This window comes from Camellia sinensis, chromosome 9, assembly GCF_055761805.1.
Source record: "Camellia sinensis isolate YWXY chromosome 9, ASM5576180v1, whole genome shotgun sequence".
Classification (NCBI taxonomy): Eukaryota; Viridiplantae; Streptophyta; class Magnoliopsida; order Ericales; family Theaceae; genus Camellia; species Camellia sinensis.
The window spans coordinates 198,701,561-198,773,649 of record NC_138969.1 but is presented as its reverse complement, the minus strand read 5'-3'; the positions used below and the strand labels follow the sequence as shown (position 1 = coordinate 198,773,649).

The window sequence follows — 72,089 nt, the reverse complement described above, 5'->3', positions numbered from 1 at the left end:
ATTACCATGGATAACTATTTGGCAAAAAAAAAAAAAAAAAAAAAAATAGAGATTAGTTTGGTAACTAAAACACATAAGTAGAATGCGGAAATCATATAAGCAAATAATCATGACCACGGTACAGAACAGAATAGAACAGAAGTCACTAGAGTGACAATCAGAAGCCAATGGTTTATTTAAGTCCCCCAAGGCATGGGACTCCCGTGGTGGTACTTATAGAAAATAATTATTTACAAAATCATTGTTAAATAATTTCTAAAACTTAAACATTCATATCTATGGATTTCAATTTAAGCAAATAGATTTAAGAAAATAATCAACGTAATTGAAATAAATAAATAAATAAATAAAACACTACGATTTATTCCCAATCTCGATCCCGCTAAACCTCATCACCTGAAAGGGGATCACAGCTATAAGCACATGACAGAGTGAAAAATATTATACAATGAGCATAAGGGTACGAAATTTACCATGGATAATTATTTGGCAAAAAAAAAAAAAATATTAGTTCGGTAACTGAAACAAATAAGCTGAGTGCGGAAATCATATAAGCAAATAATCATAACCACAGAACAGAACAGAGGTCACTGGAGTAACAATCAGAACAGAGGTCAATGGATCCATGACAAACAGAGGGCCACAAGGTAATCAATCTGAAGCCAATGGTTTATTTAAGTCCCCCAAGGCATGGGACTGCTGTGGTAGTACTTATAGAAAATAATTATTTACAAAATCATTATCAAATAATTGTTAAAATTTTAACAAACATATCCATGGGTTTCATTTTAAGAAAATAGAGTTCAAAAAAATAATAAACGTGCTTGAAATCTAAATATAAGTTAAATACATAACTTGTATAAAATAAATTATAGTAACTCAAAACATACGTAAAATTTGTTATGGTAACTCAAGATGTAATATAACTCACATGAATATTAATTTCAACTTTTTACTTTCCGTTAACTACGACCAACTAAATACTCCTAACTAAACTCAAAGTTTTATATAAAAATAACTAGAGGGCAAAGAGAGACTAAGAGAGTTTGAGGAAAAGGTGAGGTTGCATTAGATGATGGATATCTATATATATAGGAGGATGTGTGGGCAGCAAGAGGTGTAGGCAGGAAGCCAACTTGAGGGACACGCCTCTTAGTCGCACATAAAATGTTATGTTTCAGTATATTTTGATTTAGGAAAAATATAGAGAAAAATATAATAAAAATACCATGATACTTAGAAAATAATATTCTAGGCACTAAGGCAAAAGCTCTTCCTTGGCATTTTTGGTCCTTCTTCACTCCTCCAGGTATCGCGGGTTTTGGGGCTGGTCTAAAGGGGCCTGCTATAGGATTAGTAAGCTTTGGGCAATCTTTCAGCAAGTGGCCAACTTGACCACATTTAAAACATGCTCTTGTGTCTCGATGGCATCGTCCCCAATGAGTTCTCCCACAAGTAGGGCAATTTGGAATGGTGCCACCTCCGCGGTTAGTAAGACATTGATTGCTTTAACTAGTTGAGCTCGTATTTACCTTCTTTGGAGGTGCATCACTAAATCTTCTATTGTTTTTTTCCCAGAATCGCTTCTTTTGGCTCGTTTCCCCGGAACACGAGGCCTTAATCCCTTTTTCTGCAATATAAGCTCAATCCACCACTTCTGTATAGGTTGGCATTTTCAAAACCTCAATCTTATTTCTAATGTCTTCATCTAAGCCGACTTTGAACATTCTAGCTTTCTGGGCTTCGGTGGGAATGACATATGTCGCAAATCGAGCCAATTACGTGAACTTGCTCTCGTATTCAGCCACCGTCATTGTTTCTTGCTTTAGGTGTATGAATTCTGATGCCTTTTGTTTTCACAGCGAATCTGGAAAGTATTTTTCCAAGAATCTTGCCCAGGTCACGATTTCTTCTTTTTCTATGGTAAGAAGCCACCATTCCTGTGCCTCGTCTTTGAAGGTGAATGCGGCAAAGGCTACCTTCCATCAATCTGTACAAGGTAGTGTGCAAAAAATCTTCTCCATGTCCCTAACCCAAGCTTTTGCAACTAGTGGGTTTGGACTGCCAGTGAGTGTGGTGGGTTTCAAATCCTAGAACTTTTTATCATAACTGGTTCTTCTCACCGTTCGAGCATTCCATTATTCATCTTGGTTTGTAGGGCCCGCAGAAAACTCCTAACTACTCTTTCCATGATTTGCTCCATTGGGTCGGCACCGCTAACTGACGATTCGGTTCCAGTTCCATCATTAGCCATCACTGCAAGGTGAAAATGGTTAGTGGACTAGTCCAAATTATTAGGTACTTAGTCATTGCAATATTACATCTATGATGCACAAAGATACCATAACAACACATATATATTTTCCATAACACATGTCTTAAAGATACCATAACAACATATATATAATTTCTATAACACGTGTCTTACTTATACATAAGGTGTTAGTACAACATACTTAGATAACAATCAAGAGACGTCGATCACCTCTGTGTTGGGTGGAAGTTAGGAACAGGAAGTTATTAGGCCATGAAATCGAGCAAATAACGAGTGATAGAATTCAACTCATCCAACGGCGAATTCGCACTGCCCAGAGCCACCAGAAAAGCTATGCAGATACACGGAGACAAGACTTAGAATTTCAAATAGGAGATCATGTGTTCCTAAAGATCTCACCAACAAGAGGGATTATCCGATTTGGGAAGCAAAGAAAGCAAAACCCACGTTACATCGGGCCATTCGAGATATAAGAAAGGATTGGTCTTGTGGCATATCGCCTTGCACTGCCACCTGAACTGTCCAATGTCCACAATGTATTGCATATGTCGATGCTCTGGCTATATCTTCGAGATCCAGAACATGTTATTGATAATGAAGACCTCGAGGTTCAAAACGATCTCTCTTATGAAGAGCAATCGATACAGATCCTCAACCGTCGTGATCAAATTCTCCGAAACAAAGACTACACCCCAAATGTTAGATGCTATTAAAATTTGTAGTATAAAAAAATAAAAATTTAAATAAAAATTGGATATTTTTCTGAATTTTTCTGAATAGTTAATTGTCTATATATTTTTATACTGAAAATTATTTCAAAAAAAATAATTTAAGTTTCTATTATATTTTGATATTATTTTTTGAGTATCATGGTATTTTTTTATAAAAAAAAAAAACCAAAAACCATTGCTCTGATACCACTTTTGTTACGACCCAAAATCAGTACCCAAAGGTTCGGCGTTGCAACAACATAATACAAATAAAATAATTCTAAATTTTTTGATTTAGTAGTTGTTGCTCGCTTTTCGTGCTCCTTTTGGAAGACGACTAGCCCTACAGTTCGGACTCCAGTGGTTTTGAATATGATCTCACAAAGTGCAATGTGAAACAGTGAAAACACAAAATAGTCCAAATCCAGCAATTTTTTTGGAAAATTGATGTTTGAATCAAATGCCAAAAATGGATTGCTTTGCCAGATTTCAGAGTTGTCACTTAAATATTTTTGAAAAATTTAGGAAACCCGAGACTCGTGCCAAAAGCCACTTATCCGTTATCACCAAAGTGTCTCGAATCGGGAACTTAGGCACGAGAGGGAAAGGTTATGGATTGAGCACCCCACTCGCCTGATCAAAGATCGACCTCTACTAATCATGATGTAATTTTTATTTACGTTATATGCTCTTGTTCCGATTTTCTTAGCTATTTTTACTATGTGACGCACACAAGTATAGATTAATTTGTAAGAATTAGAACATTTGATTTCATGTTTGTTTTTTGAAAAGAGTTTGTGAATATGCCACTTGACAAAGTGGGCTTAAAATTTAATCAAACTATCACAATTCAAGCAATTAGCCTTCATCCACAGGCATTCAAACTGTTATATCATTTAAGCAATTAGCCTCATGAAAGTATGCTTGGCATGGCAACACGAACATTCGATGCAAGATGTTAAACTCAAAATTGCTCACCTAGTACTCCCAGCCAAAACAAAGCAAAATAATTAGAAAAATATGCATGCTCCTAATTAATGCAATATTACTAAATGCAACACACAGATTATGTAATTTATAGGCTCGGCTATGAGTATGGCATATGATTCCATTCAAGACATGCAATAAAGCACATAATCAAGCAATGGATTTGGACATTGACATTGGGTTAGTATGATGAGCCGAACCTTGGATGCATGCAAGACAATTGATGCAATGCATAAGATTGCTAATTTGAAAAATGATGTTCTATACTAACCATCGTAAGCAAGTAAGTAAAAAAGAGAAAAATGTAGGGTTGAAAGACATACAACTTATTACACATTTGCCCTCGTGCAAGATGGTGCGAATCAAAGTCCGAGAGTCTGAATTAAACTAATTATTACAAAACCAAATAAATAAATTAAAGAATGAACTAACTAACTACTCTATTACAACAAGGATAATAATGAGAAATAAACTAGCTATCTAAGTTAATTAGTTATAACAATTACAAATAAACAATAATAATAATAATAATCATAACAATAATTACAACAAGACTAATTGTAACAATAATAACAATGCTGGTGCATTAATTTACAACAATGATGCAAGCAAAGATGTACAAGGGTTGCACGCACAGTGTCCAAGAACAGCTCTGTCTGCCTAGGCCTGCTCTGCAAAACATACTGCTGACTAAACATTGATGCCCGGTTGTGCCACAATGAGGCCCGGCTGGGCCTAAATAAGGCCGGTCATGCCTTAATTTTATGCAAAATCCTATTTTGTGCTTTGAAGTGAAAACAGTGCAGACAGAGTCATTTTGAACTCTGTTTGTCCCTCTCACGCTTCTCTGTCATGGGAGAGCCTCAAGAGAAGATTGGAATCGTTTCCAAAACCATCAATGAGCAAGTTGATTGCTTGATGATTACGAATACAATTTGGACAAAAAAAAAATAAAATCAATAAATGCAATGAACAACAACTACCCCTTTCTCCTATCATAGAGTGAACTCAAAGAGGGAGGTAGAGATACTTCAAGGTTCATCAAAACATCATGGATTGACGAATGACAACCCTTGACACGATGGACTCAGCATAACGTCCAGCCGAGCCCAAGCAATATACTTCATTTTCTTTATGTGGGTTGATTCATTTTAAGCCAAATTCATTAGTCTTTGCCATTCTTTAACCCATTGTAACAGCGCCCGCGTGGGCCTCAGGCTACAGTTCGGATTCGATTTGTGTCACGGTTCTTAATCTGAACCAAAGAGTCCAAATCTGGCAAATCGTTTTGAGAAACAGATTTTTGAAAAAGTAGTGCCAAACATGGACTGCTTTGCCAGATATAGAGTCGCCACCTAAATATTTTTTTATGGGAGAATTTAGGAAACCCTGACTCGGTGCCGAAGGCCACATGTCCGTCATCACCGGAGTTGTCTCGGCTCGGGAGCTTGGGTACGATCGGGGAAGGTCAGCTATGAGCACCCCCTTTCGCCCGGTCCGAAGACCGGCCTCTACTAACCGTGATATCCGTTTTTGAAAACTTTACGTGTTCTTATACCAATTGTTAGCCTAGAATTACTATGTTATGCGCGCAGCAAACAAGTATAGACTAGATTGCCTAATTTGGAAATAAACATTGCATATCCGTTTGGTTTGAAAATGCTTTGGAATTTGCTACTCGCAAGTAGGCTAAAATACGGATTTCAACGAGTTTTTCCAACTCAAACAACCCAACCTTCACCCACAGGCATTCAAAGCAGTTTAACACATAAGCATCTAGCCACATGTTTAAGCATGCTGTTATGGCAACATTCACACTCATGCGATATGCTAAAGCATAAATACTTACATCGTACTCCGTGCCAAAACAGTAAACTAGTTAGCAAAACATGCATGTCCTAGTTCATGTTAAATTGCCTAATGCAACACATACAGGATGCAATTAGATAGGCTCGGCTAATCCTAGACATGTCATGTGAAAATGCACAATTATCACGTATTCAGTTTGAAAATTGAAGTATTGATGCAATTAGCGTGATGTACCGAGCCTAATGCATGTAATACAAATGCATGGATGCACACATGCATAGCATAAGGTATGCTAAATTAGACGTGACCTAATACTAACCATCAAAGCAGGTAAGTAAAAGGGAAGAAAGAAGTGGGGATTGGAAGACATTCACACACCCACACACACTTATTACAGATTTGCCCTCGCTCGGAGGGACCGAATAAATGTTACAAATTAATTAACTACGCAAGCTAATTTAAATATTACAAATTAACTAATTTAATTAACAAATTAAATTAAATTAATTAAAGCAGGAAAGCGTCTCGGGAAACGCGCCACCATGCACAAGCTACCTCTGTTTTCCTTCCTTTCCTCCTCTGGAGGCTGTCAAAGCCTCAGGACTGCATCCTTGGACAGAGGGGATCACCACCGGCTAGATGAAACTTCCACCGGCAGTGTAGTATGGCCATCGGCACAAAATAGGGTCTGTCGGCAGAGAAAATTGTGCCGGTCGGCACATTAAACTGCCGGTCGGCAGAGTATTCCTGCAGAACCTGCAACTCACAGCAACAAAGGGCAAAACAAGGCATGGCAGCATATTTCAAGGTATGTATGCATCAACCATGTCTCTTATCATTGTGATGACTCAAAGGGACATGTGCCTCGGTTCTCGGACCACCAATCACGCATTTCCATGCATGATGGCCCAAAGAACCAAGTATGCAACTTTGGTTTCAAATGCAATGCACACCAATCAAACAAATTAGGCCCAATTCCTATCACCAATTCAAGGAACAAGGCATGCATGCAAGATGCAATGCAACCTAGGCATACAAGCTAAGGATGCAACATGGCATGGCAAAACACTTATGCAAGCACACAAGCATGCATATGGCAATACAAATGAGTGCAAGGATGGACTTAAACATGAATTAGGCGACTCTAAAATAGGCCTAAAACAGTAGCCATTGTGCTAAAAGGTGAGGGCTAAATGGCATGCACACACACATGCACATAAGGACCAACACTTAAGCATGAATCAAACAACATTCAAGCACACTTGAAAGGAGGGATCATGGACTAATTAGCATGCAACATGAGCCCTAAAATTATGTTATAAAATGATGCCAAATCAAGTTATAAATTAAGCCAAAACATGCAAAGAGTAGTCCAAGTGTTCAAGGCAAATCAATAATGCATTGAACTACACTTATCATGACCAAACATGGCATGCATTAAACAACTAAAAACAGATTTTTTAGCATGCTAAAACAAGGCCAAAGGACTCCTTAGATGGCATCTAAGTGGCCCAAATACAAAGGCATACACCATGGCCAAAACATGGAGCATTGCAACACATGCTTTCAAAACATTAAAGAGGCATGCAAGGCAATCAAACAAGCATGGAAATGGGACTGAAATAGCATATAGAATGATCCCAAATCACCAAAACAATGCAAAGATGGCATGCTACACATGCACATACTCAAGGCCAACAAGCCCAAATACAAAGGAGCTATATATTGCATGCAAAGATCAATCCAAACGACTATGGACAGAGCTAAAACATGGCAAAATAAGCACATAAACTTCACAAATACAAGCCTAAAACATGCTCCAACTAAGGCTAACAACCTAAGGCACATTAAGGCATAAACATGGCATTACAAGGCAACTATGCTAAACATGCATGGAGTTCCAAAACCAACTTGAAATCATGTTATATCATGGATATATAAGCATGAAAAATGAACCAAACATGCTCAACACACACTCAAGCATAGGCTTCTTTAAGAGGCCAAAATGTGCCCTTTTCAAGGACAACAAGGAGAGGGGGTGGCCCTCTCCTTCTTGGGACTTCAAAGCATCATCTTCACCACTGAAATCCCTCAAGATTTCAGTGGTGAAGAGACCTCAACACCAAAATCCCGGAGCTAGCACAAAATGGCTCAAAATGAGGCCTTTTGAGGCCTAAGGGTGGTCAACAACCCTCAAACAACAAAACACTCTTAATAAACAATAAAGAGGGCTTAAAAATAGAACTTTTTTATGTTATACAATAATCACAAAAACAGCTCTAAGACTAGTAGAAAATCAATGCAAAAAAGGGGAAAAAAAGGACTAGTTTCTCACCCTTGATGCCTTCTTCAACAAAGATGCTCCAATGGCCTCCTTGAGCTTGAATCCAAGACAAAAACTCCAAAACACACTCTTTAGAACCTCAGCTCCTAGAGGAAGGTGAAACACTAGGTGTTTGTGTGCAATAATGAGACACAAAACACCTAGTGTGCAAAATGAGAAGGAAAGAGAGATAGGTGAGTGTATCTAACCCTAACCCTAGAAAACCAGAGCTCTCCTCTGTCTTTTCTCTCTCAAAAATGTCTAAGCCTCTCTTCTCTTTGCCTTAGAGAGAGCTCTCTCTATAAGCCTCTTGTAAAGCTTACAAGACAAGCTTTGCAAGAGGGAGATCCCTCCATACACGTGTATGGAGGGGAGCAAAAGTTATACAGCTGTCCAAAAATATCTGCAAAAGCAGATGAACAGCAATCGGCCGGCAAAAAATGCCATCTGGGCCAAACAAAGTGCCGACCGGCACAAAAAAGTGCTGACCGGCAACAAATAGTGCCGACCGGCAAACTAAATTGCCGGTGGCAGCAAAAACCAGCCGGTGGCATCTAGCCACTGCTGGTGATGGGTGGGGATGGTCTACAAGCCCCACTCTGCCTCTCAAAGGCAAGATACAAGTGTTTGGTGTAAAACCAGACACTAAACGGTCGAGTTCGGGGATCCCGAGGCAAGGCGCGCGAGCCGAGACCTCCGGGAACTCCAAACGAACACAAACATGGATAATCACCGAGTGTTCAAACGGTGACGTCCAAGTCTTGAGGACGGTCAAAAATGGGGTGTCTACACCCATTTGTCCAAGGTGATTGTTACCTCCACTAAAGTTTACGTCCACTAAAGATTACGTCCACTAAGTGAGAAATATGTCAAACGGGAAGTGATTCATAACATGAAAAAGAGATTATGTCGTTGATAATGAACCTCCGTAGTTCATGTTTTGAATAATCGTCAGCCGATTGGAAATTTGAAATTAGATGGACGTTTATATAACTGGTGGAGCTAGATATGTATTACCTCTCACCCATGAAAATTTGGATAATCCATCTGTTGTGAAGATTGTATATCTGTTTAGAAATATCTATTTTGGGCTATCAATGGAGGATAGCCATGATTGTTATAGAAATTGCATGAGAATTAGGCGAATTGAAACTAATTTCTGAGCCGTTATCATTGAATATGATTATGATTTGTATGCATTGTACATGTATGATGTTTAGGAGGAGAAAGGGATGTACTCCATGTTTGGGAGAACAAAGGGAATGGACTCCATTAAACTAAGTTGGCATGTGTGTCCAGGATGAAAGTCTCAAATACCGCGCATATACATGGGTGCCGATTCTCGCAGACGAAATTTTTGTAAAATGACAAGTAAATGTAATTATATGATAATTATATTGGTTGGAGACCTATAAGGTGTATTCTCTATTTGGTTGATTAAATGAAGTGGGTATAACTAATGAACTGAAATAAAATGGATTGAGATGTAAATTTGGCAGTTGTAAAAGATTTGTCATTAGGCATTGAACATGTGCATTATACTTATATCTTTGTGAAGATTCATATATTGTGCTAGATTGTCTTTACTGGGCTTTGGCTCACCCTACTTGGGAAAATCATTTTCAGGTGGTAGTGACATGGCTCTTCCAAAGACCTAGCTTGGGAGAACCGGGGAGCTGAAGGCTCTGTTTTGTGATTTTGTATTTAATATTTGTACAAGTCTAGGACTTTATATGTATGGAGCTGAAGGCTCTCTCTTTTGTTGTAACCAAGTATAGTCTTGGAAAGTTGTAAGCCTATAAGGCGTTTATTGGTTGATCATGAAGTTAGTATCACATGCTGCAGATTCAGGGTGGAGCTTATAAATGTATATTGCATGTATTACTTTTTGTAATTTAACTCTGATAAATGAAAGTCTATTATTTGGTTAATGTCATCTTGTATGAGTCACATGCAGATGAATATTTGTAATTATTTTAGGACGTTACAACTTGATATCAGAGTGTACCGGGTTTGAATACTTTGGGTACGTGGTAAGTGGTTAGTATCATAATGGGTTTGTCTCATTTGATAGACTTTAATATGAACGGTGTGTGTTTATATGATAACATGCTTATGTGATTATTTGGGTATGAGATTTAATTTCTAGAATGTTAATTAAGTCTATGGGTTTCTAGATGTCCTATTAGAAGAGAACTTGATCACTGTTGTTACTAATTGGAACTCTGGCAACGCCACGGGATGGTCATTATTCGGAAATGAAATTCATATGTGTTTACGTGACTATGTGTTTATGTGGAATGAATTACTGTTGTCCACTACTTTAGGACGTGAGTGAGTGAGGTTCGGCACATTTGTAAATGTGCTAATCTATTCTATTGCCTTCAGGTCGTGGACGTGGTGGCGGTAGGCGTGGTAGGCCTAGAAGGTATGAGATGCTTTTATCGGATGAAATTCTGCCACAGGAAAAAGGGGTTGATCAGGCCAATGTGGCCGAACTAGTTGGTCAACCGGCCATAGGCGCCTTAGCCCGCGAAATGGCGGAAGCATTGAGGGAATCCATGGACATTCTCAGGACTGAGAATCAAGTCTAGGCCCAAGTAGTTGAAGTAGGGTCATCTTTTCTAAAGCCAGAGTTTTTCCAGTCAAACTGGATGAGGTTGTGGTTGATCCCAAGGAGCCACTGAGGGCAGATAAATGGCTAGAACAAATAGTGAAGACGTTCGAGATGCTTGGCATCAAGGACGATGGACTGAGAGTGACCTTCGCATCCTTCCAGTTGAAGGGAGATGCGGGTCAGTGGTGGAAATATGTACGTGGACGCATTGGAATGACTTAAGAGGCCTTTGTCAACGCTTTCCAAGACAAGTTTTTGCTTTCCACTGTCAGGGAGAAGTTGAGGGATCAGTTTTCTTAGATCAAGCAGTTGTACACACCGATGGTCAAGTTTGAGGCAGCCTTTACTAGCCCCTCTAGGTTTGCACCAAAATTAGTGGTGACAGAGGAGTGCCACTACTTGGAGTTTTAGAAGAGGTTAAAGGCGGGGTTTCTTTTCAAGGTGGCCAGTTCGATTATTAGAGATTTCGGGTGACTTCTAGAGTCCGTGGCTCATCTTGAGACCGTGATGCAGATGGAGGAAGAAAGGATGAAGGGCTCTAGGAGGATTTAGGATATTTAGGGAGACAGTAAGAGGCAGAGGGGTTCTAATCCACAACCGTCCTAGGGAGCTCAATCGAGGTCCAATTTACTAGTACTAAGTTTAGGTTTTGGGAGAGGTGGTCAGGGAGATTTCACTTGTTACAAGTGTGGCCAATTAGGTCACAAGTCCCTAGCTTGCCTGCAAAGGGGATGAGGGCAATGGTGGCTCGTTTTCAGAGCCAGAGTTACGGGAGAGGGCATTCGCTCACTTGTTGTCAGTGTAGGCAAGCGAGGCACATTGCGTCTGGTTTAAGACAGACATAGAGCCACCAGCCGGTACAATCAGCACAGGCCTCGGGGGCCAATCAGGGAGCCTCTTCGGCTCAGTTGGTGTATTAGGCTTATGCTCCGAGGGGTGAGCAGGTTGAGCAAAGACCTACAGGGCGTGTGTATGTTGTTACTACCCTAGATCTAGTACCAGCGCCTTCGGTAGTGAGAGTTACCTTCTTGTTTTACAATTTAGTTGCTAATGTGTTGATTGATACGGGTGTATCCTATTCATTTATCCCGTCTACATTTACATCAATTTTGGGGTTAGAGTTGGCTTAGTTAGCATCTCCTATCTGTGTAGAATCACCTATTGGTGGTGATATTATTTTGAAGCAGGGGTGTCGGAGTTGTGACATAGAGGTTGTCGGTCGTCGACTTCTTTTTGCATTTGTGTTGATTGATATGTCTAGTTTTGATGTTATATTGGGTATAGATTGGTTGTCATCATATCGGGTTGTTATAGACTACTATCGTCAGAAGGTTGTTGTATGTACCCCGAGCGGTGATTGCTTTTATTTTTTGGGAGACCGGATTGATATAGTCTTATCATCAGTGTATGATCTGCGTGAGCGGAGTGAGCTTAGTTGCCTTCTTGCGAACTTCTTAGGTACAGAGTGTGATGAAGTCCAAGTTGAGTTGCCAAGCGTAGTTTGTGAATACTTGGATGTTTTTCGGGATGATCTTACCAGTCTACCACCACATCGAGAGATCGAGTTTTCTATCAACTTAGTGCTTAGAATAACACTGATTTCTATGGCACTGTATAGATTTGCACATGTTGAGTTGAATAAGTTGAAGATTCAACTCCATAAATTGTTAGATAAGGGTTTTATTCACCCTAGTACTTCACCTTGGGAAGCACTGACTCTTTTTGCTAAAAAGAAAAATGGTGCATTGTGACTTTATATAGATTATTGAAAATTGAACCGAGTAACTATTAAGAACAAGTACCCAATGCCTTATATAGATGATTGTTTGATCAGTTGAAGGAGTCTTGTTGCTTTTTCTAAGATTGACCTGAGATCGGGTTATCACCAGTTGAGAGTGAGGGAGGAGGACATCTCGAAGATAGCATTCTGTACGCGGTATGGCCATTATGAGTTTCTGGTGATACCCTTTGGGCTAACCACTGCACCAGCTGTGTTTATAGATTTGATGAACCAAATCTTCCATGAGTTCCTAGACCGTTTTGTGGTCATCTTTGTGGATGACATTTTGATTTACTCATCTTCTTAGGAGGAGCATGAGGAACACTTGTGGATAGTACTTGAGTTACTTAGAGCCCACAAATTATATGCTAAGTTTGGAAAATGCGAATTCAGGCTGAGAGAGGTTAAGTTCTTAAGCCATGTGGTATCTGGGCAAGGGGTGACTGTAGATTCATCCAAGATAGAGACAGTGCAAGATTGGGAACCACCTAAGAACGCTTTCGAGATCTGTGATTTCTTGGGGTTGGCTGGGTACTATCGTAGATTTGTGAAGGATTTCTCTAATTTAGCCTCACCATTGACTAGACTGAAGAGGAAAGGGATCAAGTTTGTGTGGAGTAAGACTTGTGAGAAGTATTTTCAAGAGCTTAAGGTTAGACTTACCATTGTTCTAGTTTTGATTATTCCAGAGAGCGTTTTGGGCTATTCAGCGTATTGTGATGCCTCACAGGAAGGTTTGGGTTGTATTTTGATACAAGAGGGAAAAGTAGTAGCCTATGGCTCTAGGTAGTTGAAAACACATGAGAGGAACTACCCTACTCATGACCTAGAGTTAGTGGCGGTGATCTTTGCCTTGAAGATTTGGAGGCATTACCTGTATGATGAGAAGTTTGAGGTATTTTCTAATCATAAGAGTTTGAAATATCTGTTTACACAGAAAGACTTGAATTTGAGGCAGAGAAGGTGGATGGAGTTTATAGAGGATTATGATTTTGAGCTACATTAACATCTGGGAAAGGCCAACGTTATGGCCGATGTCTTAAGTAGGAAATTCATTAGCAGTGTAACTTGTATTGCCATCCAGGAATGGGAGATATTGGGTGCTATTGGGGAGTTTGACTTGCTTCTTGGCGAGTCTGTTGAATGTACAGCTTTGTTTTCGGTAGTTGCGCAACCTACACTTGTGAACCGAGTGATGGAAGAACAGAAGGGTGACCTTGAGATAGAGTCCCTCTGGGAGAAGATCTCCAGTGGAAAGGCAGAAAGAGGCTTGAACATGTACTCCGACTCGAGTTCTAGATACCTTGATCATCTCTTTGTGGCAGAGTCTTGCCGAGAGGAAGTACTCCGAGAGTTTTACTATTCATGCCTTGCGGTGTATCCGAGAGGTACAAAGATGTATCACGACCTTTGTCGCCAGTTTTGATGGAGGGGAATGAAGAAGGATGTGGTCGTGTTTGTGTCAAAATGCCTTACTTATCAACAAGTGAAGGTCGAACATTAGAGGTCAGCGGGTTTGTTACAACCCTTGCCTATAGCTGAGTAGAAGTGAGAGCATATCGTGATGGATTTTGTTGTGGGCCTTCCGAGGACTCAATGGGGTAGTGATGCCATTTGGGTGGTAGTTGACTGGCTGACTAAGTCAACGCACTTTATACCTATGCGTGTGAGTGACTTGGTAGATTATCTTGCCGACCTGTAAATTAAGGACATAGTGAGGTGGCATGGAGTCCTTGTGACAATTATTTCGAATAGAGATCCGCGTTTCATGGCTCGGTTATGGCAGAGCCTATAGAGTGCCTTGGGTACAAAATTGACCTTTAGCATTGCGTATCATCCCTAGACTAATGGGCAGTTCGAGTGTACTATTTAGATCTTTGAGGATATGCTTCGAGGTTGTGTCCTTGACTTTAGGGGTCGTGGGTGAGGCACTTGCCCTTAGTGGAGTGTGCCTATAATAACAGTTTCTGGTTAAGTATCGGTATGGCACCATTTGAGGCCTTGTATGGCCGACCGTGTAGATCTCATGTGTGTTGGGCTGAGCTAGGTGATGCACCTATGTTGGGTCCAGAATTGGTCTAGGAAACGACAGAGAAAGTCGCACTTATCCGCAAGTGGTTGGCTACGACTCAGAATCGTCAGAAAAGTATGTCGACTGTAGGAGGAGACCCTTGTCTTTCGAGGTGGGAGACCACGTCTTCTTGAAGATATCACCTAGGAGGGGTTTGATGAGGTTTGGAAAGAGTGGGAAGTTATCCTCTCAATTCATTGGGCCTTTTAATATTCTTGAACGGATTGGAGAGGTAGCTTATCATTTGGCCTTGCCGCCATAGCTTTCCGGGATTCATGATGTGTTTCATATTAGCATGCTTCGGAAGTATGAGTTGGATCCATTGCACGTGTTAGATTGGGCCAACTTAGAGGTAAATGAGGATGCCTCATATGAGGAGAGACCGGTGAGGGTCTTGGATACTCGGGACCATGTCTTGCGAGGCAAGACAATTCCATTGGTTAAGGTATTGTGGAAACATCACGTAGTTGAGGAACCAACTTGGGAACGCGAGTTGGAAGTCCGTGAGAAATTTCTGGACTTATTTGTTGATGTTTGAGCATGTCATGAAATTTTGTTATAATAATGAAATATGAAAACATCGTATATGTTTGGGAATATAAAAACATTGTATATGTTGTATATGTTTTCGAAACCTAGATTTACTATGAACATTGTACATGATTTGGAAATATGTGAGCTGTACTTTCAATATTTGAACCTGTATACCGAGTTGATGAGAATGGATGACCGGAGAATGGGTCAAGGTGACAAAATTGAATGATTACCATTATTGTAATTGGTTTTCACTTAGTTTTCAAACTTGATTTGAAATTTCATGGACGAAATTTCTTGAGGGAGGGAGGTTATAACGTTTCTAGTTTAGACCCGACCTATTGTGTATTTTGAACTCAGGTTTTATAGCTCCGTATGGTTGTTCATGTCTTTTCTCCCTTGTTCTTTCTTAAATTGGGTGATTGGATTGTAGTGCTTGTGTTGGGAACATGTTGATTGCTTAGTTTTCAAACCTTTGTTGCCTAGAATTTTGGTTCTCCACTTGAATAACACTTCTTGCACTCGAGCAGGCTTTGTAAATTCTCAATACTTTTGCTGGTCTGCAAAACAACTAGGAGGGTGTGTTCTATGCTCGAGTGGCGTTTCCTACACTCGAGCGAGGGGGCACTCAAGCGGCCTTTCTTGTGCTCGAGCATTAGTCTATTGTCTGCAAAACTGCTGGATGTGTGTATTCTACGGTCGAGCATCACTTTTTGAGCTCGAGCGGTAATACCCTTTTGGTTTGTGTCTTGGCGCTCAAGCATCACTTCTTGTGCTCGAGCGAAACAACTTATTGTGTCTGGCGCTCAAGCGTCACTTCTTGCGCTTGAGTGGACTATGCATATATCAGTTCGCAACAACACTCTTTTTTATCTCTTTTCTTTCCAAAACCCTAGATCTAAGAGCCTCTCTCTCTAAAACTCTCACTTTCTCTACATTTTCACTAAATCTAGTGATTTCTCTACTCTACTTTCTTTGTTAAAAAGGTAGATCATCCCAAAGGCTACATTTGTATCTGAATAGAGTTATGTTTGAGCATCTTTGAAGTTTCCACCTTGCTTGCTCGACTTCTAACTTCAAGGTAAGGACTTTCTATATTTTTCTGTGAGTTTTAACTTAATTAATTGTTGATGTGTAAGAAATATTAGGATTTGAGGTGATTTTGAACAAACCTAGGGTTTTAGTTTAAAATCAAAAAAGGGGTTTTTGAATGGATGTATTGGAAATGGTTATGGGAGTAAATATGAGCTTGTGCCATGTTATAATGATTGATTTTGGTACTTTGAGTGGATGTTGGAAAAAAATGGGAAGTTTGCACTAAAATATCTCAAACAATTATTTTGTATAAATAAATGAAATTGGCATTGGAAATATGAAATTAGATGGACGTTTGTATAAATGGTGGAGTTAGATATGCATTATCTCTCACCTATGAAAATTTGGATAATCTATCTGTGGTGAAATTTGTATTTCTGTTTAGAAATATCTGTTTTGGACTATCGGTGGAGGACAACCATGATTGTTGTAGAAATTGCATGAGGATTATCCGAATTGAAACTAATCTCTGAGTCATTATCATTGAATGTGATTATGATTTGTATGCATTGTATATGTATGATGTTTGGGAAGAGAAAGGGGGTGTACTCCATATTTGGGAGAAGAAAGGGGATGGACTCCATTAAACTAAGTTGGCCTGTATGTCCAGGATGAAAGTCTTGAAAATCGCACGTATACATGGTTGTCGATTCTCGTAGATGAAATTTTCATAAAATGGAAAGTAAATGTAATTGTATGATAATTACATTAGTTGGAGACCTATGGGTGTATCCTCTGTTTGGTTGATTAAATGAAGTGAGTATAGCTAATAAACTGAGATAAAATGGATTGAGATGTAAATTTGACATAACATGGTTTTGGAAAAGACTTGTAAAAGATTTGTCATTAGGCATTGAACATGTGCATCATACTTATATCTTTGTTAAGATTCATATATTGTGCTAGATTGTCTTTACTAGATTTTGGCTCACCCTACTTGGGAAAATCGTTTTTAGGTGCTGGTGACATGCCTCCTCCAAGGACCTAGCTTGGGAGAACTGAGGAGCTGAAGGCTCTGTTTTGTGATTTTGTATTTAATAGTTGTACAAGCCTAAGGCTTTATATATATGGAGCTTAAGACTCTCTCTTTTGTTGTAACCAAGCATAGTCTTGGAAAGCTATAGGCTTGTAGGGCATTTATTGGTTGATCGTGAAGTTGGTATCACATGCTGTAGATTCAGGGTGGAGCTTATGAATGTATATCGCATGTATTATTTTTTGTAATTTAACTCTAATAAATGAAAGTCTATTATTTGGTTCATGTCATCTTGTATGAGTCATGCACAAATGAATATTTGTAATTACTTTGGGACGTTACAATTACCATATAGATATGACATATACATAGAATTAACAAATCCAAAATAAAAATCTTCAGTGCATAGCTAGATATTTTTAAGTCATGAAACTAAAATAAAAGCCAACTATTGTTTAAATATAATAAGTGGGAAAAAAAAACACTTCTCAAGGCTTCTGTCCTTAACTAGTAATAAGGTAAGCTTACTTGAGCCCATGGTTCCTTGCAATTTTTCATTTCAAAGAGTTGGTCCAGCTAGTATAATTTAGTGATGCATTAACAATGGACGGTAGAAAAATGCCAAAACAACAAAAACATCAGTCAAATTGCCGGTTTTATTTTCATGCAAACTGCAAAAAAAGAGTAGAAAACACCATATGACTATGCTAAGAATTTAATCATCAGAACTTGTCAAGCATAAAAACAGATTATCTTGAGCATACTTAACCTTAAAAGTCGCCACAGCATCTGAAGCTATATCAAAATTTGAACTTTGTATACAGTCAAAAAACTTCTTCATATGCTCTGACTGTAAGGTGTACCTGTGAAAACAACCATTTGAAATCAAATCTAAATTACACAATTTGCATGTGTCAACAAAGAATATTTTTGATGAAAAAGGATAAACCAAAGATAGGTTTTTTGGACTAGCTAAATTGTTATTTTGCTTTGACTAGGCACTAGCCTGTGAAATGAATACAAACATGCATAAGCAAATGAATGAATTTTATTAACAAGGAACTTTTTCTTAACTACCATGTTGGTCACTATAAAAAAATGCAGCAGTCTATTTAACATTCCACAGTTCAAATTAAGACTTCAAGATGTCAAAGATTGAGAACTAAAATCCCATGCTCTATGTACTTAGTTTTCTAAGTAAAGACTCGAGATTCAAGGTCACAATTATAAGCCAAATTATGTAACAATTGATGTAGCATAAATAGCATAGCAGTTAGCACAAGAATAACAATATGATGACCATATCACATGATGGACATCTTTGAAGCATCTGCAAAAATAGACCGAGGTTGGTAGTTGTTATTTTCACATCAAGAGTTAAAACATATACGACGTTAATCTTGTTTATTTTACGGAAGTCATGATGATGGTGTTAAGAATCACCACTGACTTCTCTTTACCTTTTCTAGAATCTTCTTCAAATATTTCCCTCTCTCCCCCCCCTTCAAATAATTTTACAAGATTGTAGGTTACACTTGAATGTTCTACAACTAAAATTTTCACCACACTTTTTACCTACCCAACAGCCATCATTTACCAACCACTAATTTTACCTAACCAAATTTCACCATTTACCAACCACTCATTTCACCATTTATGAACCACTAAGTTTACCTAACTCAATTTGTGGCCAAGGATTACTCTTGGAATCTTCTTCACATTATTGAAGTAGTATAAATATGGGATGAGTTGTTGTACTAAGCATTGAATACTCAAGGAAACAAGCTATAAGTGAGTTTGAGTGTTGTGTGTTTGAGTACACCAAAGTGTTTAGTGTACGTAAGGTGTCCTAAAATCTTGGGTGTTCTCCTAGTATGTACTTGAATGTACTATCTTCCTTGTAAAGTGTTTTGTACTTAATAAAAATTCACATTAGTGAAATTCGTTGTGTTCTCACTCAACATATGGTCCTTTTATTTCTTCTAAGAATAAGTTAATTTGTACATGAATTGCAAATGAAGCTGACATAACAAGCACAAGAACTTTGAAAAATATTAATTTCTAAAACAGACAAACAATAATCTCAGAAAGTGCTACGTGATAAAGTAGTATTGTGATGTCACAAGTGTGAGGCATGTATAAGCCTTAGCACTATTTGACAGGGCAAAAGGCCACAAAAACTGTTCCCCATACATGGAGCGGAAGAAACAAACAAGTATGTTGAAATTGTTCATTGTAATGCTAGGTTTCTGCTACTCTGAAAATAATAAACTGTAACCAATTATCAAACAAGATTTATTTCAAATAGAGTTCTCTCTCTTTGACAATGAATTTTGACAAGTCAACAAGGCTAATATTGTTCACCGTGCTACAACTTGATGGCGCATGCAGTCTCTCAAAAGTGCACCATAAGATAGTGCAATGTTAGAGTCTTCATAACTAGCCATTTAAAATTGTCGGTTAACATTAGAAACTTAAACATAAAAACCAAATAAAGAACATATAAAATACCCTATTGACCCACAACAAAACCAACAAAAATGTAAACTTTCATAAGAAAGATCACCAGAAATGGTAGCAGCCCTCACTGAAACAGCATAGGAAAGACAGAAGTGATGTCAGATGGTTAGTAATCAACCACAAACCTATAAATTAGGATCTACATCTCCAACATAGAAGTAGACGTACACCTTCCAAGCAAAAAAAAAAAAAAACAAAATAAAGTTAAAATTACAGAAAACCTTCCAAGTACTAATTGTAAGTTAATACATTGTAGCCAATTAGATAATCTTATAATTTCTCTAATTTGTGAATTGGTTGGTAGCAGTCTCTTGAAAAATAAAGCAAGTCCATTAGTAATGATGCCTCTTTCTAATAATCACTACCTTCTATACATGTACACTGTTTGGGTCAACATGACATAAGAGGAATTGATCCCCAAGCACGAAGTTTAGGAGACCAACTAAATACCACTTGGCGCATAAGGCTGTGATGAACACTAAATCTTCTTTGTCATTGATGCATCAATAGCCAGTAGACAGCCCAGTATCACTGTGTTAAGGTACTACCCTCTAACTACTTTGATCCTTAAAGTTAATTAAAGAATTTCTTACCAGTTACTACCTACTAGTTCTATAATGTTGTTTCTTATTGAGATTAAAAGGAGGATTCTATTATAAAGCTTTTTTTATGTTTAAAACCTTGGTGAAGGAAGCTACATTGTTTTTCTATCTTTACAAATCCTAAAGCAACAATCATTCCTAAACTTAAAAGTGATTGTACATTGCAGCTAAATGGTGATTGTTGTATTCTAATTTTTCAAGGGTTGTCCTGATCATATATGCTCCATTGCATATTTATTTGCATTAGTAGGTCTAATCTGATCATTAGACCCGCCCCCATAGGTTTAGCACCGTAACCGGCTAGCAATCTTAGGATTACCAAAGGCCTTTACACATATTAACATATATTAAGGGGTTGCGGAAGCAAATATATAATATACAACGTCCATTGAGCTGTGCAGACAAACATGGGACAAATAATTTAAACTTTTATATACATATACGTGACATCATAATGCAACAATCTTATGTCACTCGCCGATACAGATATACAGAAAGTCAGAAATTGTATGAGACTCACAAAAAGAAAACAAAACAAGAGTTAAAAACATCGTTCCCAAAACATGACCACTTGACTAGACTTAATCTGGAACCTCATTGAGAGGCACAAAAAGGATGGTCAACTAAACAAAGCTCTCCACGTAGCAGCTTAGACCTGGTCATGCGCCTGCTCACCTACATACATAATATAAATAGTGAGCGAAAACCCAGTGAATAACAACATAGTAAAGGTTTTAATGAATGATGTCTGTACAGAAACAGAGTCTTGTGCATAATAAGACGTCAAAGCAGAAACATATTCATATACATAATCATATTTATATTCAAAGTTCATACATTGCACATGATAATACGTGGTGCATCCATTAGCGTTAACAAATTCAATGACCCGTGAAGGAACGGCCGTGAAGGCATTCCGCTGACCTATAAAAGGATAGCCATAAGGCATTCCGATGACTCATGTGCACAGAGATGTTTCCGATGAACCATAAAGGGATGACCATAAAGGCATTCTGATGACTTATAAAGGGACGCATATCATATGATGCTAAGGATGCCACGAATACATTTCAGAAACTTGGACAATCATTCATTCATACATAACATAGCATTTTAGAAAACTGATCATTTCATATCATCAGAAAATAATTAAAGTTAAACATAACTTTATAGAGTTATTACTCACAGATGGCTCCGGTAGCAAAATAGAGAAAACAGGCAATTCAGATAGTCTATGGTGCGTGACTTACACAAACACATAGTAGATATACATTGAAACACATGCTCATAATGACTTAACTCATTACGTCTTGTTCTTAGTGTGTTTCTAAGTCTTATCCTCATCATTATGTCTTAATTAAAGCTTAAGAATGCCTAGGATGCAATGAGGATGCCAAAATGTGTCTCAAAACACTTAGTCAAAATTGCTGAAAACAGGGTCCTCGCTTGAGTGCAACTTTTTTCGCTCGAGTGGAGGTTCAAAAATGTGAGTGGCCGCTCGAGCGCAACTTTGGTCACTCAAGTGATCTGTAAACTCTATAAAACTACTAATTGTGCAAATTCTCCGCTCAACGACCGCCCGACGGTCGCTCAAGCGTGAGACTGAGGTCTTCACTCAAGCGCAACTCTTGTCACTCGAGCGGTCTACAAAACATGAAAACTTCTAAGAGCATGCATTTTATGCTTGAGCCAACTCTTGGTCGCTCGAGTGGAAGTTCAAGATACTGAGTGCTCGCTCGAGCGCAGGATCTGTCACTCGAGCGGTGAGGTCAAAATCTGGAATTTCCAGATAGATGTTCTAAGTCCAAAACTCAAATTCAAAGCTGTTAAACACCTCTTTTGAGCCTAAGACTTGAGAAAACATATTTAAAATTATAGAACTTCATGAATTAAAAGTCGTTTCGCAAAAATCAAGGCCCAAAGAGTAAGTCAATTATTGAAATCAAACTTGAAACTCAATGTGTAACACGTGCATGATAAAACATGATTTCTTTCCTTCCAAAACACGATCAATTCAGATAAAATGATGTAGAACTTGATGAATTTCCAAAACCATGCTAGAGTAACTACATGCATGTGAGAGTTCTTGAAACTTAAGCTCAAAATGTAAAGAGATGTGCATGCATGCATGTATGAGTTCTTGAGTCACTTCTCTAAGCTTAATTCTTGTATATAATCACCTATTTCACTTGATTCCTCATGATTCATGACTTAATCACAAGGTTTAGAAGTTGCTTACTCACCTAAAGTCTTGAATTGGCAAGAATTCCAAGTTGTCTCTCCCAATTCTCAAGTCTTTAGCTAGATTCCAAACCAATTCCTTTGTTGAGTCTAATTTTCCTCCTTCTATCTCTCTCTACGTTGGAACTCAAAAGATAAGGAGTGGAGTGTTCTAATAGAAGCTTATATTAGCCTTATATAGGCTTAGTTAATGGTTTTAATTAATCCCAACTTAACTTAATCAAATATCATTAATTTATTCTACTGAGTCGGCTTCGAATTGAATTTCAATTAATCCAATCATAAAATCTTAAAAATTCCAAATACACATATTAATTCAAATTCGTGATCGGATGCTGATATGACCTTCAATTTGCAGAACAAAATAGAAACACAAACAAATCTTTCTACGATAGACAGATAGAAACACAAATAATGCAACACACATGCAATTAATTTAAAATATCATCTTAATTACTCATTAGGAAAAATTAATCATGGTTTAACGGCTAATCATAGGTTAGGGTTGTTATAGTCTTCCCTCCTTAAAGAGTTTGGCCCTTCAAACTCGAATTACCTTCATTTTAGAAGAACATCGGATCCAAAGGAAACAAATCAGGGTATCTTCTCATCATATTTTCCTCTGTCTACCAAGTTGCATAGGTTCCTCCGTGATTTTGCCAATCAACTTTTACCAATGGTATTTCTTTGTTTCTTAATCTTCTGATTTGGGGCTTTACAATCTGAATTAGCCTATCTTCGTATGTATAGTCATCTTTCAAAAGCACATGAGTTGGTTCAATCATGTGGAACGGATCTCTCAAATATTCTCGTAGTATTGAGACATGAAAAACATTATGCATATGTTTCATAACTGGCGGTAAGGCTACCCGATACGTCACCATGTCGATTTTCTCTAAAATCTCGTATGGCCCAACATATCTTGGTGCTAACTTGCCCTTTACACCAAACTGAGTTTGCCCTTTTATAGGAGTTACTTTAACAAGCACACGATCCCCAACGTCTTATTCCCTATCTCTTCTTCGGACATCCGCATTACTCTTTTGGCGACTTTGTGCAGTTTTCAATTGTTGCTGAATCAATTTCACGTTTTCAGTGGTTTCTTGCACAAATTCTAGTCCAATCAAAGGTCTATAGCCTACTTTAGCACAGCAAATCGGAGATCGGCATTTCCTACCATACAACGGTTCATAAGGAGCCATACCGATACTTGAATGATAACTATTGTTGTATATTGTAACGCCCTCAAAATAATAACATTAAAACCCATAAACTTAGACATGCATTGGTATAAAAGATAAATATTCTTCTATTCATCAGAGTAGTTCCTTACAAGAGTATTACATGTTAACAACAAAAGCAAATGCCCTACGGGCTTACAACTTTCCAAGTTAACACTTGGTTATAAAAAGAAGAATGCTAACTCAATACATATTAAGCCCTTGGCTTGAATTTACATATAATACATCAAAAGAAAGCAAATAACAAAGCAGTCTGTCTGCCTTTAGCCTCCCAAGCTATGTCCTTGGAGGTGGCATGCTACCTGTACCTGAAAATGATGTCCCATATAGGGTGAGCCAACGCCCAGTAGAAATATCTAAACACAATATGAGCAATAACTAAGACATTAGCAATTGATAAATGTTCAAGTTCCATAAATCAATTCATAATCCATTTCCATTTCATGACTGCTATGTTCATGTTTCATTTCAGTTTCCATTTCTTATCAATTTCACAATTTACATCAACGGCTCAGAACCTGGCCAACCACTTATATGAGACAGTGACTCATATTAGACATTTCCCAATTTGCAATAGATAAACTTACTAGTTGTATCAACATTTCAACAGATAAGCATACAAGCTGTATCCACATTTCAACAGATATGCATATTAGCTATATCAACACTTCTAGAGATAAGCATATGAGCTGTATCAACACTTCCATAGATAAGCATATAAGCTGTATCAACACTTCCATAGATAAGCATATAAGCTGTATCAGTGGAGTCCATCCCCTATCTCCTCCCAAACAACATCCGGTTTAGAGGTCCATCCCCTATCTTCCCCTAAACCGTGGAGTACATCTCCTATCTCCTCCCATACACACAACTTATATATGCATGGGTCATATACACAATCAATCAATACATAACGTTAATGTATTCTATCAACCGTCATACTCTATGACATATCCAATTGATTAGTTTTAATTTGCCTAATCATCATGCATGGTCTACAACAATTAAAACTACCCTCCACCGGTAGTCCAAGCAATTACTTCTAAACAGATAATAAAAACTCCAACAGATAAAATATCAATGTTTTCAAAAGTGAGCGATTAACAAATCCAACTCCACTATTCTACTATATAATGAGTCAATTTCATTATTTCCAACTCAATTCCATAGAACCACAATTTTCCCAAATTAATCATACAAATTAATTTATACAACCAATTAGGATCTTCTACCCCATTTCCCAATATTGACCCAATGGTCTATATTTCAATAACCAACAACAATATCATTATTTTGAAACTCATAATACACATTCTTGGAATCAAAATAACAAAACCCTCTTTTAACATTTCGAAACCCTAAGTCTCAAAATTACCCAACTTCAACACTTTATCAAAACAACAAAAAATCTATGTCAAAGACCATAAGAGTGAGTAGGAATCCCTACCTCAAAATCGGAGCTCAAGGGAAGAAGATAAAGAAACTCAACGTGCTCCAAAACTCAATATTCTCGGATCAAAGTGTAGCCCTCGACGATCAACCCAACTTTTACAAAGGCCGAAGGAAAAAGAAACACTCTAAGTAGATCAAACCCTAGAGAGAAAGGAGTTTCTAGAGAGAGGAACTCTCAAAATGTCTTTTTAGAAAGTAAGAGAGAGAGAGAGAGAATGTAAAAGTGATTTTAAAATACCCAGCCGCCAACTGATATACGACATTCCCGCTCGAGCGGAGAACACGACGCTCGAGCGTCAAGAACAAAAAACTAGGTCCGCTTGAGTGCAACAAGGCCCGCTCGAGCGCCAAGACACAAGAATAAAGTACATTCGCTTGAGCACGAAAACCAGTCCGCTCGAGCGTAGATTTCCCCTTCCCAGAACTTACACCAAAAAGTACTACCCGCTTGAGTGCCAGAGTACCCGCTCGAGCGCCAGAGTACCCTCTCGAGCGTCGAGCGTAAAAAACATGCTTGCAGAAGTTCTATAGAGCACCAAAATACTGGGAACGTGCAATATCCGCTCGAGCGCAAGAAGACCTGCTCGGGCGGACCTCCTAAAAACTGGGCAACAAAGAATTGAAACCAAAGCCCAACCAACCTGTAACAACTCTGCCCAATACATCCTAAAACTCAATCAAGCGGAATTAAAGGATGACAACAAGGTATACCACCACCAACATCACGGAACCGAGTCCGGAATACAACAGAACAGTAAAGGGACAACCGGGATCGCTATAACCTCCCCCCCTTAAAGAATTTCGTCCCCGAAATTAAACACAAGTTTTTCAAAAACAGGTTTTCTCCATTCTCAACAATGCTATAACATAATGTTAAACAATCCGACCCATTACCGGTCAATCCCGTCTCTTTCAAGAGGCATTTCACATTACACATAACAACCTGCATTATCAACATGCATTCCTTTGAAATTTACCAATTTCAACTCATTTTCCACAATTCAATAATACATGCAACATTAACATCATGCCTGCATTTCCACAATACATTGAACATATGCAATGTTATAACAAATTTTCATTAACCAAAACATTCACAATGTTTTACAACTTAAGACACATATAATGTTCTTAAAGTTCAACGATATTACAAAATCACCAATGCATGGTTACACATCAACAAACAAGTCCGGATATTTCTCGCGGACTTCCAACTCACGTTCCCAAGTGGCTTCCTCCACTCCATGATGTTTCCAAAAAACCTTTACCAAAGGAATGGTCTTGCCACGCAGGACTTGATCCCGCCTATCCAAGACCCGAACTGGCCTCTCCTCATATGAGGCATCCTCATCAACCTCTAAGTCGGTCCAATCCAATACATGGGACGCATCCGGCTCATACTTCCGAAGCATACTCACATGAAATACGTCATGCACTCCGGACAACTGCGGCGGCAAAGCAAAACGATAAGCAACCTCGCCAATCCTCTCAAGGACCTCCAAGGGACCAATAAACCGAGGGGATAACTTCCCACTCTTCCCGAACCTCATCAAACCTCGCCTAGGTGATATTTTCAAGAAGACATGATCACCTACCTCAAACGCCAAAGGCCTCCTCCTACGGTCGGCATAACTCTTTTGGCGACTCTGGGCTGTAACAAGCCTCCTATGGATAAGCTCAACTTTCTCCGTCGTCTCCCTAACCAACTCCGGATCCAACAAAGGTGCATCACCCACCTCGGTCCAACACAATGGAGACCTACACGGTCGGCCATACAAGGCCTCAAACGGTGCCATACCGATGCTAGACTGAAAACTGTTGTTGTAGGAAAACTCCACCAAGGGCAAGTGCCTCTCCCACGTCCCATTAAAGTCAAGGACACAACCTCGAAGCATATCCTCAAGGATCTGAATGGCACGCTCGGACTGCCGTCAGTTTGAGGATGATAACCCGTATTAAAAGTCAACTTAGTGCCCAAGGCACTCTGCAAACTCCGCCACAACCTAGCAGTAAAACAAGGATCTCTATCTGAGACGATCGTCACTGGGACCCCGTGCAATCTCACTATGTCCCGAATATACAAGTCGGCGAGATGATCTACCGAATCTTTCACGCGCATAGGAATGAAGTGCGCCGACTTAGTCAACCGGTCTACAACCACCCAAATGGCATCACTACCCCGCTGAGTTCTCGGAAGACCTACAACGAAGTCCATAGTGACATGCTCCCACTTCCACTCGGCAATAGGCAAGAGTTGCAACAAACCCGCTGGCCTCTGATGCTCGGCCTTCACTTGTTGGGAAGTAAGGCACTTCGATACGAAAATGGCCACATCTCTCTTCATACCCCACCACCAAAACTGGCGACCCAAATCCCGATACATCTTAGTGCCTCCCGGATGCACCGCAAGGCGTGAATGATGGAACTCTCAGAGTACTTCCTCTAGGCAAGACTCCGACACAAACAAACGGCCTCGGTATCTCACACTCTGGTCGGGATACGCCGTGAAACCGTTCTCAACCTTCCCACTGGAGATCTTCTCTCGGAGGGACTCCACCTCAAGGCCACCTCTCTGTGCCTCTAACACTCGTGTGACAAGCGTAGGCTGCGCAACAATAGAAAACAAGGCCGCAGCCTCAACAGATTCGTCCAGAAGCAAATCAAACTCGCCAAGCGTACCTAACATCTCCCATTCCCGTATGGCTATACAAGCTACATCACTAATGGATTTCCTACTAAGGGCATCGGCCACAACATTGGCCTTTCCCGGGTGATAGTGCAACTCAAAATCATAGTCCTCAATGAACTCCATCCACCTTCTCTGCCTCAAATTCAAGTCTCTCTGTGTAAACAGATACTTCAAACTTTTGTGGTCAGAGAACACCTCGAACCTCTCACCATAAAGGTAATGCCTCCAAATCTTCAAGGCAAAGATCACTGCTGCTAACTCTAAGTCGTGTGTAGGGTAATTCTTCTCGTGTATTTTCAACTGACGTGAGCCATAAGCTACCACTTTCCCCTCTTGCATCAACACACAACCCAAACCCTCCCGCGAGGCATCACAATAAACCGCATAACCCAACCCTCTCTCCGGAATAATCAAAACCGGCGCGGTGGTCAATCTAACCTTCAACTCTTGGAATGACTTTTCGCAAGTCTCACTCCACACAAACTTGACCCCTTTTCGCGTCAATCTAGTCAACGGCGAAGCTAGCCTGTTGAAATCTTTCACAAACTGACGGTAATACCCAGCTAATCTCAGAAAACTACGGATCTCAAAAACGCTCTTAGGCTGTGCCCAATCTTGCACTGCCTCAATCTTGGATGTATCAACAGACACCCCTTCTCTGAATACCACATGGCCTAAGAATTTGACCTCTCCTAGCCAAAACTCACACTTCCCAAACTTGGCATACAGCCTATGGGCTCTAAGCAATTCAAGCTCCACTCTCAAGTGTTCCTCGTGCTCCTCCTCAGAAGGCGAATAGATAAGAATGTCGTCCACGAAAACGACCACAAATCGATCTAAGAATTCCCAGAAGATCCGGTTCATCAAGTCCATAAAGACTGCCGGTGCATTGGTAAGCCCGAATGGCATGACCAGAAACTCATAATGGCCATATCGCGTACGGAACGCCATCTTAGGAATATCCTCCTCCCTGACCCTCAACTGGTGGTAACCTGATCTCAAGTCTATCTTAGAGAAACAACGGGAACCCTTCAACTGGTCAAACAAATCATCTATACGGGGCATAGGGTATTTATTCTTAACCGTAGCCCAATTCAACTTCCGGTAGTCGATACACAACCTCAAGGCACCATCTTTCTTTTTAGCAAAGAGGGCCAGTGCTCCCCACGGCGAAACACTAGGGCGAACAAAACCCTTATCTAGCAATTTCTGGAGCTGAATCTTCAACTCACTCAACTCGGCTGGGGCAAAACGATAAGGTGCCATTGAAATCGGCGCTGTACCGGGCACTAAATCAATAGAGAACTCTATCTCTCGGTGAGGTGGTAAACTAACGAGATCCTTGGGAAAAACATCCGAATACTCACAAACCACCCTCGGCAATACGATCTGGGTCTCATCACACTCACCACTCATAAAGCTGGCAAGTAGACCACTAAGCTTATTCCGCCCTCGCGGATCATACATCGGTGGCAACACACTACCAACCCGATCCCCCAAGAAATGGAAACACTCCCCGCTCAAGGTACAAACTGTGACCCTCTAGCGGTAGCAATCAATAACAGCCCAGTATGACGATAGCCAGTCCATACCCAAAATAACATCAAAACCCTTCATGGGCATGACAACAAAAGGAAAAGGAAGCCTATGGTCGGCGACCTCTATATCACAACCTCTAACACCTTGTTTCAAGATCAACTCACCACCAACAGGCAATACTACACATATAGGAGATGCTAACTGTGCCAACTCCAATTCCAAAACAGATGCAAATGCAGCAGATACAAAAGAATGAGATGCACCCGTATCAATCAATACACTAGCAACCGAGTTACAAAACAAGAAGGTACCTCTCACAACTGACGGAGCAGGTACAAGATCCTGCACGGTAACAACATACACGCGGCCTGTAGGCCCCTGATCCACCTGCTCACCTTTAGGAGCAAAAGACTGCTGCACTGACTGGGATGACGAAGCTCCCGGATTGGCCCTCGAGGCCTACATAGACTGAGCTGGCTGAAAACCTTGCGTCTGGCTAGAACCAGACGCGCCCGAAGTGGCACTCAACTGTGGGCAAAACCTCTTCAGGTGCCTAGGCTGACCACACTGATAGCAAGACAAAGGTTGGCCCCTGCCCTGACTCTGGCCTTGAGGTCTAGCTGAAGAAGAAGCAGCTCACTGACCCCTTCCCTTCTGCGGGCAAACCGAAGACTTGTGATCCAGCTGGCCACACGCAAAACAAGTCAAGCCTCCCTCACTACTTCTCTCAGAGCCCGCACTCGGCACTGGAAAGGTCGATCTAGACAAACCACCCTGAGACTGCTGAGGGTTAGAACACCTCTGTCCCCTGCCATCACCCTGACCATCTTGGCTCCTCTTGGAGCCTCTCTGCCCTTCATCCTCCTCCTGCATCATTATCTCCATATGAGCTGCAACATCCACCAGACGTCTATACTCTCGAATAAAGGACCCTCTAACCCTCAACTTGAGTCCACGCCTCAACTTCCGCTCAAACTCTAAGCAACGACGTTCTTCAGACGCCATAAGTTCAGGTACAAACCTGGACAGACTAGTAAAGGTAGCCTCAAACTTGGCCACTGACAAGCCCTGCTGCTTAAGCTGGCAAAACTGCTCCCTCAGTTTCTCCCTAGCAGCTGAAGATAAAAACTTCTCCTGGAAAGCATTCACAAACGCCTCCCATGCACCACCAACACTGCCCTTTTCGTATTTCCACCACTGACCCGCATCTCCCTTCAGCTGGAAGGATGCTAAGGTCACCTTTAAAGCCCCGTCCTCGATGCCAAGCATCTCGAACGTCTTCTCCATCTGTTCCAACCACTCGTCAGCCTTAAGTGGCTCCTTTGGATCCCCAACAAACTCGTCCGGATTGGACCGGAAGAATTCCTTTTTCAAGAAGGAAGGCCCTGCCTCAGCTACGTGGGCCTGATCCTGATTCCCCGCTCTGAGAATACCCAAAGCTCCTGCTATCTCTCAGGCCAAGGCACTCATAGCCTGTTGACCCGCTGGCTCGGCCACATTGGCCTGACCAGCTCCCTCCTGCTGTGCCGAAATATTGTCCGGTAGAGGCATCTCCTGCCTACCACGCCTGCCTTGCCTTCCACGTCCTCGTCCTGACATCCTAATAAAGGTAACCAAGACCATTAGCACATTCACAAATGTGACGAAGCTATAACACTCACGTCCTAATGCATGGACAACTGTAATTCACTCCACGTAAGCACTTAATCACATAAACAATTACGAATTTCATTTCTGGATAATGATAGTCCCGAGGCGTTACTAGAGTTCCGGTTAGAAACAGCATTGATCAAGTGCTTTTCCAACAAGACTCCTAGAAACCCAAGGATCCAATCAACATCCTAGAAACTACATTCCATACCTACATAGTCACATAAACATGTTATCATATAAGCACATAACACTACATCTCAGTCTCTATCAAGCGAGACAAACCCATTGTGATCCTAATAACTTCCCACGTACCCAAAGTATTCGAACCCGGTACGCTCTGATACGAAGTTGTAACGCCCTCAAAATAATAACATTAAAACCCATCAACTTAGACATGCATTGGTATAAAAGATAAATATTCTTTTATTTATCAGAGTAGTTCCTTACAAGAGTATTACATGTTAACAACAAAAGTAAATGCCCTACGGGCTTACAGCTTTCCAAGTTAACACTTGGTTATAAAAAGAAGAATGCTAACTCAATACATATTAAGCCCTTGTCTTGAATTTACATATAATACATCAAAAGAAAGCAAATAACAAAGTAGTCTGTCTGCCTCTAGCCTCCCAAGCTATGTCCTTGGAGGTGGCATACTACCTGTACCTGAAAATGATGTCCCATATAGGGTGAGCCAACGCCCAGTAGAAATATCTAAACACAATATGAGCAATAACTAAGACATTAGCAATTGATAAATGTTCAAGTTCCATAAATCAATTCATAATCCATTTCCATTTCATGACTGCTATGTTCATGTTTCATTTCAGTTTCCATTTCTTATCAATTTCACAATTTACATCAACGGCTCAGAACCTGGCCAACCACTTATATGAGACAGTGACTCATATTAGACATTTCCCAATTTGCAATAGATAAACTTACTAGTTGTATCAACATTTCAACAGATAAGCATACAAGCTGTATCCACATTTCAACAGATATGCATATTAGCTATATCAACACTTCTAGAGATAAGCATATGAGCTGTATCAACACTTCCATAGATAAGCATATAAGCTGTATCCGTGGAGTCCATCCCCTATCTCCTCCCAAACAACATCCGGTTTAGAGGTCCATCCCCTATCTCCTCCCATACACACAACGTATATACACATGGGTCATATACACAATCAATCAATACTTAACGTTAATGTATTCTATCAACCGTCATACTCTATGACATATCCAATTGATTAGTTTTAGCTTGCCTAAACATCATGCATTGTCTACAACAATCAAAAGTACCCTCCACCGGTAGTCCAAGCAATTATTTCTAAACAGATAATAAAAGCTTCAACAGATAAAATATCAATGTTTTCAAAAGTGAGCGATTAGCAAATCCAACTCCACTATTCTACTACATAATGAGTCAATTTCATTATTTCCAACTCAATTCCATATAACCACAATTTTCCCAAATTAATCATACCAATTAATTTATACAACCAATTAGGGTCTTCTACCCAATTTTCCAATATTAACCCAATGGTCTATATTTCAACAACCAACAACAATATCATTATTTTGAAACTCATAATACACATTCTTGGAATCAAAATAACAAAACCCTCTTTTAACATTTCGAAACCCTAAGTCCCAAAATTACCCAACTTCAACACTTTATCAAAACAACCAAAAATCTATGCCAAAGACCATAAGAGTGAGTAAGAATCCCTACCTCAAAATCGGAGCTCAAGGGAAGAAGATGAAGAAACTCAACATGCTCCAAAACTCAATATTCTCGGATCAAAGTGTAGCCCTCGACGATCAACCCAACTTTTACAAAGGCCGAAGGAAAAGGAAACACTCTAACTAGATCAAACCCTAGAGAGAAGGGAGTTTCTAGAGAGAGGAACTCTCAAAATGTCTTTTTAGAAAGTAAGAGAGAGAGAGGGAGAATGTAAAAGTGACTTTAAAATGTCCAGCTGCCAACTGATATACGACATTCCCGCTCGAGTGGAGAACACGACGCTCGAGCGTCAAGAACAAAAAACAAGGTCCGCTCGAGCGCCAAGACACAAGAATAAAGTACATCCGCTCGAGCACGAAAACCAGTCCGCTCAAGCGTAGAATTCCCCCTCCCAGAACTTACACCAAAAAGTACTACCCGCTCGAGCGCCAGAGTACCCGCTTGAGCGCCACCGCTCGAGCGTCGAGCGTGAAAAACATGCTTGCAGAAGTTCTGCAGAGCACCAAAATACTGGGAGCGTGCAATATCCGCTCGAGCGCAAGAAGACCCGCTCGGGCGGACCTCCTAAAAACTGGGCAACAAAGAATTGAAACCAAAGCCCAACCAACCTGTAACAACTCTGCCCAATACATCCTAAAACTCAATCAAGGGGAATTAAAGGATGACAACAAGGTATACCACCACCAACATCACGGAACCGAGTCCGGAATACAACAGAACAGTAAAGGGACAACCGGGATCGCTATAACCTCCCTCCCTTAAAGAATTTCGTCCCCGAAATTAAACACAAGTTTTTCAAAAACAGGTTTTCTCCATTCTCAACAATGCTATAACATAATGTTAAACAATCCGACCCATTACCGGTTAATCCCGTCTCTTTCAAGAGGCATTTCACATTACACATAACAACCTGCATTATCAACATGCATTCCTTTGAAATTTACCAATTTCAACCCATTTTCCACAATTCCATAATACATGCAACATTAACATCATGCCTGCATTTCCACAATACATTGAACATATGCAATGTTATAACAAATTTTCATTAACCAAAACATTCACAATGTTTTACAACTTAAGACACATATAATGTTCTTAAAGTTCAACGATATTACAAAATCACCAATGCATGGTTACACATCAACAAACAAGTCCGGATATTTCTCGCGGACTTCCAACTCACGTTCCCAAGTGGCTTCCTCCACTCCATGATGTTTCCAAAAAACCTTTACCAAAGGAATGGTCTTGCCACGCAGGACTTGATCCTGTCTATCCAAGACCCGAACTGGCCTCTCCTCATATGAGGCATCCTCATCAACCTCTAAGTCGGTCCAATCCAATACATGGGACGCATCTGGCTCATACTTCCGAAGCATACTCACATGAAATACGTCATGCACTCCGGACAACTGCGGCGGCAAAGCAAAACGATAAGCAACCTCGCCAATCCTCTCAAGGATCTCCAAGGGACCAATAAACCGAGGGGATAACTTCCCACTCTTCCCGCACCTCATCAAACCTCGCCTAGGTGATATTTTCAAGAAGACATGATCACCTACCTCAAACGCCAAAGGCCTCCTCCTACGGTCGGCATAACTCTTTTGGCGACTCTGGGCTGTAACAAGCCTCCTATGGATAAGCTCAACTTTCTCCGTCGTCTCCCTAACCAACTCCGGACCCAACAAAGGTGCATCACCCACCTCGGCCCAACACACTGGAGACCTACACGGTCGGCCATACAAGGCCTCAAACGGTGCCATACCGATGCTAGACTGAAAACTGTTGTTGTAGGAAAACTCCACCAAGGGCAAATGCCTCTCCCACGTCCCACTAAAGTCAAGGACACAACCTCGAAGCATATCCTCAAGGATCTGAATGGCACGTTCGGACTGCCCGTCAGTCTGAGGATGATAAGCCGTACTAAAAGTCAACTTAGTGCCCAAGGCACTCTGCAAACTCTGCCACAACCTAGCAGTAAAACGAGGATCTCTATCTGAGACGATCGTCACTGGGACCCCGTGCAATCTCACTATGTCCCGAATATACAAGTAGGCGAGATGATCTACCGAATCTCACACGCGCATAGGAATGAAGTGCGCCGACTTAGTCAACCGGTCTACAACCACCCAAATGGCATCACTACCCCGCTAAGTCCTCGGAAGACCTATAACGAAGTCCATAGTGACATGCTCCCACTTCCACTCGGCAATAGGCAAGGGTTGCAACAAACCCGCTGTCCTCTGATGCTTGGCCTTCACTTGCTGGCAAGTAAGGCACTTCGATACGAAAACGGCCACATCTCTCTTCATACCCCGCCACCAAAATTGGCGACCCAAATCCCGATACGTCGTAGTGCCTCCCGGATGCACCGTAAGGCATGAATGATGGAACTCTCGGAGTACTTCCTCTCGGCAAGACTCCGGCACAAACAAACAGCCTCGGTATCTCACACTCTGGTCGGGATACGCCGTCAAACCCTTCTCAACCTTCCCACTGGAGATCTTCTCTCGGAGGGACTCTACCTCAAGGTCACCTCTCTGTGCCTCTAACACTCGTGTGACAAGCGTAGGCTGCGCAACAACAGAAAACAAGGCCGCAGCCTCAACAGATTCGTCCAGAAGCAAATCAAACTCGCCAAGCGTACCCAACATCTCCCATTCCCGGATGGCTATACAAGCTACATCACTAATGGATTTCCTACTAAGGGCATCGGCCACAACATTGGCCTTTCCCGGGTGAGAGTGCAACTCAAAATCATAGTCCTCAATGAACTCCATCTACCTTCTCTGCCTCAAATTCAAGTCTCTCTTTGTAAACAGATACTTTAAACTTTTCTGGTCCGAGAACACCTCAAACCTCTCACTATAAAGGTAGTGCCTCCAAATCTTCAAGGCAAAGTTCACTGCTGCTAACTCTAAGTCGTGTGTAGGGTAATTCGTCTCGTGTATTTTCAACTGACGTGAGCCATAAGCTACAACTTTCCCCTCTTGCATCAACACACAACCCAAACCCTCCCGTGAGGTATCACAATAAACCGCATAACCCAACCCTCTCTCCGGAATAATCAAAACTGACACGGTGGTCAATCTAACCTTCAACTCTTGGAAAGACTTTTCGCAAGTCTCACTCCACACAAACTTGACCCCTTTTTCGCATTAATCTAGTCAACGGCGAAGCTAGCCTGGAGAAATCTTTCACAAACCGACGGTAATACCCAGCTAATCCCAGAAAACTGCGGATCTCAAAAATGCTCTTAGGCTGTGCCCAATCCTGCACTGCCTCAATCTTGGATGTATCAACAGACACCCCTTCCCCGGATACCACATGGCCTAAGAATTTGACCTCTCCTAGCCAGAACTCACACTTCCCAAACTTAGCATACAGCCTATGGGCTCTAAGCAATTCAAGCACCACTCTCAAGTGTTCCTCGTGCTCCTCTTTAGAAGATGAATAGATAAGAATGTCTTCCACAAAAACGACCACAAATCGGTCTAAGAATTCCCAGAAGATCCGGTTCATCAAGTCCATAAAGACTGCCGGTGCATTGGTAAGCCCGAATGGCATCACCAGAAACTCATAATGGCCATACCGCGTACGAAATGCCGTCTTAGGAATATCCTCCTCCCTGACCCTCAACTGGTGGTAACCCGATCTCAAGTCTATCTTAGAGAAACAACGGGAACCCTTCAACTGGTCAAACAAATCATCTATACGGGGCATAGGGTATTTATTCTTAACCGTAGCCCGATTCAACTTCCGGTAGTCGATACACAACCTCAAGGCACCATATTTCTTTTTAGCAAAGAGGGCCGGTGCTCCCCACGGCGAAACACTAGGGCGAACAAAACCCTTATCTAGCAATTTCTGGAGCTGAATCTTCAATTCACTCAACTCGGCTAGGGCAAAATGATAAGGTGCCATAGAAATCGGCGCTGTGCCGGGCACTAAATCAATAGAGAACTCTATCTCTCGGTGAGGTGGTAAACTAACGAGATCCTCGGGAAAAACATTCGAGTACTCACAAACCACCCTCGGCAATACGATCTGGGTCTCATCACACTCACCACTCATAAAGCTGGCAAGTAGACCATTAAGCTTATTCCGCCCTCGCGGATCATACATCGGTGGCAACACACTACCAACCCAATCCCCCAAGAAATGGAAACACTCCCCGCTCAAGGTACAAACCGTGACCCTCTGGCGGTAGCAATCAATAACAGCCCGGTATGACGATAGCCAGCCCATACCCAAAATAACATCAAAACCCTTCATGGGCATGACAAGAAAAGGAAAAAGAAGCCTATGGTCGGCGACCTCTATATCACAACCTCTAACACCTTGTTTCAAGATCAACTCACCACCAACAGGCGATACTACACATATAGGAGATGCTAACTATGCCAACTCCAATTCCAAAACAGATGCAAATGCAGCAGATACAAAAGAATGAGATGCACCCGTATCAATCAATACACTAGCAACCGAGTTACAAAACAAGAAGGTACCTCTCACAACTGACGGATCAGGTACAAGATCCTGTGCGGTAACAGCATAGACGCGGCCTGTAGGCCCCTGATCCACCGGCTCACCTCTAGGAGCAAAAGACTGTTGCACTGACTGGGATGACGAAGCTCCCGGATTGGCCCTCGAGGCCTGCACAGACTGAGCTGGCTAAAAACCCTGCATCTACGTAGAACCAGACGCGCCCGAAGTGGCACTCAACTGTGGGCAAAACCTCTTCAGGTACCCAGGCTGACCACACTGATAGCAAGACAAAGGCTGGCCCTTGCCCTGACTCTGGCCCTGAGGTCTAGCTGAAGAAGAAGTAGCTCGCTGACCCCCTCCCTTCTGCGGGCAAACTGAAGACTTGTGACCCAGCTGGCCACACGCAAAACAAGTCAAGCCTCCCTGAATACCTCTCCCAGAGCCCGCACTCGGCACTGGAAAGGTCGATCTAGACAAACCACCCTAAGACTGCTGAGGGTTAGAACCCCTCTGTCTCCTGCCGTCACCCTGACCATCTTGGCTCCTCTTGGAGCCTCTCTGCCCTTCATCCTCCTCCTGCATCATTATCTCCATATGAGCTGCAGCATCCACCAGACGTCTATACTCTCGAATAAAGGACCCTCCAACCCTCAACTTGAGTCCACGCCTCAACTTCCGCTCAAACTCTAAGCAACGGCGTTCCTCAGACGCCACAAGTTCAGGTGCAAACCTGGACAGACTAGTAAAAGTAGCCTCAAACTCGGCCACTGACAAGCCCTGCTGCTTAAGATGGCAAAACTGCTCCATCAGTTTCTCCCTAACAGCTGAAGATAAAAACTTCTCCTGGAAAGCATTCACAAACGCCTCCCATGCACCACCAACACTGCCCTTTTTGTGTTTCCACCATTGACCCGCATCTCCCTTCAGCTGGAAGGATGCCAAACAATTATTTTTAAACAGATAATAAAAGTTCCAACAGATAAAATATCAATGTTTTCAAAAGTGAGCGATTAACAAATCCAACTCCACTATTCTACTATATAATGAGTCAATTTCATTATTTCCAACTCAATTCCATATAACCACAGTTTTCCCAAATTAATCATACCAATTAATTTATACAACCAATTAGGTTCTTCTACCCTATTTCCCAATATTTACCCAATGGTTTATATTTCAACAACCAACAATAATATCATTATTTTGAAACTCATAATACACATTCTTGGAATCAAAATAACAAAACCCTCTTTTAACATTTCAAAACCCTAAGTCCCAAAATTATCCAACTTCAACACTTTATCAAAACAACCAAAAATCTATGTCAAAGACCATAAAAGTGAGTAGGAATCCCTACGTCAAAATCGGAGCTCAAGGGAAGAAGATGAAGAAACTCAACGTGCTCCAAAACTTAATATTCTCGGATCAAAGTGTAGCCCTCGATGATCAACCCAACTTTTACAAAGGCCGAAGGAAAAGGAAACACTCTAATTAGATCAAACCCTAGAGAGAAGGGAGTTTCTAGAGAGAGGAACTCTCAAAATGTCTTTTTAGAAAGTAAGAGAGAGAGAGAGAATATAAAAAGTGATTTTAAAATGCCCAGCTGCCAATTGATATACGACATTCCCGCTCGAGCGGAGAACACAACGCTCGAGCGTCAAGAACAAAAAACTAGGTCCGCTTGAGCGCCAAGACACAAGAATAAAGTACATCCGCTCGAGCGTAGATTTCCCCCTCCTAGAACTTACACCAAAAAGTACTACCTGCTCGAGCGCCAGAGTACCCGCTCAAACGCCACCGCTCGAGCATAAAGAAATTCGCTCGAGCGTGAAAAACATGCTTGCAGAAGTTCTGCAGAGCACCAAAATACTGGGAGCGTGCAATATCCGCTCGAGCGCAAGAAGACCCGCTCGAGCGGACCTCCTAAAAACTGGGCAACAAAGAATTGAAACCAAAGCCCAACCAACCTGTAACAACTCTGCCCAATACATCCTAAAACTCAATCAAGCGGAATTAAAGGATGACAACAAGGTATACCACCACTAACATCACGGAACCAAGTCCGGAATACAACAGAATAGTAAAAGGACAACCGGGATCGCTATATACATAAACTCAGCCAGAGGTAGATAAGTCTCCTAAGTCCCTTGGAAATCTAATACACACATTATGAGCATATCTTCCAAGGTTTGAATGGTTCGTTCTAATTGGCCATCTTTCTGTGGGTGATAAGCATTACTTAGTCTTAACTCAGTTCCCAAAGCTTAATGTAGACTCTGCCAGAATCTTGAAGTGAACTTAGGATCTCTGTCAGACACAATAGATACTGGAATACCGTGTAATCTTGCTATCTCATTCACCTAGATGTTAGCCAATTTATCCGCATTATACAAAGATTTGACAGGTAAAAAGTAGGCAGATTTAGTTAAACGATCAACAATGACCCAAATAGAATCCACACCTCGGGAGGAGCGAGGCAATACCACAATGAAGTCCATGGTAATATGTTCTTATTTCCATTCTGGTATTGGAAGCGGCTGAAACAATCCAACGAGTCGTTGATGTTCAACTTTAACTTGCTGGCAATGCAAGCATCTTGCCACAAAATCAGCAATGTTTTTCTTCACTCCAGGCCATCAGAAATTCTGTTTCAATTTTTTGTACATTTTTGTGTTTCCCGGGTGCATAGCAAACTTTGAATTGTGAGCTTCAGTCATAACACGTTTTCTCAAATCTAGACAATCTAGCACACAAAGTCGATTCTGAAACTTCAACACATTGTTCTCAAACACAAATCCTAGCCTTGGTTTTGAGTCAATTTCATCAACAATCTTCTTCAAAAATTCATCCTACAATTGCCTTTCTTTAATTTCTTTAAGTATGGCAGGTTAGGCAGAAATGGCAACTAAGACTCTACCTTGTTCTTGTAACACAATTTCAATCTCATTTCTTTCCAAGTCATATGATAATTCTTTCTGACTGGTGATTAAACATGATAAATTCCCAATTGATTTCCAGCTTAGAGCATCCGTAACGATATTTGCCTTTCTCGGATGATACAGGATTTGCAAGTCATAATCTTTGATCAATTCGAGCAATTGTCTCTGTCTCATATTTAATTCTTTCTGAGTAAAGAAATATTTCAAACTTTTATGATTAGTATATATTTCACAAGATACTCCGTACAAATAATGGCACCATCTTTTCAACACAAAAACCACAGCTGCAAGTTCAAGGTTATGAGTTGGATAGTTCTTTTCACGAGGGCAGAGTTACTGAGAAGCATACGCAATTGCTTTCCCATTTTGCATTAACACACACCCTAAGCCTTTATAGGAAGCATCGCTGTAAATTTAAAACCCATCGGTTCCGTTAGGCAATGTCAAAATAAGTGCGGTTACCAGTTTAGTTTTTAGTTCTTGGAAAGCTAATTCCCGCTGATCAGTCCAATCAAATGGTACATTTTTCTGGATCAACTATGTCAATGGCATGGCAAGCTTAGAGAAGTCTCTCACAAATCTGCAGTAGTAGCCAGCAAGCCCCAGAAAACTTCTGATTTCTGACACATTGGTCAGTCTTGGCCAGTCCACAATGGCTTCAATTTTCTGTGGGTCTACTGATATGCCATCTTTGTTGATTACATATCTCAAAAACGCTACATTGTCAAGCTAGAATTCACATTTGGACAATTTTGCATACAACTTCTTTTCTCTCAAAATCTGTAACGTAGTTCTCAAATGATGTTCGCGTTCTTCCCTACTTTTAGAAGAAATCAAGATGTCATCAATAAATACAACTATAAATTCATTGAGAAATTGTTTGAAAACCTTATTTATTAGGTACATGAAAGCTGCAAGTGTATTCGTTACCCCAAATGGCATTACTAAAAATTCATAGTGCCCGTATCTAGTTCGGAAAGCAGTTTTCTTAATGTCTTCTGCCTTAACTTTCAATTGATGATAGCCCGATTTAAGGTCAGTTTTAGAAAACACTTGGGCTCCATGGAGTTGGTCAAACAAATCATCTATTCGGGACAAAAGATATTTATTCTTGATAGTTACTCTATTCAATTCCCGATAATCTATACATAACCTTAAGGACCCATCTTTCTTTTTAACAAATAAAACTGGAGCACCCCAAGGCGAAGTGCTCGGTCGGATGAATTTCTTGTCTAACAGTTCTTGAAGTTGAATTTTCAATTCTTTCAATTCTGAGGTTGACATTCTATAAGGGGTTTTAGAAATAGGCTGTGTTCTAGGTACTACATCAATAGTAAACTCGATTTCTCTATCAATTAAGTCTCCGGGTAAATCATTTGGAAATACATAGGGAAATTCATTTACTACAAAGATGTTCTCAACAGTAGAACCATTAGAAGTCACAGTCAACACGCAACATAAGTAACCCCGGCACCCTTTTTGTAATAACTTCCTGGGTTTCACAAAAGAAATCAAATACGGTAGAGGAATTACCCCATTCCCAACAAATACAAACTCAGGCATGCCAGGTGGTCGAAACACAACAGTTTTATTCACACAATCAATAGTTTTACAATACTTCAACAACCAATCCATGCCCAATATACAGTCAAAATGGTCAATGCTCAAAGGCAGCAAATCAATATAAGATGTCATATCACCAATCATAATATCACATGTCGGATAAACATAAGCATATATCATAGAACCTCTAGATGGTGTAGACACAAATAGTAAATAGTTCATAGACTTCAAAGGTCTAATTAATTTTCGAGAAAAAGCATGTGATACAAATGAGTGTGTGAAACTAGAATCTATCAACACATAGGTATTCTGAGCAAATATAGAGATTATACCTGACACCATTGATTCAGTATTATGTACATCCCTAGGCACTAGTGCGAATACTCTCCCTTGTCTTAACGTTTCATTCCTGGTGTCACCCCTGGCATTAGTTCTGGCATTTGTCCTTGTTACGGAAGTAGATCTGGCTGAACTTACTGTGAGGCAATTGGCATTCTCAAACCGGACTGGACAATCTCTCATCATGTGGCCGATTTTACCATATCTGAAACAGGCACCCGTTGCTTGATAACAGAAGCCCTTATGTTTTCTTTCACAATCTAAACAAACTGGTATAGACCCACTACTCTGACTAGAGCTACTAGAGGATCCCGTGTTTTGTTTCTTGCTTCCAAATTGCCCCTTTCTAAACTTGTTCCCCAACCTCTTACCTCTCAATTCTGTTGTTGTTGGGGCCTTGCTTTGCTTCATAGCTGCTAAGGTAGCTTCCTCCATTAGTGCTCTGTCTAGTACATTCACATAGGTAGGCAACTTCAAGACGCCAACCCGGTCAAACACTTCCAAAGTCAAGCCTCCTTCAAATTTCTGTGTTTTTTTATAATCGGTATCCACCATGTGTAGAGCAAACCGGGCCAATTTGTTGAACTTAACTTCATATTTAGCGATTGACATATTGCCTTGCTTGAGTTCTTGAAATTCAAAAACTTTTCAGTCCTGAAAACATTGAGGGAAATACTTGTCGTAGAAGATTTCCTTGAATTGAGTCCATGTCATGTTCCCATTATAGTTTCAAATTAACAACCACCACCTTTGAACTTCATTCTTTAAAGTATAGGTGGCCAAGAGCACCTTTTGAGTTTTGGAGTAGGGAAAGACTTCATATAGTTTTTCCATTTCAAGTTCAATCCCACCTAAGAACGTTGGCGATTTCATTTTCATAAACTTCTAGGTCAGATTGATTATGTCATTGTTATCTGGTTCATTTTGTACTGGTGGAGGCAGAGGAGGCATGGCTTGTTGCCTCAGAGATTTCGTTAAGGTTGCAAGAATTTGTTCCATGCGACTCATGCGAGCCTCAGAAGATCCTGTTGCATCATCACTTCTTGCATTTTCCATCGCTATAGGTAAACAGAACAATAATAAACATAGGCAAATAATTCTTTTCACAGTGTTTGAAACATTCAATCCCAGTTCATTCGTTTCAATTTTATATGTTCATGTTCAAATTGAGTTTTCTCATTTACAAAAATTAACACACACACTCTCACATGTAGATAAAATGTCCCTAATCCTTTTCTAGGACATCCTATAGCTCATATGGACTCATGTGTACCGTATAACTCGTGCTCTGATACCACTCTGTCACGACCCAAAACCGCCCCCATAGGTTTAGCGCCGTAACCAGCCAGTAATCCTAGGATTACCAAAGGTCTCTAAACAGATTAACATATATTAAGGAGTTGCGGAAACAAATATACAATATACAACACCCATTGAGCTGTGCAGACAAACATGGGATAGATAATTTAATCTTTTATATACATACACGTGACGTCATAATACAACAATCTTATGTCACCCGCCAATAAAGATAAGACAAAAGTGGGACTTAGCCCATTATCCCATTATACAGAAAGTCAGAAATTGTACGAGACTCACAAAAAGAAAACAAAACAAGAGTTAAAAACATCATTCCCAAAACATGACCACTTGACTTGACTTAATCTGGAACCTCCTAGGGAGGCACAAAAGGGGTGGTTAACTAAACAAAGCTCTCCACGCATCAGTTTAGACCTGGTCACACGCCTGCTCACCTACATACATAATATGAATAGTGAGCAAAATCCCAGTGAATAATAACATAGTAAAGGCTTTAATGAATGATGTCCGTACAGAAACAAAGTCTTGTGCATAATCAAACATCAAAGAAGAAATAGATTCATATACATAATCATATTCGCATTCAAAGTTCATAAATTTCACATGATAGTACATGGTACATCCATTAGCGTTAACAAATCCGATGACCCATGAAGGGACGACGTGAAGGCATTCAGATGACCCATAAAGGGACAGACATAAGGCATTTTGATGAATCATGTGCACAGAGACGTTTCCGATGACCCATAAAGGAATGACCATAAAGGCATTCTGATGACCCATAATGGGATGCATATCATATGATGCTAAGGATGTGTAGACACCCCATTTTTGACCGAACTTAAGACTCAGACGTCACCGATTGAGCGCTTGGTGATGTTGCATAATGTGCTCGTTCAGAAGTTTCAGAGTCGCGGCCGTGAGCCCTGCCTCCGGACTTCCGAACCCTCTTTTGTACCTTGCCTCGGTTTGCGAACCAGACTCGGTTTTCTCTGTTTCTTTTCTTGAGGGAAGGGAGAGGTCCCGTAGACCATCTCTCAATGTCCGTAGGCTACATTTGGTGGCCGTAGGCCATTTTGCCCATTTCGGAGTCCGGTTTCTGGTTTTCGGAGCCGTCAGGCCGTGTGCCTCGGTTCGGGACCGCTTAACCATCTCCTATTGCTCTGGTTTTTGGAATACATCTTATTTACTCCCTTTTGAGGGACACTGGGGCTGAGAAACCCACTTTGTGGCCGAACGCCACTTTCGGTGCTTAACAGCCCATTTTCGGGACCCCGAACTGCGTGTTTTGGCCCCGGAACTTTCATTTTGCAACGGTTTTCGTTCATTTTTGGCAGGTACCTCTGTTTCATCACCAGAAAGGTCATTGAAGGGTGGGAGGCCAGCAATTGTTGCAGCAACCAGTTATACATCCTCCGACGCCCTCCGGCGCCCGTTTTTCGCACTTCCGGGCTAATGTTGAACACCTTGAGCCCATTTTCTCGAACTTTGAACCACATATTTGTGATGTACACACATGGGAGGACCCTAAAAAGTGGTGTCCGGCCAGTAATGTTACTTGACCCTTTTGACCCCCTCCTTCCAGGCTAATGTTGAACACCTTGAGCCCATTTTCTCGAACTTTGAACCACATATTTGTGATGTACACACATGAGAGGACCCTAAAAGTTGGTGGCCGGCCAGTAATTCCACCTGACCCTTTTGAACCCCTCTTTCCGAGCTAATGTTGAACCCCTTAGACCCACTTTCTTGGACTTTTAACCACAGGGTTGTGTTGTACACAGATAGGAGGATAGCATCAGTTGGTGGCCGGCCAGAAAATCTGATTAACCCTTTTGACCCCTAGCCGGCCGGCTAGGGGGTGTGGCCGGCCGGCCACTTGCAGCAAAAGTAATGGGCCGGCCGAGCTCTTTGCACTGTGCACTTTACAGCTGTGGAGCTTTATCCCCCAGAAAAGATCTTTATCCGGGGGATATTTTGTGGGGGAAAGTTTGTCTCCTTTTCCCCCACCTTTACACCCCCTTGTTGGCCTATATAGCAAGCAAGCTAGATCATTTGTTGGGGTTAGAAAACTTCACCTTCAAGCCTCCATACACAACTCCATCTCTATACCTCTCATTTCCTTAAAAATCTCTAAGTCCCTAAGCTCCATTCCTTCTACACCACCAAGCTCTACCATCACCACCTCATTTCCAGCAACAAGGAAGGTTTCTCAAAGGCAAAAGAAGCTGCAAATTGGTCCAAGAAGCAACAAAAGTCTTAGTCTTCAAGGGTGAGTAACTTTTCTTCACTTTGACCCTTTTTCTTGATCCATTGGTAAGCCCCCTATGATTTTTGTTTCAAGCTCCGGCCCTAACTGAAAAGGGCCCTCTTTTGAGCTCATCTTCACTTTTCATTAAGGGCTCAACCCTGTTTGAGCCCTCCATGATGCACTTGCTTCATTGATCCTCTTATATGTCATAATCTTGCATGCTATTTTTGGCCCATGAGTAATCTGTTTTTGAGCATGTTGTAAACTGATATTAGGCTTATTTTGAGCCCCTATTCAACATTGAAGAAGGGCTCATCACCATTTGGGACTTCCATGTTGTACCTACCTTTATACTCCTCTTTTCTTCCCCATTCTTGCATGTTTAGTTAGCCTATCATGCTTTTGTTTTTGGCCATTTTACAGTTCTGAAAAGGTGCTTATTTTGATCCATTCTTCATGTTTCATTTAGGTCCTTTCATGGTTTGGGACCTCCATAGGTCACTTCATGTTATATCTCTCTTTTATTCCCCATTCTTGCATGTTTAGTTAGCCTATCATGCTTTTGTTTTTGGCCATTTTACAGTTCTGAAAAAGTGTTTATTTTGGTCCATTCTACATGTTTTATTAAGGGTCTTTGGCTGTTTGGTGATTATTTTGCATACTTCATGTTATAGCCATTTTTGAGCCTCATTTTGCATTGCACTTTTTAGCATGTTTGTATACTGATTTTGAGGCTGCAATAAACTTTAAATATTCATATTTTTGGTCTCTCTTCAATGTTGTAGAAGGAAATTTTTCAGTTTGGATTTTGCTTATATCACTTGCTTCATTACCCCTCTTTTGGCCCCTATTCTTGCATGCCATTTTTGCCATACCTATGCTTGCTGTTTGTCCATGTTTATAACTGTGAAAGTGCCTTTTTTGGGACTTTCTAGCTTCTGTCTTTGCATTGCATGTCCATGTTGTGCATGTTTGGCATAGCTATAGGCCATTTCGGGCGCCTAAATTCGCATTTCGGGACAATTCCATGCATTTCATGTCATTTCGCCTCATTTCGGGACTGTTTTCCCCCATATTTTAGTGCTGAAATTCCATTAGAATGATTGCTATCCATTTCATGTCATTTGCATCGCATTCTATCATTGCCTCGGTTTGCGTGCCCGTGCGCACGCATTTCGAGGCACTTCATTTTTATCCGCCGGCATCCTATGTGAGTGTGGCTGAGGCTCACTCATGTTGGTATAAGCCCATTTGTCATTTCCATGTCATTTCATCGCATTTTATCATTGTCTCGGTTTGCGTGCCCGTGTGCACGCATTTCGAGGCACCCCATTTTTATCCGCCGGCATCCTATGTGAGTGTGGCTGAGGCTCATTCATGTTGGTATAAGCCCATATCATGTTTCCATGTCATTTGCATCGCATTCCGCCATCGCCTCGGTTTGCGAGCCCGTGCGCACGCATTTCAAGGCGTCTCATTTTCATTGCATTCCGCCATCGCCTCGGTTTGCGTGCCTGTGTGCACGCATTTCGAGGTATCTCATTTTCACATCATAGTGCATACTAGGTTGCATTTTAGATCGCGTTCTATATTTTCTCGGTTTGCGTGCCCGTGTGCATGCATTTCGAGGCATTTCATTTCCATAGCATTGTGTATGTTAGGATTGCATTTCATGCATATCATGCATATTGCATCGTGTCCGGAATAGGAGTTAGCCCGGGCACGGGAAACGAGGTACATTTCGTACTCCGAGTGACGGAATGTGTCTCAATTCCCCAGTCACCGACACTCCGGATTATCCATGATGGAGTTAGGTTTTAGCTATAGTTTCATGTGCATTCATCCTATATTGAGTTGTGCATTTTGACTCCTCGGCCATCATGCCTCGGTATGCGTGATTGGTGGCACGAGGTTCGAGACATGCATATATCTGTGCAAATACATTGCTATGCCCCTTTCCTGCTCTCTGTTGCAGCAAAACGAAGAATCAGCAATCTTTTGGGGCTTGGCACGCATTTCAAGAACAGGTGTAAACAGAGGCTAATTGGGGCATTCCGGTGGATTTCCGCGCAAGACAACCCGGACATGCACCATCCATCAGAAGCAAGGCGGTCCCTGGCTTGCACGCCAGTTTCATTTACTTTCTTAGTTAATTCATTAATTAATTAGAATTTTGTAATATTTTGGACTGTAATATTCTTTTATTCGGGACTGTAATATTTGGACTGTATTATTTATTCGGACCCTCTGCGCGAGGGCACAACTGTAATAAGTGTGCGTGAGTGTGATGTATGTCTTCCAACCCCACGTCTTTCTCCCTTTTATTTATCCGCTTATGATGGTTAGATTAGGGCATATTTAAATTAGCACACAGTATGACAGCATGTTTGCATTCATTCATCTGTATTGCATGCACCGGGCTCGGCGCATCATACTAATTGCATTGTACTTTCAATTCCAAATTGAATACATGTTAGTTGCAACATTCCATATGCCATCTTAGAATAGCCGAGCCTGCTATAGTTGCATTTTGCATGTGTTGCATTAGGCATTTTTGTATACTTAGGATTCATGCATGATTTCTAATGTAGTTTCTGTTTTTGGCTTGGAGTACTCGGTAAGTTTTATGCTTTAGCATCCTTGCATGCGTGTGAGTGACTGCCATGAATAGCATGCTTACCACGAGGCTAATTGCTTATGTGATATAACTGCCTGAGTGCCTGTGGGTGAAGGTTGGGTTATTTGAATTGGAATAATTCATCAAATGTGTGTTTTAAGCCCACTAGATAGTGGCAAAATCATGTTTTCTAAGCCCACCCGAGGGTGGCAAATCCACGTCTTAGCCTACTTGCGGGTAGCACCATCAAACCACTTTCAAATAAATAAACATGAAATGTTTTGTTCCAATTCAGGCAACCCGGTCTATACTTGTTTGCTGCGCGCATCACATAGTAACCTAGGCTAATAACCGGAATAAGAACACACAATGTTTTCAAAAATAGATATCATGGTTAGTAGAGGCCGGTCTATGACTGGGCGAGCGGGGGTGCTCACGAAGTGACCTTCCCCAATCGTACCCAAGTTCCCGAGCCGAGGCAACTTTGGTGATGACGGACACGTGGCCTTTTGGCACCGAGTCGGGGTTTCCTAAATTTCCCAAAATAAAATATTTAGGTGGCGACTCTGTATCTGGCAAAGCAGTCCATGTTTGGCACTTCTTTCAAAAATCTGTTTTCTTAAAACAATGTGTCGGATTTGGACTCTTTGGTTCAGACTTAGGACCGTGACAATTTTAGAGTCCTGAGCTGTAGTGACCCCAAATGAACAGAACGGGACTTCACCCTCCCGGGAGCATTCGGGGACGTCCACAGTTTCTGGCGACTCCGCTGGGGATTTAGAGAACTTGACTCGAACTCGTTATATCTGTTTTTGACTACACTTGTGTGATTCTTTGCATTGCATTTGCATTGGTGCGCCTAGGACACCGTGTTTGCCATCTGCTATTCCTGAACGGTTTGCCGGAGGCTTGTCTTGTCCAGGCATGACCATAAGGCTGACCGGTTGTGGGCTCTGCCAGTATGGGAACACAAACCCCGGTTTTACCGGGGCACCCTCTTTGACCATTCGACCTAGTGCATATTCGGATCGATAGTGACCATTCCAAACTAGGACAGGTTGCTTACCCGTTTATAAGTTGTTTGAAACCGCTGCGTGCGTAGTAAAACCCTAGCTCCTGACAAAATAGGACAGGGAAACCTTACCCCAATATAGGGGTGTTTTGACTCTCACTTATCTGTTATGTGCTTTAGAGTGTGTCTCTACAGGAATGCATGTATCAGTGTATGAGTTTGGGCATCAGGCCTGCGGGCATCAATCAGTATCTGGGAATTAGTTTTACCTGAGGGCATCAGTTTGCAGGGGCAGAAATTTGGGCAGAATTCAGTGGAGGGCACACTCATTCAACTATGCTCGTAACTGTTCAGATGGAATCAGGCTGAGATGCTGTCTGTTTTTCTCTTTTGCTAGGTAGTCTTGGAACTATAGCTTCAGAAGGCTCCGATATCTCCCGAGGTTCATCGAACTTGTGCTGATAGACTTTGCTAGGTCAGGGATTCAGTTCAAGGGCAATCAGTGTTCCTCTACCAGAGGCAGGGTAAAAAGGGCTAGTCAGGCACAAATCACCGGTTCAGCAGTTACCAGATCAGTGGCCCTTATCCACCCCACCAGTGAACAGTCAGGCTGAGGTCTCAGTTTCTACTGCCGGGATAGTTACCAATCAGTCAGATGGAACAGCAGAACACGTCGGGGATGGAGGCCATGCTGCGCCAGATGCACGAAAGTATGAAACTCATGCAGCAGGATGCTGCCCGTCAGGAGGAATTTGCCAAACAGCAGGCTGCGATCATGGCTCAGCAGGCCGAGCTCATCATCAAGCTGCAACAGCAAAGCGACGCATCCACCTCACAACAAGTTCCTCCCCCAACAGGAGCTCCAACACCTGGGGAGACGCCAAATGTCCAGGAAGGTACGGACATTCCGGCAGGGCCGGCTCCACCCCCAATTTTACCTCAACTATCCAAAACACCTACCAATTTACCAGACTCTCCCTCCGAGTTCGAGGTCGACCCCACAGCGTTGAAGTTGAGCAAGCTCGAAAAGCTGTTCAAGAAATCCCAGGGGGTAAAGTCCATCCCGGGCATTGAGGACGAGTACACCGACGTAGCTGTAACTCTGCCGGATAGGTTCAAGATGCCTCTCATCGACCGTTTTGATGGGTCAGGAGATCCCATGGTCCACCTGAGCTTATTTTCAGATGTTTTGCGCCCGATGGGCTTGACAAGATTGCAGAAGCTCTCCCTTTTTGGCCGGACCCTGTCGGGTATTGCAGTCACCTGGTATGCCAAATTGGAGGATTCAGTAAAGCAAAGCTGGGAGGAGATGGCCGAGGCCTTCGTCGCACAATATTCATACAATACCCAAATTGAGATTACGACCCGCGATCTTGAGACAATGAGGCAGGAGCCGAAGGAGAGCTTCTCAAAATTCGTGTCTCGGTGGAGAGCGAAGGCCTCGATGATGACTCTAAGGCCTACTGATAAGGATCAAATCCGGATGATTGTGCGCAATCTCCAGCCTAAGCTAATGCAGAGAATGATTGTAATCCCCTTTCCCACTTTCTCAGATTTGCACGATATGGGGGTACAAATCGAAGATGCAATGAGGCAAGGTCTGTTTGACCAAGATAAGGAGCAACCCAGGAGGGCGTTTACCCGCAGTTCGAATGCGACCACCAGTGGTGATGCAGCTGCAAGATCTTCTGATGTGGGCATGGTGGCTACCACCGTATCAAAAACAGCTACCCCATTCGCCGGTGCGTCCGGAAGTAGCTCGCAAGCAGCCAAACATCCACCCCAAGCCAAGAAGGTTTTCACCCCACTTTATATGCCTTTGTCAAAGGCTCTAGAGGCTTTGATCAAGAAAGGGCATCTGAAGCCCCTGGAACCGCAGCCATTACCAAAGAACCTCCCTCTCTCACACAACCCAACCGACTACTGTGCCTTCCATCAACGAGCTGGCCATGACACTGACATGTGCTTTCGTCTCCGCCACGAAATACAAGATCTGATCGACAACGGGGTCATCCCTGCACCAGGGCCTACAAAGTCTATCGGCACTTGATCAGTGAATTTATAGGGAGGATAATGTGATGTGATCGAGGGATGAACCAGCTGCGGGTGGCACTCGATTTACTCCAGATGTGGGAAGGACAGGCACTATTCTGAGCATTTGCGAATGCCAGTTTCTGACTTGGGTATTGGGTCAGTCTTGTTGTTTTGTTTTGAGTCTGTCTTTTTGTTTTGAGTCAGTCTCTTTTGTTTTGGGTCTGTCTTGTTGTACCGAGTCAGTCCTGTTGTATAGAAGTCGGGTGATTCCGGGGGATGTTACCTCGGGCGTCACCATTTTGTTTTATGTTTGTCTTTTCATTTTGTTTTGAGTCTGTTTCTGCCAGGAAGCCAGTTGTACCAACAGATTTGAATGAAACAACAGTAATTTTTGCGCTTCTGTGTTTGCCTCGGCCGTGCGCCAATTGTGCCAGAAAGTTTGAATGAAATAGCAGTGCATTCCACCTGCTCTCTTGTGCCCCAGAATCATTGCATTGACCTAAGTTTTTCAAAACTTTTTGAACACTGCAGTGAAAACGAAGAGGAAGGAATTCCTCGGGTTTTGCAAAACTTTGATCATTTGAGAGAAAGAGAGGCGTGCTAAGCCCTTAATGAATGGAATCATGCTTGTTAGCGTGAGTACTGAGAAGGACCCTGGCTTGATCCAGACTGGTTTCACACTATCTTCAGCATGAGTGATTTGTCACTTTCTTAAAAACTTTCAAAAACAAAATGTTTTGCGCGGTCCTGCGAAGACCTGTGTGGAATCGCTCCTGAGATTGTGCAGCCTAGGATCGCTCTCAGCCTCAAGACTCAACCCCTTTGCTTCCAAACCTTGAAACTTGAATTCAGAAGGTTCAACGGTCAACTATGATGTGAGGCCTGTGTGGCCAGATTTGAAGCAGCCCTCGAACAAGAGGCCAGGAAAGTCAGGTCAAGAAGATCAGATCTCATCAAAAGAAGCTTGCGAAGCTAGAACAACAGCCATTCTCCTGGATTCAGATGACTTCAGGATCTCAAAACCATTTGACATGGACAAAGCTACACTTTTACCCTTGAGAGGCTCGCTGGGCCGAAAACCCGGAAGGGCGACCCAGGCAAAAGTTAGAGCAAGAGAAAAATACAAGAAAAAAGAAGCAAAAAAAATGCAAAAGAAAAGGAAAAAAGAGAATAAAAAAGAAAGATGCAAAGAAAAGAACAAAAAAGGAAAAGAAATGAAAAGAATTGAAGAGAAAAGAAGAACAAAGCTCGCGAGGTCGAAAACCCGCAACGGGCGCCTTGGCAAAAGTTAGAGCCTAAAAAGGAGAGGTTAATACCCGAGTGTACCTTAACCCCGAACTACGTGAGGCTTGATTCCCATCCTTGGGATACGTAGGCAACTTCGTTCTGAAGTCCAGCCCTAAAACACTTCAAATTCGATCATGTCCATGTGATGGTTCTGATAATATTTGCTTTCTCTGTATCCGAGAGTTCGGTTGCAATCATCGTTTCGAGGACTGATTATAATGCGCTGCGGTGCCATTCACACAAGGGGCAACTTTCCGTTGCCATTTAATGCGCTGCGGTGCCATTCACACAAGGGGCAACTTTCCGTTGCCATTCAATGCGCTACGGTGCCGTCCAAATAAGGGGTAACTTTCCGTTGCCATTCAATGCGCCGCGGTGCCGTTCAAACAAGGGGCAACTTTCCGTTGCCATGCAGTGTCCTTCAGACAAGGGGAAATTTTCCATTGTTACAGATCCGAGGTTGTGCATCTCAAGAGTAGGTTCCGTGCTCGTTGAGCAGTGGTCGTTTGCAAAAATAGTTTTTGAGAATTTTTACTAAGGTTGACTAATCTTCTCGAAAAGTATTCCATTTTTAAAACTGGACCATTTCTTGGACCCAAAAAAGGGAAAATTTCCAGTGCTCACAACATAACTTGCATGATTTCAAATCAGAAAATTGAACAAACATGTTAATCTAACTCTCATTTTGGTCAAAATTTTTAGGAGAAAACTAAAAAAAAATGGTCAAAATGATGAACTAGGGGCACAGTTGAGTCAGGCTTCCTGTCTTTCCCATTGTCAACATACTTGCCAAGAAAGGCACTCTACTTGCCAAAAGGGCACTCTACCTGCCAGAAAAGGGCACAACAAAGGGCAGAAAGCTCTCTCATCCTCCAAGCAGCAAGGTATCAAGCCGAGTGCGAAGCACGAATTGGAATGGATCGAGATGCTCCATTCCCTCATCCGGCGCATCGACAGATGTCACCGAAGGAAATAGCCGCGAGCTGATTATGTTGGGTGTGAGCCCGCAACTTCCTATTCATCCATCAGCCACCCAGGGGAGGGCTGAAAAATGAGAGAATGAAGAATAAAGAGACGTGCGATGAGAGGAAAAGTGAGAACAGGGCTTTTTTCAGAAAAACAGAGCTTGAGGGCCGAGTGATGTGAGAACCACAAATGAGAAAGGGTGGGAAACACTACCCGATGAAACAGGCTCCCTGTGCACGTCCGGGTGTCGTGTCTTTTTGTTTTATCTCGATTCTTGTTTTGAGTCGTTTTGAGTGTTACTCGATGTGTCTAGGTTGTGCGCTTTTTATTTCCTTGTTGAGTTTTTTTCGCTGTGTTCAGTCGTAGGCTCAATACCCGGTTAAGAACTCATTTCTTAATTTCAAAAATAAAAGCGTTTTGCGCTCCGAGTGCCGTGCCGTTCTCCACATCTATGCAAAACAAGATTCATTCTTTCATAAAACCGCAGGGTTCAACCCAGGTCATGTCAGAACAATAAAATCAGGACCTATCTGAAGCTATATGGGTTCCAGACTGCAAAGCAAAAGCAAAAGAGGAAAATGTCGGGTATCTGAGTTTGTTTCAACTTCAGTAAGTTCCAGGACTACATTCCGTGTGTACCTCTTCAGGTCTTGCCAATGCTCCGAAGTATGAGTGTGCCTCTACCTCAAGCTCAAGATCCAGTCCGCTTCAAGCCAAAATGGCAATCGAAGTGCTCCCTCAGAAAACCAGCCCCTGCCAGATGCATCTTGGCTGTGTTTGCAATGAGTTCCTAGGAGACCAACTGCGACGGTGGAAACTAGAGTTCGGACGGCTATTGCCTAGAACGCAAAGGTTCGGAATTTCTGAGACTAAAGTCTAGTTTAAATACCCAGGGGTCTACCCTCGGCTTGAAATCTGTATGGCAGCCCCATAGATTGAGATAGCATGTGAATGCGCCTCGATTCTGGATACTGAATCAACCTAGTCTGTCACCCCGTTGGAGAATAGGGAAAGTTGTGAACATAACCAGGAAGGAAAGGTAATAACTGCAGTTTGGAAGTACAATCAAGAAAGTGCAAGGAGAACCCACTCTTTTCAGCTCAAAATGTTTCTGCGGAATTTTCAACTCATGTCTTCGATGTGTAACTCATCGTCAGTCGGCATGCACGAGGTGTATCCTTTTTGGAATATATGGTGACCCCTTCGAGAAGTAAATCAGAGGTTGCGTTTGGAATTTGGTCTACTTAAGGCTTGCATGCCCTTATTCGGTATTTTTGTTTCAAACGGGTGTTGTCACGCACATTTATCTAGCATTGTTATGCTCATCAATTGCATTGTTATGCACATTTATCTAGCATTGTTATGCTCATCAATTGCATTGTTATGCACATCTATCTAGCATTGTTATGCTCATTACTGGCATTGTTATGTACACTTCACCTGCATCGTTATGCACCTTTTCATTTGCAATTGTCGTCTTTTCTCCTCTCGCATGCGATGCGTTAGGGCATCTTTGGTTTCGAACATTCGGATGAATTCCGGCGTTCATCCACCCCTTTCCTCCCTAGCATGTGATATGCTGAGAGGTTTTCTCTTGCGTGTGATACGCTGAGAAATTTATCTTTCCTCCCTTGCATGTGATATGCTGAGAGGTTTTCTCTTGCGTGTGATACGCTGAGAAACTTATCTTTTCTCTCTTGCATGTGATATGCTGAGAGGTTTTCTCTTGCGTGTGATACGCTGAGAAATTTCTCTTTTCTCTCTTGCATGTGATATGCTGAGAGGTTTTCTCTTGCGTGTGATACGCTGAGAAATTTCTCTTTCCTCCCTTGCATGTGATATGCTGAGAGGTTTTCTCTTGCGTGTGATACGCTGAGAAATTTATCTTTCCTCCCTTGCATGTGATATGCTGAGAGTTTTCTCTTGCGTGTGATACGCTGAGAAATTTATCTTTCCTCTCTTGCATGTGATATGCTGAGAGGTTTTCTCTTGCGTGTGATATGCTGAGAAACTTATCTTTTCTCTCTTGCATGTGATATGCTGAGAGGTTTTCTCTTGCGTGTGATACGTTGAGAAATTTCCCTTTTCTCTCTTGCATGTGATATGCTGAGCGGTTTTCTCTTGCGTGTGATACGCTGAGAAATTTGCCTTTCCTCTTTTGCGTGTAATACGCTGAGAGGTTTGCCTTCTTCCTCTCCTATGTGTGATACGTAGAGGGATGTTGTGTGTTAGGCTCCGGGTAGTCTCAGTAGTCGCTTTTAACCTTCTCCGCGTGAGACGCAGCGAGAATTGCATAATTTTCTTACATCCTTTCTGGATGAAATGTAGTTAGATTTGTATTCACTTGCTTAAAATTGTCGCATATTTGCTTCATTACAGCTCTCTTTGCATGATCATGAGTGATAACCGGCTTCGCGTAGCGTATAAGTCCAACTTTCAAAACCGGCTTCGCGTAGCGTATAAGTCCAATCTTCAAAATCTTCTGGCATATCACTTTGCCCCTGCCTGCGGGCATGCCTGCGGGCACATCTCTGTTTATCTTGTACGTTTTGTCTAAGTCTTCGGCCTTGTCAAAAATGGGTCGTCTCTGGGCTTTGACATTCACTCCCGTCACTTGTGACTTCTGAGTTCTGTCAAAGAGGGGCAACTGTAGACACCCCATTTTTGACCGACCTTAAGACTCAGACGTCACCGATTGAGCGCTTGGTGATGTTGCATAATGTGCTCGTTCAGAAGTTTCAGAGTCGCAGCCGTGAGCCCTGCCTCCGGACTTCCGAACCCTCTTTTGTACCTTGCCTCGGTTTGCGAACCAGACTCGGTTTTCTCTGTTTCTTTTCTTGAGGGAAGGGAGAGGTCCCGTAGACCATCTCTCAATGTCCGTAGGCTACATTTGGTGGCCGTAGGCCATTTTGCCCATTTCGGAGTCTGGTTTCCGGTTTTCGGAGCCGTCAGGCCGTGTACCTCGGTTCGGGACCGCTTAACCATCTCCTATTGCTCCGATTTTTGGCATACATGTTATTTACTCCCTTTTGAGGGACACTGGGGGCTGAGAAACCCACTTCGTGGCCAAACGCCACTTTCGGTGCTTAACAGCCCATTTTCGGGACCCCGAACTGCGTGTTTTGGCCCCAGAACTTTCATTTTGCAACGGTTTTCGTTCATTTTTGGCAGGTACCTCTGTTTCATCACCAGGAAGGTCACTGAAGGGTGGGAGGCCAGTAATTGTTGCAGCAACCAGTTATACATCCTCCGACGCCCTCCGGCGCCCGTTTTTCGCACTTCCGGGCTAATGTTGAACACCTTGAGCCCATTTTCTCGAACTTTGAACCACATATTTGTGATGTACACACATGGGAGGACCTTAAAAAGTGGTGGCCGGCCAGTAATGTTACTTGACCCTTTTGACCCCCTCCTTACAGGCTAATGTTGAACACCTTGAGCCCATTTTCTCGAACTTTGAACCACATATTTGTGATGTACACACATGAGAGGACCCTAAAAGTTGGTGGCCGGCCAGTAATTCCACCTGACCCTTTTGAACCCCTCTTTCCGAGCTAATGTTGAACCCCTTAGACCCACTTTCTTGGACTTTTAACCACAGGGTTGTGTTGTACACAGATAGGAGGATAGCATCAGTTGGTGGCCGGCCAGAAAATCTGATTGACCCTTTTGACCCCTAGCCGGCCGGCTAGGGGGTGTGGCCGGCCGGCCACTTGCAGCAAAAGTAATGGGCCGGCCGAGCTCTTTGCACTGTGCACTTTACAGCTGTGGAGCTTTATCCCCCAAAAAAGATCTTTATCCGGGGGATATTTTGTGGGGGAAAGTTTGTCTCCTTTTCCCCCACCTTTACACCCCCTTGTTGGCCTATATAGCAAGCAAGCTAGATCATTTGTTGGGGTTAGAAAACTTCACCTTCAAGCCTCCATACACAACTCCATCTCTATACCTCTCATTTCCTTAAAAATCTCTAAGTCCCTAAGCTCCATTCCTTCTACACCACCAAGCTCTACCATCACCACCTCATTTCCAGCAACAAGGAAGGTTTCTCAAAGGCAAAAGAAGCTGCAAATTGGTCCAAGAAGCAACAAAAGTCTTAGTCTTCAAGGGTGAGTAACTTTTCTTCACTTTGACCCTTTTTCTTGATCCATTGGTAAGCCCCCTATGCTTTTTGTTTCAAGCTCCGGCCCTAACTGAAAAGGGCCCTCTTTTGAGCTCATCTTCACTTTTCATTAAGGGCTCAACCCTGTTTGAGCCCTCCATGATGCACTTGCTTCATTGATCCTCTTATATGTCATAATCTTGCATGCTATTTTTGGCCCATGAGTAATCTGTTTTTGAGCATGTTGTAAACTGATATTAGGCTTATTTTGAGCCCCTATTCAACATTGAAGAAGGGCTCAACACCATTTGGGACTTCCATGTTGTACCTACCTTTATACTCCTCTTTTCTTCCCCATTCTTGCATGTTTAGTTAGCCTATCATGCTTTTGTTTTTGGCCATTTTATAGTTCTGAAAAGGTGCTTATTTTGGTCCATTCTTCATGTTTCATTTAGGTCCTTTCATGGTTTGGGACCTCCATAGGTCACTTCATGTTATATCTCTCTTTTATTCCCCATTCTTGCATGTTTAGTTAGCCTATCATGCTTTTGTTTTTGGCCATTTTACAGTTCTGAAAAAGTGTTTATTTTGGTCCATTCTACATGTTTTATTAAGGGTCTTTGGCTGTTTGGTGATTATTTTGCATACTTCATGTTATAGCCATTTTTGAGCCTCATTTTGCATTGCACTTTTTAGCATGTTTTTATACTGATTTTGAGGCTGCAATAAACTGTAAATATTCATATTTTTGGTCTCTCTTCAATGTTGTAGAAGGAAATTTTTCAGTTTGGATTTTGCTTATATCACTTGCTTCATTACCCCTCTTTTGGCCCCTATTCTTGCATGCCATTTTTGCCATACCTATGCTTGCTGTTTGGCCATGTTTATAACTGTGAAAGTGCCTTTTTTGGGACTTTCTAGCTTCTGTCTTTGCATTGCATGTCCATGTTGTGCATGTTTGGCATAGCTATAGGCCATTTCGGGCTCCTAAATTCGCATTTCGGGACAATTCCATGCATTTCATGTCATTTCGCCTCATTTCGGGACTGTTTTCCCCCATATTTTAGTGCTGAAATTCCATTAGAATGATTGCTATCCATTTCATGTCATTTGCATCGCATTCTATCATTGTCTCGGTTTGCGTGCCCGTGCGCACGCATTTCGAGGCACTTCATTTTTATCCGCCGGCATCCTATGTGAGTGTGGCTGAGGCTCACTCATGTTGGTATAAGCACATTTGTCATTTCCATGTCATTTCATCGCATTTTATCATTGTCTCGGTTTGCGTGCCCGTGTGCACGTATTTCGAGGCACCCCATTTTTATCCGCCGGCATCCTATGTGAGTGTGGCTGAGGCTCATTCATGTTGGTATAAGCCCATATCATGTTTCCATGTCATTTGCATCGCATTCCGCCATCGCCTCGGTTTGCGAGCCCGTGCGCACGCACTTCAAGGCGTCTCATTTTCATTGCATTCCGCCATCGCCTCGGTTTGCGTGCCTGTGTGCACGCATTTCGAGGTATCTCATTTTCACATCATAGTGCATACTAGGTTGCATTTTAGATCGCGTTCTGTATTTTCTCGGTTTGCGTGCCCGTGTGCATGCATTTCGAGGCATTTCATTTCCATAGCATTGTGTATGTTAGGATTGCATTTCATGCATATCATGCATATTGCATCGTGTCCGGAATAGGAGTTAGCCCGGGCACGGGAAACGAGGTACATTTCGTACTCCGAGTGACGGAATGTGTCTCAATTCCCCAGTCACCGACACTCCGGATTATCCATGATGGAGTTAGGTTTTAGCTATAGTTTCATGTGCATTCATCCTATATTGAGTTGTGCATTTTGACTCCTCGGCCATCATGCCTCGGTATGCGTGATTGGTGGCACGAGGTTCGAGACATGCATATATCTGTGCAAATACATTGCTATGCCCCTTTCCTGCTCTCTGTTGCAGCAAAACGAAGAATCAGCAATCTTTTGGGGCTTGGCACGCATTTCAAGAACAGGTGTAAACAGAGGCTAATTGGGGCATTCCGGTGGATTTCCGCGCAAGACAACCCGGACATGCACCATCCATCAGAAGCAAGGCGGTCCCTGGCTTGCACGCCAGTTTCATTTACTTTCTTAGTTAATTCATTAATTAATTAGAATTTTGTAATATTTTGGACTGTAATATTCTTTTATTCGGGACTGTAATATTTGGACTGTATTATTTATTCGGACCCTCTGCGCGAGGGCACAACTGTAATAAGTGTGCGTGAGTGTGATGTATGTCTTCCAACCCCACGTCTTTCTCCCTTTTATTTATCCGCTTATGATGGTTAGATTAGGGCATATTTAAATTAGCACACAGTATGACAGCATGTTTGCATTCATTCATCTGTATTGCATGCACCGGGCTCGGCGCATCATACTAATTGCATTGTACTTTCAATTCCAAATTGAATACATGTTAGTTGCAACATTCCATATGCCATCTTAGAATAGCCGAGCCTGCTATAGTTGCATTTTGCATGTGTTGCATTAGGCATTTTTGTATACTTAGGATTCATGCATGATTTCTAATGTAGTTTCTGTTTTTGGCTTGGAGTACTCGGTAAGTTTTATGCTTTAGCATCCTTGCATGCGTGTGAGTGACTGCCATGAATAGCATGCTTACCATGAGGCTAATTGCTTATGTGATATAACTGCCTGAGTGCCTGTGGGTGAAGGTTGGGTTATTTGAATTGGAATAATTCATCAAATGTGTGTTTTAAGCCCACTAGATAGTGGCAAAATCATGTTTTCTAAGCCCACCCGAGGGTGGCAAATCCACGTCTTAGCCTACTTGCGGGTAGCACCATCAAACCACTTTCAAATAAACAAACATGAAATGTTTTGTTCCAATTCAGGCAACCCGGTCTATACTTGTTTGCTGCGTGCATCACATAGTAACCTAGGCTAATAACCGGAATAAGAACACACAATGTTTTCAAAAATAGATATCATGGTTAGTAGAGGTCGGTCTACGACCGAGCGAGCGGGGGTGCTCACGAAGTGACCTTCCCCAATCGTACCCAAGTTCCCGAGCCGAGGCAACTTTGGTGATGACGGACACGTGGCCTTTTGGCACCGAGTCAGGGTTTCCTAAATTTCCCAAAATAAAATATTTAGGTGGCGACTCTGTATCTGGAAAAACAGTCCATGTTTGGCACTTCTTTCAAAAATTTGTTTTCTTAAAACAATGTGCCGGATTTGGACTCTTTGGTTCAGACTTAGGACCGTGACAAGTTTAGAGTCCTGAGCTGTAGTGACCCCAAATGAACAGAACGGGACTTCACCCTCCCGGGAGCGTTCGGGGAAGTCCACAGGATGCCACGAATACATTTTAAAAACTTGGAAAATCATTCACTCATACATAACATAGCATTTCAGAAAACTGATCAGTTCATATTATCAGAAAATAATTAAAGTTAAACATAACTTTATGGAGTTATTACTTACAGATGGCTCCGATAGCAAAAATAGAAAAAGCGGGAGATTCGAATAGTCTATGGCGCGTGACCTATACAAACACATAGCATATACACATTGAAACACATTCTTAGAACATATGTAACTCATTACGTCTCGTTCTTAGTGTGTTTCCAAGACTTATCCTCATCATTATTATGTCTTAATTAAGGCTTAAGAATGCCTAGGATACAAGGAGGATGCTAAAATGTGTCTCAAACCACTTAGTCAAAATTGCTAAAAACAGGGTCCTCGTTCGAGCGCAACTTCCTTCGCTTGAGCGAAGGTTAAAAAATGTGAGTGGTTGCTCGAGCGCAACTTTGGTCGCTCGAGCGATCTGTAAACTCTACAAAAGTACTAGTTGTGCGAATTCTCCACTCAACGATTGCTTAACTGTTGCTCGAGCGTGTGACTAAGGTCTTCGCTCAAGCGCAACTCTTGTCGCTCGAGCGGTCTGCAAAACATGAAAACTTCTGGGAGTATGCATTTTACGCTCGAGCCAAATCTTGGTCGCTCGAGTACAAGTGCAAGATACTGAGTGCTCGCTCGAGCGTAGGATCTATCGCTTGAGTAGTGAGGTCGAAATTTGGAATTTCCAGATTGATGTTCTCAATCCAAAACTCAAATTCAAAGCTGTTAAACACCTCTTTTGGGCCCAAAACTTGAGAAAACATATATAAAATTATAGAACTTTATGAATTAAAAGTCATTTCACAAAAATCAAGTTCCAAAGAGTAAGTCAATTGTTGAAATCAGACTTGAAACTCAATATGTTACACATGCATGATAAAAAATGATTTCTTTCCTTCCAAAACATGATCAATTAAGATAAAATGATGTAGAACTTGATGAATTTCCAAAACCAAGCTAGAGTAACTACATGCATGTGAGAGTTCTTGAAACTTAAGCTCAAAATGTAAAGAGATGTGCATGCATGCATGTATGAGTTCTTGAGTCACTTCTCTAAGCTTAATTCTTGTATATAATCACCTATTTCAGTTGATTCCTCATAATTCATGACATAATCACAAGGTTTAGAAGTTGCTTACTCACTTGAAGTCTTGAATTAGCAAGCATTCCAAGTTGTCTCTCCCAATTCTCAAGTCTTTAGCTAGATTCCAAACCAATTCCTTTGTTGAGTCCAATTTTCCTCCTATCTCTCTCTACATTGGAAATAAAAAGATGAGGAGTGGAGTGTTCTAATATAAGCTTACATTAGCCCTATATAGGCTCAGTTAATGGTTTTAATTAATCCCAACTTAACTTAATCAACTATCATTAATTTATTCTACTGGAGTCAGTTCCAAATCGAATTTCAATTAAATCTACCATAAAATCCTAAAAATTCCAAATAACACATATATCAAGTCAAATTCGTGATCAGATGCCGATAAGACCTTCAATTTGCAAAACAAAACAGAAACACAAACAGATCTTTCTACGATAGATAGATAGAAACACAAATAATGCAACACACATGTAATTAATTCAGAATTTCATCTTAATTACTCATTAGACATAATTAATCATGGCTTAACGACTAATCATAGATTGGTGTTGTTACAATTTAAGCCTGACTGATTTTCCACTTGTATTTTAGAACTATTAACAATACACCTCAATAATGTGAAGTTCATACTTTAACATTGAAATTCAGCAAGTAATCATGGGGAAAGATAACCCAATTTAATGAAACGACATAAATTTCTCACCCATAGAACTCTCAATGGAAATTTGACAACAACAAACTCTGCTTAGTAAATAACTCTATGATATTCAATTGTTATCTTCAAAAAGTGAAAAAGAAAACTCCTATGCCTAACCGTGTAAGAAACAATTGAATGCAATCTGAAGTTGAGTCATTTAAGTCTAAGTATATTTACCTTTCTTTCATGGGAACACATGGATAGTTCCAAAAGCCTTGCCTTACCTCAGCATCTTTGTCATCATAGTGTCTGAAACAAAACAACCCTAGAATAGGATATTATAACATGACATGAAGACAAAACTACATTAGACATTTTCAAGAAATTCTTGTCACGCCCCACTTTTTATTACTCGAAATCATTACCAACTTCATTAATTTAATTCAATATCAGAGATTACATGTGGAAATAAACTCAAATGTTCAACTAATAGAAATGAATAACAATTCTCTCATTCGAATGCAAATTAAATACAACATGAGCATTCTAAATAAACTGCCCGAGGGCTTACATCATTAAGGAATCCAGAAGAAGGGTGTAACCCTTTTGCATATATGGCATTCTACCAACACAATAGAGGCCCCGTGACCAACAAATAAGAAGATCCAAATCTTGTAGCACATCTTGCTTAACACCTGAAAAGATTCAACAACGTGGGATGAACATATAGTCTAGTAGGGATCTCTGCATGATCCTCAACAATAACAACTTACAGATAGCTATGATCATGAATGCTCAATCTCGTACTAGAATAATAATGTGGCAGTTTATACAAAAATATACAGAAGTATAAACTTTTCTCAAAACAGTCAATCCATTCAGCGCTATAAGCGATTCATCTTTCATTTCATTTCATTTCATTATCCCTTGTTCCCGAACTTTCGTGACAATAACATTACTTAGAAAAACAATTTCATTAAGCCCGTTATTTCTCTCCCATTTTCCATGCTTACTACAGATTTTCCCTTTTTCAAAACATACTTTCAAATCCCAATTTTTCCTTCACACTTTCCCAAAATCTCATAATGGTATTTTGGTTTATTCCCAACACATTCATATCTATACATGTATGCCTTTAATAGAAAGGGGATAACAAATCATCAACATGTATTCAACCAACAAGTAAGGCAACTCGGCCCTCCAAAACTGTAACCATCGCAATCCATGATATACTCAGATACATTGAGACAATAATAATAAAGCTCTACTCTACCGGCTAAGTCAGTTCTCCAGGTGCTAGCTGGAAGGTAACGGTACCTTTGATTATAAGCGCAGTCAATTCTCCAGGCGCTAACTGGAAGGTGGCGGTACCTTTCATTATAAGCGCAGTTTATAACACTAACAATTTCAATACAACATAACATAACCAACAAGTGTAATATATACACATGAACTATCAAGATACATAAGCAACGTGTTAAAATATATGAACACATAGGTGTGTGGAGTACATCCCCTATCTCCTCCCACACACTGGAGTACATCACCTATCTCCTCCTTAACAATTATACATATATAATGTATCATAGCACTTCATTACATACAATGTTCAATCAACACCAGTGTAATGCAAACACAACAATTCAACACAACAATGTCATCCTCCACCGATGACCAAGGACAAAACCTCTAGATGCATGAATTCAGTACACCTATTAGAAGACTCAACTATCATGTGATCTTAAACCCAACAACAACGCTAGTAAGATAGGTAATGGTAAAACCCCAAATGTGGGTATTCAACACTCAAGACATAATAGTTCAATTTCCATATTCATTTTACAAGGCTCACATAGAGTTAACATTTCATTTTCCATTTTCAAGATCAATTTTCATAAACTTCCCAAGTCAACAAGTTACACCACTTATTCCCAAAAACACCTTTCTCATTCACAAAAATCAATTCCATTCTTTTTGTTCTACAAAACCAATCCCATGAATAATAAAAGCCATAATCCAACTCGGTTCAATATATTCATTTCAAAACAACCCCAAAGCCATAGTTAATCCCTGAGGCATTAACACCTTGACCCAACTCATATTAACAATAGTAATTTACAAGTATTGTTCAACTACCCTCCATTTCAATTTACCAAATCAAAACATAAATTAGGGCTTTTTCTTCTTTCCACAATAACATGCTAATTTACACTCCAATTAACCCAAAGAACTATCAATGATAAATATAATCATTTTCAACAACCAACCCTAGGTTCCCTCACATGGTTTTCAAAGAAATTCAACATGATATGATTTTCATGCAATACAAAACTACCACATGTCTATCTATAGACGGAGTATTGAAAAAGAACAAGGAGAATCCCTACCTCAAATGAAGAACCTAAGGAGAAGAAGAGCCAAACTCGGAAGTGCTCCAATCCCAAAGTTTTTCGGATCAAAACGAAGCCCACACAACCCTCTAACTTTCTTACAAAGAGATTAGGGTAGGAACACCCAAGAACTAGATCAATCCCTAGAGAGAAGGTGAGTGTAGAGAGAGAGGGAGTCGAATCTGGGGTTTTAGACAAAAAGGGAAATCAAAAAGTGAAGAAGAAGCTGTTGCTGCGAACTGATATATACGTTCCTCGCTCGAGCGAATGAGTGGTCGCTCGAGCGACCAGACACAAAGAAACCTCGCTCGAGCGAAAAACACGAAGCTTCAGGTCTGCAACCCAGAAGTATGCTTGAGCGAAGAAACGCTCGCTCGAGCGAAGAAGCCCAAAACATACAGCTCGCTCGCTCGAGCGAAGAACAGCTCGCTCGAGCCAAGGCTGCGTCTGAACAAAACCTGAAGACACGAAAAGCTCGCTCGAGCGTACAAACCCTCGCTCGAGCAAAAAAGCAACAACACAAGGGCTCGCTTGAGCGACAAAGTCCTGGCTCGAGCGAAGAGGCTAAAAACTGGACAGCAACCATATGCTTTCAATCACAACCAACCTGAAACGAACCTGCCCAAAACATCCTATAACTCAAATACAAAGTATTGAAGGATGGAAACAAGCTAAATACAACAAGCCACATCTACGGAACCAAGTCCAGAATACAAAATAAAATGGAGGAAAAACCGGGATCGCTATATTCTTCTCGAAAAGATGGTAAAACACTGAATGTTTTACCTATAAGGGCAAAGTGGTGCACCCAATGAATTTTTATGGTCAGTCAGTCCCTGTATGCATTCCAATATGAGCTTTTGTCAAATAACTACTAATGGATTTGCATTTAACAAACTAATGTATGATTAATTTTTTTAAAAAAATATAACTTGAAAGAAAGAAAAACAATTCCAAGTTGTTACAGTATTATGACAATCAGACTGCAAAAGAATAATTGCTTTAAACATATGCTATGTTCCAACATGTGTTTTTATCAACTAAGAATAACAATTTTGATGAGGCTTCCTTTCACCGTCCATGTCATAATAACAAAATTTCATTGATCCATGATTTGTCTTCATAGATATTATAATCACAAAGTTTGCATCGATAGAATGCTTTGCAAAAAATGAGTTTTTCTGATTGACGAGGTCTTCAAAATATTTTCGTATCAACATGTGCAACATGTTAAATGTTCAGTGCAATACCAATTGACTAAGGCTCTCAATTTTGTTAATGGGCTTCTTATTTCAATACTGTCACTCATAAAGACAGCAGTTTTTTTTTTTTTTTCAAAACACACCAAATAGCATCTTGAGCTCCAAGCACGATAGACTAAACCTTCAATTGATGGTCTTGAAGTGCACATTTTGTTCATCAAACGAAATTAAAATGAACCAAGCAATACATGCCAAAACAAAGTTAAAAATTTAATGTAATAAACTTGGATTCAAATGTCCAGATTATATTAACGGAGCCATAATTTTGAGTGACCAATCAACTTTCTATGACAATAGATTATTAGACATGTGTATAGATAAGTAATATATAGATGGGGCTATGTTATATGGAAAATGTAAAAAAGGTTGCTTAAAAATTCAGAGCAATTAAAAAAAAAAAAATCAAAGGTGAATAGAACCCATCAATTGCATAAAACAATAAAGCACTCAAAATCCATACTCGGTTCAAATTGTTAGCCAATTGAGAGATGCCACAGCAAACAAAAATACCTTATATACCTGTGCCATAACACTAAGAAAATATGAGTTTAATTAAAAGATGCCACAACTGGTTCCCCATTGGTATCTCTTGAATAATTAAATTTATGCAATCTTGATATCATTGATTATTTTGATTTTCAAATACTAAAATAGTTGAATCAAAAGCCCTAATTTTCATTTTAAAATGGGAGGGGTTTTAGATAAGGGGAAAAAAAAAATCAAATTGTAGATTTAGAACATGAGAAAATAATACAAAGAAAACTTTTTTAAAAATGTAATCTTCAAATATATTGCCCTAATCTTTAAATACTACAAGAGTTTAATCAAATGCCCTAATTTCTATTTCAAGAAGGGAAGGGTTTCAAGAAATGAGGGGAAAAAAAAATCATATTGTAGCTTCAAAACATGAGAAAAAAAATTCAAAGAAAACATAAAAAAAACATTTTAAAAAAAAACTAGCTTTAGAACCTTACAAAACCAGTTTTTCCTTAGCCAACAATGGTGGTTTTGAAACCAAAACTCTATATTTCAATATGTGGATTTCGATTTTTGAATACTACAACAGTTGAATCAAATGCCCTAGTTCCGGTTTTACGAAGGAAAGGGTGTCATAAAAAAAAAAAAAAATTAGCTTCAGAACATCAGACAAAAACTAGAAGAAACTATTGAAATTTTGAAGTCAGAAACTTACAAGATTAGATCTGTAGTTCTTCATCAAACCAACAATGGTGATAAGACTCGAAGTTGTGAGAGTATGAAGGATTGCGAAGGGTTGCACGGAAGGGAGGAGCAGCGTCAGTAGCAAAAGATGTTTGGTGTCAGAGAAAAGAAGGAGACAGCTATAGAGGCTATACGTGGGAGAGAGAGACAGAGAGAGAGTTTCTACAAAATAAAGAAGGAAATGGCAAGGAGGAAAGAGTTGCGATTTTGGTCTACTCATAATTTTTCCCAATGATCTCATCCGTTAATTTTTCATTTAAAATGATCTGAGCATTCTAATCAATTATCTCTCTAAAACATTTTCAAAAATCATTTTATTATATTATAATGATATAAAAACAAAATTGAAAAATTATATACAATCACACCTTGGAACTGTGATTAAAATAAATATATATAAACACACTTATTTAAAATAGGTGATTAAAAAAATATTATCTCACCCATTAAATTAAGTGTGATTAAAAAATCATTTAAATTTTTTTAATCACAATTCTAATAAAAGTGAGATATTTTTAATTCTTCTTATGTGATCTTTAATCCGATGTTAATTAGAATGTGTCATTAAAATATATATATATATATATATAATCACTTAATTGAAAAGTGACATAAAAAATCAATATTATCACACTCAATCAAATCAAGTGTGATTAAAATATCAATCTATTTTTTTTATCACACTTCTAATAAAAATGAGATATTTTTATTTGTCAAAGTATGATCTTTAACTGTTTTTGCAATAGTGTTTGGTGTTTTTTTTTTTTATAGAAGGGTAATGGATTTTCTCTCACTTTCTCTCTCTTTTTCTTGGTAAAGTGAAGAGAAATAGCATTTTTATCTTTTGATAGTAATGTGTTTTTGTTTTTGTGATCTTGAAAGTGAATTTCTGTGGACTTTTATTTGAGTCTAGAGAAAATTAAAAGCTTGTTATTACAATCCAGAGAAAATTATAATTATTACAAATTTCTCTAGACTTTTATGTTGTGTTTTTAATATGTTTTTATATTGAAAAAGTTATTTTTTGCCTATTTTTCTTGGCAAGCAAACAAACTTTATGCTTTATGATTCACTTGAAATCCGGAGAAAATTTAGAGAAATTCTTTAAAAATCCAAAGAAAATCTCTAGACTCTATCCAAAGAATTTCTCTAGCCTTCCTAGAATTTCTGTGGAGAGAAATTCTCTAGGAAGTCTAGAGAATTCTCATAGCGATCCCGGTTGTCCCTTTACTGTTCTGTTGCATTCCGGACTTGGGTTCCGTGATGTTGGTGGTGGTATACCTTGTTGTCATCCTTTAATTCCGCTTTATTGAGTTTTAGGATGTATTGGGCAGAGTTGTTACAGGTTGGTTGGGCTTTGGTTTCAATTCTTTGTTGCCCAGTTTTTAGGAGGTCTGCTCGAGCGGGTCTTCTTGCGCTCAAGCGGAGATTTCACGCTCCCAGTATTTTGGTGCTCTGCAGAACTTCTGCAAGCATGTTTTTCACGCTCGAGCGGATTTCTTTGTGCTCGAGCGGTGGCGCTTGAGTGAGTACTCTGGCGCTTGAGTGGGTAGTAATATTTGGTGTAAGTTCTGGGAGAGGGAAATCTACGCTCGAGCGAACTGGTTTTCGTGCTCGAGCGGATGTACTTTATTCTTGTGTCTTGGCGCTCGAGCGGGCCTTATTGCGCTCGAGCGGACCTAGTTTTTTGTTCTTGATGCTCGAGCGTTGTGTTCTTCGCTCGAGCGGGAATGTCGTATATCAGTTGGCAGCTGGGCATTTTAAAATCACTTTTTAGATTCTCTCTCTCTCTCTTACTTTCTAAAAAGACATTTGGAGAGTTCCTCTCTCTAGAAACACCCTTCTCTCTAGGGTTTCATCTAGTTAGAGTGTTTTCTTTTCCTTCGGCCTTTGTAAAAGTTGGGTTGATCGTCGAGGGCTACACTTTGATCCGAGAATATTGAGTTTTGGAGCACGTTGAGTTTCTTCATCTTTTTCCCTTGAGCTCCGATTTTGAGGTAGGGATTCCTACTCACTCTTATGGTCTTTAACATAGATTTTTGGTTGTTTTGATAAAGTGTTGAAGTTGGGTAATTTTGGGACTTAGGGTTTCGAAATGTTAAAAAAGGGTTTTGTTATTTTGATTCCAAGAATGTGTATTATGAGTTTCAAAATAATGATATTGTTGTTGGTTGTTGAAATATAGACCATTGGGTCAATATTGGGAAATAGGGTAGAAGATCCTAATTGGTTGTATAAATTAATTGGTATGATTAATTTAGGAAAATTGTGGTTATATGGAATTGAGTTGGAAATAATGAAATTGACTCATTATATAGTAGAATAGTGGTGTTGGATTTGTTAATCACTCACTTTTGAAAACATTGATATTTTATCTGTTGGAGCTTTTATTATCTGTTTAGAAATAATTGCTTGGACTACCGGTGGAGGGTGGTTTTGATTGTTGTAGAAAATGCATGATGATTAGGCAAACTAAAACTAATCAATTGGATATGTCATAGAGTGTGACGGTTGACAGAATACATTAACGTTATGTACTGATTGATTGTGTATATGACCCATGTGTATATATACGTTGTGTGTATGAGAGGAAATAGGGGATGTACTCCACGGTTTAGGAGAAGACAGGGGATGGACCTCTAAACCGGATGTTGTTTGGGAGGAGATAGGGGATGGACTCCACTGATACAGCTCATATGCTTGTCAGTTAATGTGTTGATACAACTTATATGCTTATCTATGGAAGTGTTGATATAGCTTATATGCTTATCTATGGAAGTGTTGATACAGCTCATATGCTTATCTCTGGAAGTGTTGATATAGCTAATATGCATATCTGTTGAAATGTGGATACAGCTTGTATGCTTATCTGTTGAAATGTTGATACAACTAGTAAGTTTATCTATTGCAAATTGGGAAATGTCTAATATGAGTCACTGTCTCATATAAGTGGTTGGCCAGGTTCTGGGCCGTTGATGTAAATTGTGAAATTGATAAGAAATGGAAACTGAAATGAAACATGAACATAGCGGTCATGAAATGGAAATGGATTATGAATTGATTTATGGAACTTGAACATTTATCAATTGCTAACGTCTTAGTTATTGCTCATATTGTGTTTAGCATATTTCTACTGGGCGTTGGCTCACCCTATATGGGACATCATTTTCAGGTACAGGTAGTATGCCACCTCCAAGGACATAGCTTGGATGATGATGAGAGTTGGAGACTCTTTTGTTTATTTTTTTTGTATTACATGTATATCAAGCCAAGGGCTTATTTTGTATAGAGTTAGTACTCTTCTTTTTTGTAACCAGGTGTTGACTTGGAAAGATGTAAGCCCATAGGGCATTTGCTTTTGTTGTTAACATGTAATACTATTGTAAGAACTACTCTGATGAATATAAATGGTTGTTTTCTTTTATATAATTGCATGTCTAGTGACGAGTTTTGTGTATTATTTTGAGGGCATTACAACTTGGTATCAGAGCGTACCGGGTTCGAATACTTTAGGTACGTGGGAAGTGATTAGGATCACAACGGGTTTGTCTCGCTTGATACAGACTTAGATGTAGTGTCATATGCTATGTGCTTAATTGATAACCTGCTTATGTGACTATGTGGGTGTGGAATGTAGTTTCTAGGATGTTGATTGGATCCTTGGGTTTTTGGGAGTCTTGTTGGAAAAGCACTTTATCAATGCTGTTTCTAACCGGAACTCTAGTAACGCCTCGGGACTATCATTATCCAGAAATGAAATTCGTAATTGCTTATGTGATTAAGTGCTTACATGGAGTGAATTACAATTGTCCATGCATTAGGACGTGAGTGTTATAGCTTTAGGAGATGCCTTTACCGGACGATATTCCGGCACAGTAGGAGGGAGTTGGTCAGGCCAATGTGGACGAGCCAGCGGGTCAGCAGGCTATGAGTGCCTTGGCCCGAGAGATAGCAGGAGCTTTGGGTATTCTCAGAGCGGGGAATCAGGATCAGGCCCATGCAGCTGAGGCAGGGCCTTCCTTCTTGAAGAGGGAATTCTTCTGGTCCAATCCGGACGAGTTTGTTGGGGATCCAAAGGAGCCACTTAAGGCTGACGAGTGGTTGGAACAGATAGAGAAGACGTTCGAGATGCTTGGCATCGAGGACGGGGCTTTAAAGGTGACCTTGGCATCCTTCCAGCTGAAGGGAGATGCGGGTCAGTGGTGGAAATAAGAGAAGGGCAGTGTTGGTGGTGCATGGGAGGCGTTTGTGAATGCCTTCCAAGAGAAGTTTTTATCTTCAACTGCTAGGGA

General features: G+C 40.9%; 1 protein-coding gene and 1 long non-coding RNA gene across 3 annotated transcripts; both read right to left on the bottom strand.

The window, feature by feature from the left end:
• Positions 1-40,828: 40,828 nt before the first annotated feature.
• LOC145800048 (uncharacterized) lies at positions 40,829-42,805 on the bottom strand. The gene is made up of 2 exons (XM_082889707.1): positions 41,618-42,805; positions 40,829-41,020 (listed from the first exon to the last, which is right to left on the bottom strand). The coding sequence occupies exons 1-2, from the start codon at positions 42,803-42,805 to the stop codon at positions 40,829-40,831; spliced, it is 1,380 nt and encodes a 459-aa protein (XP_082745833.1).
• An 846-nt stretch (positions 42,806-43,651) lies between these two features.
• Positions 43,652-68,004, bottom strand: LOC145798961 (uncharacterized). Of its 2 annotated transcripts, XR_014340886.1 has the most exons (4): positions 67,769-68,004; positions 66,101-66,150; positions 63,162-63,249; positions 43,652-43,947 (listed from the first exon to the last, which is right to left on the bottom strand). It is a non-coding gene; the product is annotated as an uncharacterized LOC145798961 (long non-coding RNA). The 2 variants fall into 2 exon arrangements; XR_014340887.1 differs by lacking the exon at positions 66,101-66,150.
• Positions 68,005-72,089: the final 4,085 nt, after the last annotated feature.

Coding starts and splice junctions, on each gene's coding strand:
- LOC145800048 (XM_082889707.1), bottom strand. CDS start 42,805: ATGTCAATCGCTAAATATGAAGTTAAGTTCAACAAATTGGCCCGGTTT. Junction 41,021..41,617: donor AAATCGAGTTTACTATTGAT/GTAGTACCTAGA, acceptor TGTGAATTCTAG/CTTGACAATGTAGCGTTTTT.